The 72,089-nt window shown below is 42.9% G+C and overlaps 1 protein-coding gene across 1 annotated transcript; it reads right to left on the bottom strand.

Annotated features, from left to right (window-relative positions):
* Window positions 1-14,579: 14,579 nt before the first annotated feature.
* On the bottom strand, window positions 14,580-52,836 carry LOC119182143 (uncharacterized). The gene is made up of 9 exons (XM_075878451.1): window positions 52,489-52,836; window positions 51,019-51,205; window positions 50,094-50,423; window positions 49,893-49,970; window positions 48,113-48,327; window positions 47,818-47,994; window positions 46,060-47,723; window positions 34,331-34,419; window positions 14,580-16,927 (listed from the first exon to the last, which is right to left on the bottom strand). Exon 9 carries the CDS (start codon window positions 16,067-16,069, stop codon window positions 14,687-14,689), a length of 1,383 nt encoding a protein of 460 aa, XP_075734566.1. The 5' UTR covers window positions 16,070-16,927; window positions 34,331-34,419; window positions 46,060-47,723; window positions 47,818-47,994; window positions 48,113-48,327; window positions 49,893-49,970; window positions 50,094-50,423; window positions 51,019-51,205; window positions 52,489-52,836; the 3' UTR covers window positions 14,580-14,686.
* Window positions 52,837-72,089: the final 19,253 nt, after the last annotated feature.

Raw genomic sequence — 72,089 nt, 5'->3', positions numbered from 1 at the left:
TTTATCCTCTTCGCGCATAGGAATTTACCAGTATCCGGAACGCAGGTTGAGGCTGGAAAAGTATTTCGCGCCTTGTAGAGAATCAAGGGTGTCGTCAATGCGAGGCATTGGGTACAGATCCTTGCGAGTGATCTTGTTGAGCACCTTGTAATCGATGCAAAAGCGGACAGAGCCATCCTTCTTACGAACCAGAACCACAGGCGACGACCAAGGGCTAGATGAAGGGCGAATTACCTCTCGTTTGAGCATGTCAGCTACATTTTCTTCGATAATTTTTCTCTCAGCAGGAGACACACAAAAGGGCCGGCGGCGTACATCAGATGTTCCGACTGTGTGGATTCGATGCATTGTAGTAGTAGTGCGGCCCAACGTCGAGGAGTAAACATCGAAGGAACTTGCGTGTTTCTTTAACAAAGCAAGTAGCTGTTGCGTTTGTGAAGGTGTCAAGTCCTCGCTAATGACTGCAGTAAAGGCGGAAGAAGAAGCAGGCTCACCCCCAGGGCTGTCGTTGGAGGAGACGGCATAAAGTGGCACAACGCACGTAGGCTCGGAATACGTCACGCAGGCCACCGTTGTGTTCTGAGGAAGCAGAATTTTTTCGGATGATGTATTCACAGCGGTGACAAGTGCGGAACCATTGAGAAACTGAACTACACCGGAAGCGAGAATGATGCCTTTACCAACGCAACTAAATGATGGTGAGACCAAGACGTCGCCATGGTCAATTTCCTTGGAGGTAATAGTTACAATTCGCTCTTGACCTGGTGGTAATTCAGTATCTTCCGCAGCTGTCAAACTAAGTGGCCTCTGGGGGTCGTCGTTCAGCGCGCAGTCTGTGTCGGTGAGGTGGACGACGCGTTGGCCATAGCAAATAGCCGCGGAGGGAGAAGAAAGAAAATCCCACCCTAAAATTAATCGGTGAGAGCAGTCAGTCAGGACGGCGAACTGAATGTGGTGTCGGATACCATCAATAAAAACGCGGGCTGTACAGAAAGCGGAAAATTGATTGATTGGTTGATTTGTGGGGTTTAACGTCCCAAACAGAAAGCGGAAGGGTGAATGGTATACCCCTGGGCAGTAACCAACGTGGGTCCATTGTAAGGGGTCATCACTTTTTCAGACGTTGGCCTAAATCAACATGCATAACAGAAAATGCCGCACCCGTGTCTACCAGAGCATCCACATACACTCCTTCCACTACCACCGAAATCATGCTGCCCGGGCCTGGTGGAGGAATATCAGTCCTAATTCGGAACGCAGTTTTTCCCCCAGAAACTGCATCACTTTGGTTTCCGAATCACTGGCAGTGATAAATGAGGCCGGCCGAAGTGGGGAGGAGGAGCGGCGAAAGGGTGATGGTGAACAGCGTCTGAAGTTCCGGCTGTTTCGAGGTGCACTCGATACGGGCGGAGAGGGAGACCGGCGTGTAGGTGATGAATGGCGTTTACCTTGATTGTAAAAAGTATCTCGTTCACGCATGTCATAACCGCGGCACTCGTCTTGCTGGCGCTTGCGGCAGAAACGAGAAATGTGGCCGCGATACCCACAGTAATAGCAAACTGGGCAAGATGAGCGCCAGGAGGAAGGGTAGAAACCATGCGAAGTACCTGAAGAGAGCGCGGTCAGGTGTGCAGAGGAAGGGTCAGGTGGGATTGAACGAAAGTTGAGGGGAGAAGTGGCAGCGACCGACGCGTACGATGGCAGCAGCAATGTCATGTTTACCTCGCTGGGAGGCATAGCAGCGACCTGTGCATAGGTTCGTGGGCCGAGACGAGGGTGACTGGATGTGAGCCGGTGAGGTCATAAATGTCAGTTCCTCCCTGATAATGCCACGTAATGCCGCTCCAGTAGACTGTGGAGAACACGGTGGAGAAGGCGGGAAACCCATGTTCTGCAACTCTTCACGTATTATGTCTCTTATGAGGTCACGAAGAGGTCTGTAAGATTGTTCGCCTATGTCTGGTTGTAGACGAACCGAGTCCAGAGTATCGAGTCGCTGACATGTCGTGACGACGTCGGCTATGATAGCCGGATTCTGAGCAACCAGGGCATTGAAGGCAACAAGGCCTATACCCTTCAAAATGTGGCGTACTTTGTTGGACTCCGGCACAGATGAATTAGCCCGCCAGCAGAGCGCAAGAACGTCCTCGATGTACGACGTGTACGACTCACCGGAATGTTCTTGGCGAGTGTCGAGGGTTCTATTCGAGACTGCGGATCGAATCGCCGGTGTGCCGAAAACGTGATGAAGCAGCTGCTCGAAGGTCGCCCAGTCGGGTATGTCGATGATGTGGTTAAAGTACCACGTCTTCGCCACACCGGTCAAGTAGGAAGAGAGGTAACGAAACTTGGTGCTATCGTCCCAGCGATTAGCAACACTCACGTGGCTGTACACATTGAGCCAGTCCTCCACGTCTACCCCGCGACGACCGGCAAAGAGAGGGGGATCACGCTGGTGGCTGTGTACGTAAACAGGAGGTGCGGCTGAAGACGGCGGGGGAGACATGGCAGCAGTGATGGCAGCAGTGCCAGCAGGCTTGTTCTGTGACATGTTTCCAGACAGGGGGAGGGCAATCGGCGGCCTGAACGCAGCTCAAGGTAGTCGAGCGAGGTGGGAGAGGATTGAGGACCGAAAATCCACCTCCACCACGTATGACGTCTGGGTTGAGACAGCGTTTATTCACCCAAGGGCTAAGCAGCGAGGGGGCAGTCTGAGACAGAGCGCGCACACACCCGATGATGATTGTGATGACACCCAGTGAAGATGAGGACAGGGACCCAGACGGATGATGATGATTATGATAATGCATATATGAGAAGAAGCGCATAAAAAATGCCCACAATATATATATATATATATATATATATATAAGAGAAAGAAGTATATACCTAAGTGCTCGTTTTTCTGTGTTTTGACACAATATTAACGAGATTTAACAGACTATAATGCCAAGGAATGTATAGGGGAAGTTATAGGAACCAATGTTCCTTCATTTAACCCGGTCCTGTGCTTGCTGCTGCCAATTTATACCCGCAAACTTCTTAATCTCATCTGCCCACCTAACCTTCTGTCTCACCCTAATCCACTTGCCTTCTCTGGGAATCTAGTTAGTTACCCTTAATGACCAGCGGTTATCCTGTCTACGTGCTATATGCCCGGCCCATGTCCATTTCCCCTTCTTGATTTCAACTATGATATCCTTGACCCCGGTTTCTTTCCTAATCCACTATGCTCTCTTCTTGTCTCTTAAGGTTACACCTACCATTTTCCTTTCCATTGCTCACTGCGTCGTCCTCAGTTTAAACTGAACCCTCTTTGTAAGTCTCCACGTTTCTGCTCCATAGCTAAGTACCGGCAAGATACAGCCGTTATATACCTTCCTCTTGAGGGATAGTGGCAATCTACCAGTCATAATTTGAGAGTGCTTGCCAAATGTGCGCCACCCCATTCTTATTCTTCTAGTTACTTCAATCTCGTGGTTCGGCTCTGCGGTTATTACCTGCCCTAAATAGACATAGTCTTTTACAACTTGAAGTGCACCATTACCTATCTCAAAGCGCTGCTCTTTTCCGAGGTTGTTGTACATTACTTTCGTTTTCTGCAGATTAATTTTAAGACCCACCTTTCTGCTCTCCTTGTCTAACTCCATAATCATGAGTTGCAATTCGTCCCCTGAGTTACTCAGCAATGCAATGTCATCGGCGAAGCGCAGGTTACTAAGGTACTCTCCATTAACTCTTATCCCTATGTGTTCCCATTCTAGACTTCTGAAAACCTCCTGTAAGCACGCAGTAAATAACATTGGAGAGATTGTGTCCCCCTGCCTTACACCCTTCTTGATTGGTATTCTGTTGCTTTCTTTTATGAAGCACTATTGTAGCAGTTGATCCCCTGTAGATTTCTTCCAGGATGTTTATACATATTTCATCTACGCCCTGATTCCGCAGTGTCTGCATGACGGCTGATATTTCTGCTGAATCAGACGCCTTCTCGTAATCTACGAAGGCTATGTATAGTGGTTGGTTATATTCTGAGCATTTCTCCATTACCCGATTGATAGTATTAATGTGGTCGATTGTTGAGTAGCCTGTTCAAAATCCTGCTTGTTCCTTTGGTTGATTGAATTCTAATGTTTTCTTTACTCTGTTAGCAATTACCTTTGTAAATAGCTTGTATACTACAGAGAGCAAGTTTATATATATATATATATATATATATATATATATATATATGGCACGTTGCTGTAAATTTGCGTACACAGAGGTGACATGACGCACATTATCAGACACCACCAAGCTCAATCCCACTTTAAGCGGCCAAGGAATGGCGCCCTCCGCCCGATTTACGCGTCCAATATGCAACGCTCATCTTGCTATCATGCCTCTTTCTCTGATTATGCTTTGGCAGTTAACATCTACAGATACCACAATAGTTTGTTTAATAAATTTATTATGGATGTTAGTTGTCGTGATGGAGATGTACCAAGCATCAATGCAGATACATCCACGTTGACGGTGCTACAGCTGCCCAACACCAAAGATACATTCGGCAAACCCTCCATTATCAATCTACAGTAAACATTTATTTACCCTTTAAAGGCGCGCTTTACTTTTGTGTTATATGCTGGTTCCTGTGACAGAGGGATCAGCCATATTTTTCAACAAATGATTCCTGTTATACTTTTTCATAGTAAGTATTACACTTTCTTGCAGATATTCAGGCATGTGTGTATTATAATTTGCCTGATTTGCTAATAGTCTGAACGCTGTTTCTGGAGCATGCAATTATTATAATATTGCTATTGTTATATTACTGTTATTAACCTATTATTAACTTCTCAACCCTTTTCTTTCGATTGTATAATTTATGGTACTAGGGGCGTAGTACATTGTTTACATTCATTGTATTCTCATTAAAATTCGTCAATGGGCCTCCAGGCACCACCATAAGTACGCCATTTTGTTCAAAGAACAAAATGTGGGCGATTATAATGTTTAACTATCTCTCGTTGCTTCTTTTCGAAATGGGCGTTAGCTGTATATGATTCGTGCAAACAGTGTTTGTCATGCCCACAGCACCAGTTTGTCACGTGAGGCAACAAATGATGCGACAGTGATCCATCGTGTAATGACCACTTATTTACTACCACATAAAAAATAAAACAATAAACGATTCTCGACATGGCATATTGTTTGCCAGTGGTTCCTCAGCCTTTATAAATTTTTCTGTGTGCCACAAAATCACCTGCTTGTTACACGACGTTACAAAGCTGTAGAGCATCTCCTTCTAAAAGTAGTTCAAGTAGGCTAGCTGCCGATCACATAAGCAGCGGCTACATATAGCAGCTGGCGAGACGAATTATGAGTTGAACAAAATATTTCCACTTGCAGCATAACAATGTTTAGTAGTTTGTGGGCGTATACATCTCTGTGAGCTCATACTTGCTGAGAAAAAGAGGAATAGAGAGAAATAAGCAGCGCTGCAAGTGTGTACTTCTCTGCTTTCCAAGATGTATTTTGAGCAATAAAGGACATTTCAAGTTGAGTGAAAAGCAACTAGCCCGATTCCTAACTAAACCTCCATAGTGCTAAAAACCACGGTCTTTCACCTTCTCCCTGGTCCAGTGGGTCTAGTTGTGGGGCAAGCTTAAAAGCTGAGCTTCCTACTGAGCTCGAGTCCATAAGCACGTTACCATAAACAAGACTAATCAGGTCTATCAGAGACTAAAGCGGAAACAGTTTTTGGCGTTTCAAAACTTAAACATCAAAAACGATTCTTCACACTTATCGGCTCGCAACAACTTCGACAGAGCAGCGGCGGTGATATATCCTTTTCGAAGAGATTTATTTTCGGAAGCAGCAAATGCTTTGACCAGTTCATAGAAAGTTTGCTCGAACCCATCCCCAACTGCATTCACAAGTCAAAGATAAAAGCATGACCAAGTAATGTAATATTAGAAGGCCTCTGTTCAGCAGTTGCTTACTCTGCAATACTATAGCACAAGACGCATAGCCTCACATAGGCGAACTGCACTGCAAAGAGCCTACAAGGAAAATCAGCACAGTGGAAATGTTGGCGAAATTTCGCTATGTTGTGACACTGCCTCGTAACATTTTCATCGTTCCGTAGGCACATAATTGAGTGATTACTGTTGCGACAGAAAACTTGAAACTTGGCTTTACTTTTCGGTTTCCCCAGCGTGCACCAAAGAGTGACCCCTGTCAAAAGAGGGGGGGGGGGCGCTTTTCTCAGTGAGGGGGGGGGGGGTCGAGCCCTCCTTGCCTCCCCGGCTGATACGCCTATGTGCACGAAACACTTACGGCCGTTCGATCTCCCCCTTCGGAGGATCGGACGGCCGAGAATCAGCCAGCACTCCCGTATCCCCACACTAGAGAACACCTATACCACATTGACCACACATTGACCATACACCACAAAAAACCTACCAGTTTGCTACCATTCGACCCACAGAAGAAGGAAATCATGATTCGACCATAGTTTGAGGATTCGCGCGCTCGCCGTGGCGGAGGGCTGCTGCATGAAGGATTCTTCCATGGGCTGCTGCACCGCGCAGCGCGTAAAGTTATTTCTGTATAGAGTCTGTATATTAACTAATTAACCACGTTATACTAACTCTACGGCGCGGCGTAGGAGACACTGCCAAACATTTCTCCAAATAAACACACTCACACCAGTTGCAACATAAAAAAAACTCTTGCGAATGTTTGTTTATCTGCAATAAATGTTGATTTTAGGTTGTTTTTATGAACTTTGTTACAATTTTAATTTTTGGTCAAATCTGGAAAAAATTTAGCGAGCGTGCGGTATTGTGCCCACTTTACAATCTGGCAACGCTGCCACCCGCGCTGCCGAAATGGTGAAAGGTAGGACGGACCGGACGCTGTGTTCTTACAGTATTTTTACTTACGATAACGGTCAACTGCAGTCTGACCGTTAGGTAATAGTCACTTGCAACCTTGAATGGTTGCAAGTAGCACATAGCTTCAGAAATTTACAACAGGTCCGCTGTAGACGCGCGCTAAAAGGGCAGCGAGTTCGTCGCGCGCCATTTTCGCATTCGTTGCGCGCCCTGTGCGTTGTATCAACCAGGAGGCACTGGTTGTATATATGCGTCTGCGCTCTACAGTTCGCTTGATGCCGGCGCACGCAACGTCCGAATCGATTTGTTGGTGTGCGTGTGCTGCGTTTCTCATTTGTGATCAGCAAGTTACCGGCGCAAAATGGCAACTGCAACTTGGCGACTGCGCGACTGTTGAGAGACGCTAAGTTGACATCTGAATACGCTGCTGCACGTGAACACTTCTCAACCCCCACAATTGCAAAGATGGATGAAAATCGTCCGTCTTCGGAGCAAGAATGCAGCAAGCCTAATGAAGAGTTTCCATTGCCAGTCATCACGAATGTCTTCAGCTTAGCTGTAAACCCTACGAGCCCAAATGGTATCCCTGAAACCACAGCTGACTCAGCTCGGCTGGTTGAGGAAAAAACAAACTCGAACCCTGGTGTGTTGCCTGATGGTGTCTGCGCGCCGCGTGTTCGAAAAAAGACCTTGCCGGATTATGACCGCGTGCCGCGTGTTCGAAAGAAAAGGAGTGACCGTAAGTACGAGAGGAGGCCACGTGTGAACTCCCAGGTAAGCCCTGCAGTAGCTGAAATTCAAATACTGCTGCCAATAACCATTCACCCAGCATCACTGAACCTGATGCCGGCAGGCTTTGACCAACCTCAGACATCTACGGATATGTTGTCGCAAGAGCCCCGCACTTTGGATGCAGCACAACCCACGGGTTATCAAAGCTCTTTTGGTGTGATTCATTCACCGTTAACACAAAGCGCATTGCTGTACGTACAGCAACCAGGCGAGCAGCCAAGCTCTGTGCCTCCTGTTCCTGTAATTGAAACTGCCTGCTCGAGCCAGGTGCCATCGGCAACGATATCGCGGCCGCCACAGCATTCACAGTATTCGACTGAAGTCATAGAAGAAGCTATGGCACTGACCTCGGGTTATTCAGATGTTTTCATGGACCATCCATCGTTGACAGAAAGTGCAACGGCTTTGCAATCAAATACTTCAAGCCAGCAGCAGAATATGTATTCTCCATCACCTCAATTGAATTCTGCTTTCATTCATCCGTGGCCATCATCAAGCCCTGCAGCAAATCAGTTGCTTGAAGATGCAACACCGCCTTCGGGCATTTCTTATGTTCCTTCCTTACCGTCCAAAAGTATACCACCAGGCAAGCAATTATCGCAGACAAACCAGCAGCCTGTTTCAGTTCTTCAAGAGCATGTGAGTAACCTGCCAGGGAGTAATAGCAGTGAAGCGAACATGATCCAAGGTATTGATGTCTGCAAAGTGCGCGCAGTTGAGGCTGATATGCTGATGCAATCGAGTGTTATTCAGCCATCGGTGCACTCAGCTATGGCTGATCAGACTACGAAGCAGGGATCTACAATTCTGCAAGTTAATGGGTTACCACAAGCACATGAAGTCAATTCTCAAGAAAGTGAAAAGAAGTCGCATTTGTTAACAGCAGCTCAAAAAGCAGAAACAAGTGCTGGTCAAACTGCAAAGCGTTTCAAAAACTACCATACACAAGTCTGGATGCGTAATCAATTTGGCACACCATCCTCTCAGGCGAAGCAGCATGGTACAAGTCAACAAACGCAGCCTCAAAAAGCTTCATGTTCTGACAAAGCTATGTACAATGAAAAGCAGAGTCCCACTTGCACACATCTCAGAAACGCGCTGAACAGCTCGTGGGACCGTATTGTAGTGAGCTCTGACGTAGCTTCCAAACTGTCGCTACAAGAGGTCAGACGAGGCATTGAAACATTCCTTGCGAGCAGAGTAAACCAACGGATGGTTTTTAAGGATCGCATAATTCGTCTGCACTGGGATGGGAAGGACCTGGGCACATTTAGGTACAAGGACGCTGTTACTTCCGCTCCTACAATTACTATTGAAGACGCAATCATTATCAGCTCCTCTGATGATGAGGTGACAAAAGTTGACACAGCTTCTTCTGTCACACCTCCGACGGTAGGAACATCAGGTGGTGTCACTCGTGACCCACATGTGACTGCAGATGGTTCCAAAGAGTCAGTAATGAAAGATATCGAAACTCCTACTGAGCCTCGTGTCATTCTGGCTGTATGTTCTACATCAGACAGTGAAGACTGTTCTGACATGGATGACGTGACAGATGGCAGAAAAGCTCCTAAAAGTTCTGATGAAGATCCTACATACAGCCCTGATGAGGAAGAGATTTCATCAGAAGACAAAACCTCTTCAGACAACTCGGACTTCGAGGTGTGTTCAGAGCCGTCTTCGGGGTCATTTGTGAACCCCTCTGCAAACAATGGCTTTGATGCATCTTCAACACAGGACTCGTTGCTAGGGCCTCCAACAGAAAATCAGTACTCCATTAAACCACTGGGAAAGGGCCACAAGAAGAAGCATATTGGTTCCTGTAGGAACTTATCACCCAAAAAAAGACAGCTACGTCATCATTATTTACGCCCAAATGCTCGCAAACGAAAGTATTCAGACGATAGCTTTGATTCCTCTCAATCAGACATTGACATTTCATCTGATAAGAGTTCATCTCCAATTCAGCGTAGAAATGCAAAGAAATCACGGGCAAGACGACCACAAGACTGCACTGCAATAATACCAAAGACATTGTCCCGGCAAACGGCTAAGGTGATACCTGACATTGTGGTGCCAGCAGACATTATTTGTCAACCTTGCAGTGTACAGCTGTTGCGTCTTAAGGATAATTTATTGCATAATGGGAGAGTGAACTTGTCAGTGATAAAAGTTGAAGAGCTTTTTGTCACAGACAACAATGTGACCGCTTCTGATGACACTTGGGCATGTATTGCAAACACATTGTCTCTTGCACATGAACTTGACATCGGCTCTCCATGGTGAGGTGTGCTGAGATGAAAAACTGGTCAAGATATGCGAGTATTTCTGTGATAATGTACTATTCGTGTGCTTAAGTCTGGTTTTCGATGATCCCCACGGTAGTTTGGTGTGTTCGTAATAACACGTGGGGCACTAAACTAAGATTGATCTGCCGCAACCATGATTAGATTTCGCGGCCTTTGCATTCTGTTTTTTCTGTACTGAACTTATTTAAAGGGACCCTGAAACAGTTTTTGGAAGTTTCAAGCTAAAGTATTGTGAAACCATTAGTGGCACAAATTTAGCAGCACACGGTGCACCAAAGCTACTAAAAGAAATTATATCATCCCCTCCTTCTTATCTGAAATCAGTCTGAAAATTACTTTTAGGACTTAGTCTACCGACCCCTTGTATTTCTGCTGAACTTTCAAAACTGTTTCAGTGTCTCTTTAACAACACAGTGAAGTTAAGTGTCTAAAAACATTGATGTTCATCACCAGTGTTTCATTTGCCATAACAGTGTGCACATTTCAGTGGAGATAAATTGTTATAACCTTCCTTTCCGACCTATTGCAGCAGCATTAATTACATTTTCTTTATTTAACATTTCAGTTGAGGTTTAAAGTTCCAGCAAGTTGGGTGTGCAAGCATAGTAGCTTGCGTATTTTTTTTTATAATGGTGCAAGACAACTGCATACTCTTCACTTTCTAATAGGCAATATACTGGGGCTTTAAGAGTTTTTTTTTATTTGTGTAGAATGTGTTAGAAAACATTCATACTGTCAATGCACTTGTTCAAAAGTTTCAGCAAATTGGCTGTGCATTACTTACAATATCTTCATTTAACATTTCAGTTGAGGTTTGAAGTTCCAGCAAGTTGGGTGTGCAAGCATAGTAACCTGCATGTTTTTCTTCCCTTGAACTACAGTATGTGGCATTTAATTTCTTTATTCTTTTTATCCAATGTATCATTCAATGTTTTCAGCCCATGCAATCTCTAGGTTGAAAATCTAGGCATTGAAAATATCTGTTTTATAACGCTGCAACAATGTATTGTCTCTTACTGCTCCAGTATATCGACAATATACTGGGACAGTAAGAGTTACTTTTCTATCTGTTTAAATGTGTAAGCAACCATTCATACTGTCAACACACTTTTCACTAAAAAATTCAAAATTTTTGAAATAGTGTACATTGATTTATAGTAAAAGCAACGTCTTTTAGCATGACACTACTATTTTTAGCTACATTCCAATTTTTTGGAATTTCATTCATTTCTGCTTGAGTTTCCTTTAACCACTGGCATATTTAGCCCCTATGAGTTCATGCTTAAATTGGGACATGAGCCTCATTTGTCGTCTATTGTGCGATTCTTTCTTCCTCCATAACGTTTTGTGTAATATTAACATGCACAAGCCATTAGGACCTCAGCCTTCTATGAGTGTTACTGATTAGAGTATGTTTTGTTTGAATTCACTACCAGTCTCCAACTAGCCATGCTTTTATTAGCACATTGCATTTCTTAAATGTCTGAAAGATTACAAGTTTATTGTAGCATACACAGTCTGATGTTTATGCTTGTGTATGTTTCTTTCGCAGAGCTGAGTCATTCCAAGTGAAACGTCCCGGCCCTAAATTACCAGACGTTCAACTTGGTCATCGACACAGTCGCATGTGCTTTTGACATGTGAAGTGGCAAAGGAGTTATATTTTCCTGTTAGATCTTCCTGTGGTGGAAAATGTTCAAGAAGTTCATTTTACTTTGTGTAGCCATTGAGCAACCTGGCTTATCATCTATCCACTGTTTGACGTCGCGCGGTCATGCAGCACTCATCAGCAACAAGGCTAGCAATACTCAAAACCAATGAAAATAATTTAACAAGGTCTAAAACAGTATAAAGTACAGAAATAACCCTTAATACATTCCAATAACTTTATTGATATCACGGAAAATGCTTTGCTTTGCCAGCGACTACCAACAACTTATTTCCACCCAACTTTTCCTTTTTGCTGCAACATTAAAACGGTGGTCATGGGACCGCACAAGTTTTTTTAAAAGTTAGAATACTTTATATAAAAATCACACAGCGACCTTGCAGATCAACTTTTTTACATAGAATCACAGGTGTTTGAATTATTGGCCGGGACTTTTCGCTTGGAATGACCCAGCTGTGTTAAGATATTATCTCGGCAATGTTTGCACTTTCTTCAGAGCAACCACATGTCCATTATAGTTTCCGTGTTCACTCATGGTGCATTATTGTTTATTAGATTTTGTTTTGCCAAATTTTTTCTCAGCATCATGACATACATGATGAAGCAGGTGAGGCAGGGTTTGTTAGTTATGTGGAGATTTTCTTACAGTGCATCAAATTATATGTTGGGAAAAACCTTGTGCTTTCTTTCCTCATTTAATATATTGGCATAGAATTTCTGGTGAAACCCAGAACATTTAAAATGTGTGCTCATGTGAACAAGAGAGCCTTCTTGTTTATTCTATTCAAACCTTGATCGGTAACAAGTGTGTTGCCAAGCTATGCTTGGTGCCTATATTCATACAAGCCAAGCCTATAGTTTTTATTAATTGCAAAATGCAGTTTTATTGTTCGTATTACTTTTGCAATAAAATTTTACGTACCTCACCCTTCCTGTTGTTTTCGTTATAGTGCATTAATGCAATTATTTCTTCTATTCAGTTGTAATATTTCTTTTACTGCATACATGTCTTACAAATTTTTTTCCGACAATGGTGCCCACTTGTTTCTGCATAGCAATTAGCGATTTCAGGCAATGTCTTGGGCTTTGCAAAAAAGTATGCAAGAAAATTTGGTCCGCATATTTTCGTGAACACTATATGCTAGCATTTTATTGAAAAGAGCAGCTATTCTGAAGCAATGCAAGTGGCAGCAATATATGAACCATTCCGGGGTTCCAAGGAACCATCCAGGAACTAGTTCCTTTGGGAGGAACGAAAGAACGCCACTGTTACATTCAGGATTGGTGGATTTGTAAGAGTAACTCATTGCGTTTATGCATGAATGGCCAAGGGAACTGGGTTATTTTTGTAACGTTTATCAGCATCAAACAGGTGCACGCAGCGGCACATCATGCAGAAGAGGACAGATGGGTGACAACAGCATGAGGCGCCATAAGAAGTGTACTACTCGCCTGTTATGCGACTATGGTACATCCTGGTTTTCACTTAAAAGTACCCACTGAGGGCGCAGAGAGCGCACGACACTGAGATCGCAACCGCATGGGAAATGAACAGCTACTTCTTTTTTTTTCACAACAGAACTGTTAAGCTTGAGGTTTTCCGAGTGCCGTATATATAGAAAGTTAACATGATCAAGAACCGGCACACGATCTATTCATTCTGTTCGTTTTCTTTTGCATCACTCCCACGAGTGTGCCAATTTGTCTGACGGAGAATACAATAACTGATGGGCAATAAAGTTAGAACAGAGAGAGCAGAAAAGAGATAATAAGACAAAGAGTGCAATTCCTGGTGTGAAAAACTTTTTGATTGAAAAATCAAATGTGACGTCAATGTAATGACACGTTCTAGTTTTGAAAATGTAACTCTATAGAGTTCCATTTGCATTAAGGGAACTTGTAACTGGAACTTGTTCTGAAACTGGGTGGGAACAAAGAACGAGCTTTCACTACTGCTTTAGAGGAAATGCTACTTGTGGCTTTTGATTTTTCCTTATAGTAGTTCACTGGCTGCGAGGTAGCCCACTTTGGGTGCTTTTCAAAGGCCCAAATTTGTGCTGCTTGCCAACATGTGTAGCAAAGAGTTAAAATATAGACTATGTATCAGCAGAAAAAGATGAAGTACGGTCACATAGCATAAAATTAAGCCTAGTTCTGGAAGCATCACACTGCAGATTTTGCAGTTCATTTGTTTTATACTTGTAGTGATAGCTTCTATGGAATAACTACTTCATTGATAACTCCTACTAAATAGGCCTGCGGTTACATCATATCATTTATCGTTTGAGCTTTTTTGAAGTTTCAACACGCAACATACTTCATTGGGATTACTACCTCAATTTGTGCACTATGATTGCTGGTCGGAAAAAATGCATCTGCTCGACTGGTCAGCAAGTTCACATGTACGACACCTGCCAATTAGTATATCTTACTTTCTGACAAGAAATATGAAAAATTACATAGAATTACATGCTACTTACCAATCTCTCTCATAGGCTGTGCAGTATGGCCTACTTTCTTTGTATGGCCCCCAGTTTTCTGTTAGGTCATTTATGGAACCCAAGAGGTTTTTTTTATTGCAGTCCAGGTGAAAAGATGGAACGCTTAAAATTATATATTCCTTGCTTATGGGAAAGCCCAAGCACCATACTTATCTCCACTTACATCATGATGCACTCGTCACACACATGCGCTTTAAATCCCTATTTTGCCAAAACAAATCTATTAAAATTACATTCCTTTCACAAAGGATTTCTGATTGGAATGATCCGTCTCCTGACCAACTGTGGTCCTTAGTACAGTCAAGTGCCTCATCCTAGGTTACCTTGTAAACACTTTATTTTTCCAGAGATAAGAATGGGTTCTGTTTCATTTGTTTGATCATTTTTGTGACTGTTACTATATTCGCAGGCATTTATTTGCATCACATTTTCACAACCTGTATTACATTTATTTATTTCAGATTTTGTTAGTATTATTGCTTGTTGGTTGGTTGGTTGGTTGCGAAACTTTATTGAGGTCCTGCAAGGTGCGCGTCAGCGCGCAGCGGGCGACTCCCACGTCGGGACCGTTAGGCCAAGCCTATCGGCCGCTCCGCGGGCCTGCTGGACGGCCCAAAGTTGGTCGGCCAGGAGGGAGCTGCGAAGGGCCGCCTCCCACCTGACCGATGTAGTGTTGGGGTTAGTGTGCATTGCCTTGCACTCCCAGAGCATGTGCGCCAGCGTGGATACATCCCCACATTCGGGGCAAGCGTCATTGGGGAACACGTCAGGATAAATAGCGTGAAGGGATCTCAGGTTAGGGTACGTGTCGGTCTGCAGTAGTCTGAGCGTAAGGGCCTGTGGCCTATTAAGATTTGGATGAGGGAGTGGATATAGTCTCCGCGCGAGGTAAAAATATTTTGTTATTTCGTTGTACGTGACAGGCGCGTCCCTGTTTTCCGCAACCCCGTTGTTCCCCAATCGTTGCCCGGAACCCGCGCGGTCGGTAAGTGCGCGCGCGGCCTCGTGGGCAGACTCGTTGAGATTGGGGAGAGCGCCTTGGACCTGTCCAACATGTGCAGGAAACCAAATCAGTACGTGGTGCTTGATGCCGTCGCGGCCACCACTTTGGAGCACGCGCAGGGCTTTCTTGGAGATTACACCGCGCTCGAAAGTGCGAATAGCTGACCTAGAGTCACTATAGATGACCTCCCTCTCACCTTCCAGGATGGCCAGGGCGATGGCCACTTGCTCGGCAACCGTCGGATCGTCAGTGTGAACCGATGCGCAGTTGGTGATTTGTTGTTTGGAGTCGACGACGACTGCGGAGAAGGCGCGGCTCCCACGGTACGCGGCCGCGTCGACAAAGCTGACGCCGTGCTCCTCACTGTGAATCTGCTTGAGAAGAGTGGCAGCTCTAGCCCGTCGCCTACCACGATTGTGCTCGGGATGGACATTCCTCGGTATCGGTGCCACGGTGATGAGGTCACGAATCTCACGGGGCACCTGTCTCATCTTCTCGTCCACTTCAGCCGGAGAGTGACCGAGCTCTCGGAGTATATGTCTGCCGGTCTGGGAGCTCGAAAGGCGCGCGAGCTGGGCCCGCTCCTGCGCTTCGGCAATCTCCTCCAACGTATTGTGTACTCCGAGCTGGAGCAGGCGCTCGGTGCGCGTCCTGATCGGGATACCGAGGGCCCGCTTGGTAATCTTTCTGAGCAAGACGTTGATCTTGTCACACTCGGCACGCTGCCAATTGTGCATGGCCGCGACATATGAAAAGTGGCAGAGCACAAAGGCATTGACCAAGCGGATTAGGTTGTCTTCCTTGAGGCCTTGGTAGCGGTTGGCCACCCGCCGAACCAGCCGAACCGCGTTATCCGTCTTGGCGGCGAGCTTGAGTATAGTCTTGCCGTTGGAACCATTGGACTCGATGGTCATGCCGAGGACCCGAATGGAGTCAACTCTGGGTATTGCACTGCCATCTCCGGTGTAGAGCTTGATATCACTCTTCGAGATCGGCTGCCAGTTTTTGGGCTTGGGCCCTCGCCTAGTGGGTTGGTAAAGGAGAAGCTCGGACTTGCTTGGGGAACACCTCAGGCCTGTGGGACGGAGGTAATCTTCCGTGTGTCTATGGCCTCCTGCAGGGAGCGCTCGACTTGCTCGTCGCTGCCACCTGTGCACCAAATGGTAATATCGTCTGCGTAAATTGTGTGGTTAATGCCTTCGATACATGAGAGCCTCTTGGACAACCCGACCATGACAAGATCGAACAGGGTGGGCGATATCACTGACCCTTGTGGCGTGCCGCGTGATCCCAGCTCGATCTCCTCGGAGACAAGGTCTCCCACACTGAGGGTGGCTCTCCTACGGGTCAAGAACGATTTGACATATTTGTAGAATCTGACTCCAAGGCCGAGCTCAGCAATCGACCGCAACACGAAAGAGTGAGCAACATTGTCGAAGGCTTTCTCTAAGTCGAGGCCGAGAATGGCCCGCATGTCTCGAGTGTTGCAGTCGATGGCTTGGTGCTTGAGCAGCTTCATAGCGTCTTGCGTCGAAAGCTTGGCCCGAAAACCAATCATGGTGTACGGGTAGAGCCCATTGTCTTCCAGGTACCGAGTCAACCTATTGAGGACCACATGCTCGGCTACCTTTCCCACGCAGGATGTGAGCGAAATGGGGCGCATGTTGTCCAAGTTGGGTGACTTCCCCTATTGCTTGTTATCTTCTTTTTTTTTTCAATGTTTTGATGCTTTTGTATTTCCACTCCTGCATGGGCTGTGGCCTGTGGTATTTCTGTAAATATGTAAATCAAATAAAGTATGTGATGAACCAAGTTTGGACCACAGGTGTGAGCAGCAATAGAAGTTTCACTAGCCTGCGTAGTGTTTCTGCCAAGGCTTAGTGCAAGCTGTACAATTTTATTTCTGCCTGCATCATTAGCCTTTGAAGAATAATAAGTTTGCAACATCTTTCATCAAAAGACATGCTAGCAAGTACATCATCTTGCAGATGATTTCTACTGTGAATGATCTAGTATGTAAAGTTCATTGATAAAACTACAAGCTTCTCGTTTGGGTAGCTGTGCTCATTCAGAGATGCTTCAGAACGATGTCGTTCATAAAGTTTTTAAGCAGTTTATCCTTTGTATACTAGAAATATACTCTATGCGACATCATAAATGCACCATCTTTTGTGCACGCATGGCATACAGCATTTTCAGTGTTTCCCAGCATGTAACGACGAAAGATTCACATGGCACCATACTGCAGTTGTGGACCATACTTAGACGACAACATTATAAGGACGCCCCTTTCTTTATCAGTAAAGCATGTCTTTCTATGCTTATCTCGAAAATCTCAATATTAAAAAAAATACCTACACAGCAGAAGACTCCAGTATGAAACTTTAGCATAGTCCAGTGGACATATAATTTGAACTATTCTTGCCAACATAGGCTGTTTTTTTTTTCCTGCTGGACATCAAACTTTGCCTGGGTTGATTCTGTAAGCACTGCAGACTTACAGGCATCAGAAACAGTGATTGAGGATTGCATTTGGAGGCCACTGCTGTTAACACCAAGATGGTGCTCAATGCAACATTCAGGCTCAATAGATTACCAACATAACAATATGCAATCACTTATTGATTGGTACATTTGCTCTTAGATTTCACTCATAGTACACCTGCGATCTCCAACAAGTTCACACTAATAATGTGGCCAATTTCTCATGCCAGGTTTGTTTTACCGTAACTGGTGTAATTAACCAGTTGGGTGATCAGTGATGTCACCGCCCAAGGAATGTTAAAGGCCACTATAAGTGCAGCAATAAAGTTGATATGTGGGAATCAACTTCCCAAAACCATCATATGATTATGAGAGACGCTGCAGTGGAAGGCGCCGGAAATTTCGACCACCTCAGGTTCTTTAATGTCCACCTAGATCTGAGCACGCGAGCCTACAGCATTCTCACCTAGACACGCAATAAGGTAATTATATTAGGATGTGTATATGCATATTTGCACATACCCTACCAGTGTAAAATTGTGCATAATCATAACCTCCTACAGCCTAATGTCATAGTCTTCATAACCCACAGTGTGCTATATAAATTGATGGTAGTGTTAGCTAAGAACTAGGACAAAAAAAGACGCATTCCACACGACACAGCGTTAACTTTCCACAACAGTTTTATTGCTGTCGTTGCAACCAAGCGCTGCATTCTGTGGAATGTGTTATTTTGTTCTTTTCTTTAATCTATCCTAGCACCAATCTTTGTGCTATACTAACTAGCTCAAATCGCCACCCTCATAAACTGCAGTGTACACCTTGCTTCAAGAAATTCCCATAGTTTCTGGGTGCTCTTCTACAGCCAAATAACTCTTTACAATTTATAACGCTTGACAGGGTTGTGGATATTGTGGCTCCCAAATTTTATCAAACCCGTTTAAGCGCAGATGCTATTTGAAAAAAAAAAAAAAAAAGCTTATCGATCTCTAACCAAGGGCGATGAAATTTTTGCTGTTTATATGGGTTTTAACATTGATTTCACATATTTACTCAGTTTTAGAGCAGTCGCATTGTTTTTTGTTTTGCAGCATGAGAATGGGTAAAACAGATGTTTTCAGATGCACTTTTTCTGCCACTAAACTTGTATGGTTATTAACCATTAATGGCTCATATCGCTCCACATTAAATGAAGAATATTAATAAGTAATAATAAAGGGTCTCTAAGACATTTCAAATAACAAAAACTGTAATGTGAAAATACCTAGAATGCTCAGCCCAAACTAATTGCTTACTTTAAGTTCATAATGATTGCATAAGCAATATCAGGTTTTAAAAAATTTATTGCACTCTTCACAAGTTGAGAAATATGTGGGCACAACCTCATGTTGATATGGCCATCAAAAATGCCAAAAACATGATTTACAAACTTGATACGTTGCCCAAAATTGCATCTTGAGAAAAATACACTTTAGACATAGAAATGAAAGCTCATTTATGTGCAAAAACATCCTTTTTTAAAATAATTGCTTCCATTACAAGAGCTTTAGAATCATAGTTATTTTGAGCATGTGGCTTTGGTGAACTCCTCATGCGAAATTCAATGGCAAGAAGCCAGGTGCCAATTTCTAAGGGACTCTAGACAATAAGCTCGTTTTGGTTTTTAATAGCCACCTTGTGCATTTTAAAAGCAATTTTAACCTGCTTCATGTTTAATTACAATATTGAATTTTTTGTCTTGAAAGTAGGCAAACTAATCTTGTGAAAACAAGTAAAAACAAAAAATATGCATTTTTGGAAAAGGCATTTTTTGAGTAGCATCTTCCCTCAGGTTTCTTACCCTGCAATGCTCTGCACATCCCAAAGTCTCAATCTTTGGGGTACATTCCAGTTCAAAATGCTAAGATCATGCTGCTGGTCATCAGATTTCCTTTTTTTTGCATTCTGTCTAAACAAATTTTATGCTGCCACAATTTTGTAAATAACTTCTATGGGCATGATGTGTAGTACTTTTGAATACACCATATTGCCACCTGGTGACAAGCGATTAACTCAGATGGATAGTTCGAAAGCACACTTCTCCACATTGAGTCGAGTTGCAGCTGGTCTGTTGCTAGCTGTGTGCTGATGCTTTATTCTTTTTTACAGCAAAAGCCATTATGAGATGGCTTTCGCTATGAGATGATTACATCGTACAAACTTAGAAAATAAAAACCTAGCACCAAAGATAAGGTGGGGCTCGAACCTGGGTCCAGTGGGTGTCAACCCACTATTCTACCACTGAGCTACGCTGGTGCTTGTGACATGTTGGCAAACTTTCCCTAGGGAGGCTTGATGTCGGGAAAGCAATCGCGTTAATATGATTTATAAAGTATTTTAAAACGGCAAAAGAACAACCTGTCATAGCACAATGCGAATAGCGTAACGAGTGGGCCGACCAATGCTCCAACCCATTACGAAAGCTTGTTCTTGTTCCTCTATTAACTGTGACGCATACCCACTTCAGCCACAATTCCTCATCGTCGTCAGGCACTGCATGAACAATTGTGACAAAATTTTTTGCAAGCGTTTAGCAGATACCACACTTCTCAGAAGAATGAGGAAAAATAGCATAGCGAATGCCGGCCTACTACCCAAAAGTTAATTATTAATGCCCTAGTGGGTATCAAGCAAGTGCACTTGCAGTAGTTAACCACTGAGTGCTTTGAAAAGGCTCTGAAAGGCCGCTCTTCTAGCTTTCGCTGCGACTGTGCTGCGCCTTCCCCGCAGGTCTTGCGTTTTATAATGTTCAGCTGCCCAGAAATGCACTCAACTTTGTCGAGAATAGCCATTGTCTTATGTCTTCGAGAATGCATCTTGTTCAAGGCTTAACCATGTACAAGGCTGTTGTAAAAATAGTATTGCAATACCATAATTGTTCATGGTTTTTTTCCATTTAATTAGTATCCAAATCACCTGTAAGAATGCTGCACGTGACAGAAATGTGCTGTATTTACTAGAATGTACTATGATGTAGCAGCACAGGCAGTTAAGCAAAAGCCAATTAAGTCACCAAAACAGCAGCCACATGCAGATGCGAAAGGATAAGTAGAGCAAAATCAACTGTGGTTCAAATATCTAGTTGCAGCATGAGTTTAGGAGAATATCGATAAACATTGGTGTTTACATGTCTATTTAAACTATGTTCTGCTAAAAAAAGAATAATGAAAACTCCAGAAATGTAGTTACATGGTTCTCCACAAGTAGAATATTATGTGGGATTGTGATTACTAGGAACATTCAACTGCATGAATTGCCAACACTCACCGTGAAGAGCCGAACATTTACAGTGATAGCGTCTGTGGCCAGCAATCTAATGGCAACTAATGTCACATGCTAGAGCCAGATGGATTCAACCATGCTGCTAATAATCACAGCGTATTTATGTTCGTTTGATAAGTTGATTACTTTGCTATTCAGAAGCCATGAAACAATGTTGGTGGGCATTAAGTGAATACAAACAAATAAAATAATTTTTCAATACCAAAAACTAGCAAACAGGGCACCGAGAATAATGCTAACCGACGTTTCAATGATGCACCCTGAACCAACGATACTAGATCCTAAAGTTGGCCTAAATAACATATCATGCCTGTACAGTGAGGACACAAGTGCATCCTCTTGAGGTGCCACCACCCTCTGTAGTCTTAGTAAAAAAAAAAAAAAAAACCCGCCACGGTGGTCTAGTGGCTAAGGTACTCGGCGGCTGACCCGCAGGTCGCGGGATCAAATCCCGGCTGTGGCGGCTGCATTTCCGATGGAGGCGGAAATGTTGTAGGCTCGTGTACTCAAATTTGGGTGCACGTTAAAGAACCCCAGGAGGTCAAAATTTCCGGAGCCCTCTACTACGGCGTCTCTCGTAATCATATGGTGGTTTTGGGACGTTAAACCCCAACAATCAATCAATCAAATCAATCAGTCTTAGTACAAACGCCTAGAATTTTTTTAGCTGAAAAAATGGGTGGCTACACTTTTGACTAGAAGCAATACAATACACTACCAAGAAATGTGTACAGAGAATATATGTCATTTTGCACCAAACTTAGCCAGATGGAAGTACATGCTTCTAATACAAATATTGCACAGTGCATGTTCGTTCCTGAATGAGAATGAATTTCTCAATAAATATTGGCTCCCTTCTGCAGTTTGCTCAAATGAGGCTCAATCATGATCCAAAATTCAACCATATAAACATTAGTGCACTAGTTCCAAGGGTGCTTGGCAATGCTGTTCATATTCTTAAAATAATAGATGTTCACTTTAAACATTAAGTCTTGAACGATTAGGAAAAGTGTGCATTATTTTTTCTGATGACCTCCTAGTGGTCAACACTAAAATGCACAAAGATTTGACCAGGATGGGCATATCAGAAGCATCAAAGTCTTTATGCTTCAGGTAATGAATATTTTAGAAATGTAATAGGGCTCAGGATGTCAGAAGCCACAGGTGATGTCAAAATGTGAATCCACCACCTTGTATCTGGCTGCAGAGCTTTTGAGGATTAGAATGGTTACATCTGGGCTAGTTGTTGATCTTGCATGTTGAGTGGTTGTAGCGAAAATTGGATGCACAGATGTAAGAAACACGAAGACGGTGCTGCTGAGGATTGTATTATAGGATGGCACAGCTCAGTTCAATATATTGTCTTCAAACAGATAGTACATGATTCTGCAATAACAAATAGCTCCTAACAATTTGTATACTTAGCATGAAAATAAAAAATTTTACAGAAACTTTATAAGTGGGCAAGAGTCTTTTAAACGAGCATTGCCCTCATTCATGGAAGCCACAGGCCCTGGCTGTTTGCCGTGCCCTGTCCACTAGCCTGGGCTGGTGCTCAAGGTGAGAGCCGGTCAGAGCTGGCCAGCCAACAAACTAGCCCAGGTATTGGTGTTACTTCTTGTAGTTCTTGGAAATCTAGGCCTTGGCTGATGGCACAGACACACCCGCTGTCAGTTGGTCAAAACCTTGCCTCATTCACAATTTCACTTGTAAATAAGCATTACACAAGAAATATTTAATCTGAAACATTGCCTTTTTTTTTAATACCACACAAAACAAAGTACCATCCTATGTGTTTGCTTAGCTTGCTTCTGGACAGAAGCAAACAGTATACACAAAAAAATCTAAACAAATGCGTATATGTACAGTAACCTTTCGCCAAGTATGTGAACCTCAGCACCATAAGTACACATCCTCATTGACCGTGTGCATTGAGTAGCAGGACTAGATGGCAAAAAAAAAGTGTTTCAGAGGTACTTTTTTCCACAAAAATGATTGCTGGAGAGCCAGGAACTGCTCATTATTAAGCGAATGCCCAACCACATCTTTCACTATTAACTCCAACTTGCAGCATCTGACCATACACCTTGTATAAAGAAGAGCGAATAGATACCATACCAATAAGCATATTTGTTCACTTATAAACACCTACACACACACACACACACACCGAGGATAATCAATATGTTGCAATATCATATTCAACTTTTCTTCACCTGGCATAGCTTTCATACAGACCTCTCACTTTTGTAAATCTCAGTTATACAACCACAGTTATAAAATGAAATCTGTGGAGCATTCTAGAGAAAGAATTTTGAAAACACGCTAAGTACTAGGACAGAACCAGAAAATCTTGTGTGGCTATAGCGCAAGGCAATCTACCTCCCACAGCACAGGATCTGTTACTGTTTCATTTGTCGGTACCTGGAAATGACAATCCTCTATTAGTTTTTTCTATGTTGAAGCCAATGACCTACACAACATTTATACCAAGGCTTTGATCTATGGCACACTCCAAAATGTGATTTTGCACAATCTGCATTTTTTGAGAATCCCTGTAAACACTGTACTCAGAAACTGAGAAAAAAAAAAACAAAAGGATGAAAAGTCACTTGTGCGGTGGCCATTGACCCAACACTTTGCCATGGAGCATAATTCATGTGCATAAACGAAAGGAGGGGAGGGCAGTTCTGAAGGAACAGTTGAGGTTTTGTGTTGTTCCCCAAACACTAATGTGAATATTCATTGAGAAGAAACTGTACTAAACCTCACTCATAACCTCGGAACACTTTCCCCTGTGTATGTGTGCGAATTATGCTCTGCGACAAAGCATTGGGTCAATGACTGGCGCGCAAGTGACAAGACACCGCTGCAACATTGCCACAGTCCCCATAGAGGAGGGAACAGATGGATTGGTTCTAAAAAATCAGGCTTATACGTTTAGGTTACCCAGATAGTTTAAAGTTTTTTTCTCAGTTTACTTCCCGGTACCTTCATGTACACTGCAAATATCACAGAAGTGACAAGGAAGTGCCAAGTGTGCACTGTCCTAGTGTCTGCTTTGCTAGCTGGCATAGAGGCTTGACCTTTCAGGAAAACAAAGCGTACATAGTATTTCAACCAATATTTCTTTTTTGGTTTTTCGCAGTGCCCATTGACAAATTACTTTAGTACAGTAAAAAGCAAAGCATCATGTAGCTGTTGTGAGCCAATTTGTTTGCTATAATTATATCTGGTCAAAGCTCTATTAAAGATAGGCAGTAATAATGTGAGTGATGATCTCAAGCCTCTCAATAACGCATACCAAAAGTGAATTGTTGCCAAAAATATCTAAAGGTCATAAAGTATGCCCCATTATTGGTGTACCAACAGAAGCAAGATAATCAAAAGAGTCACAGGTAGCAGCAAACTACATTTTACAAGTTCCAAGAGGATATCTACAGCTCTCAAGTACTGTCTAAATACATAACACATAATTCCATGCAAGGGCCATATAGAATTCATAACAGTTTCTTTCATTATCCATTGTTTTCATTCTCATACCAACAGGTGACAAATCCAGCAATGACAGCAATATGGCAATTTTCAAGAGAGAACTGTAAGTTATCAAATGAAAAAAAAAATTATTCTTACAAAATAAGGTCTCATTATGTCTCCCTGAAAGCCCCATTATAAATGTCGACAGTTTCAGCACTTAGCATTTCGAATCTACCAGTCTCACAAAAAGCAATATTCCTGAATGCCAGCCTACACAGAGACCAGTATGAGCCGCTATAAAGGTGCAGCTGCTTCATGTATAATGGGGCATTGGCATCTTGTATAATATGTACATACGGTGCCCACACAGGTGGTTCTGTATTGCTTATTCTTCCTGCCCTTTTATCTTTCATGCCCATTTCTGCCTTTCTCAGTGCAGTGCATGTATAAGTCAGTTTTTTTTTTTTTTTTTTTTTTTGTAAACTCACTTTTTTCTTTTGCATTTATTCCTATGAACAGAGTTTCAGCAAGCAAGACAAATCTAATGAAATTTATACTAAAGACAACTGATACTAAAGTAATAATGTCAACTGGAGTATTCAAAATTTTTTTAAACATACTATCTAGAAAGTTAAACACAAGGTTGCCACAACACAAATGAGACTTTTGCTGATTCTTGTGCTTGCAAAATGCAACTTACTAGGCAAGAACTGGATAGGAGAAAATTTTTCCTTTCCTTTGTATTCTTAGCCTGCAATCTTTATATACAATCATTGCATAAAGCAACATACACACTGAGACTAATTTATTCTTGCCTACATGCACGGCCATTTTCATTAATAAATGATTGTGAGGATTGGCAGATACCAATCAATCTAAACGCTAATTTAGAAATTCCATGTTTTCTAACTGTTCGCAAGAATGCACTTCAAAAAAGTTTGAGGAATGGTGCTACCCATGCACTGAAAAAACTGCAGTTAACTGTGCAATATGGCACAGATTAGCACACTGCAAACAAGACTACTTATCCTTGGTTCGCACACAAAAATACACCACTGCTTTCGAGAAACAAAGCACAGACACAAGGCACAGATCTCTAAATAACTTTCAAAGATTTGACAATGTTCAAAAATATGTAAAAGTTAGACACAAACTACAATAAGCATGACTATTTTTCAAAATATATCTAGCTTCGATCACAGCTTACGTACAGTGTGACCCACTTAACTGCCTGTTGGTACACAACAGTGCACTAGTAGCCCGGCAGGGGTCCTGTCAACGCAGTACTATAGTTAAAGCAAGAGGGTCCGTCAGCATAGTGCAATCGTGATTACGGTGATGGGGCCCATTAGTGTAGTGAAATCGTGACAGTGACGGGGCTGTCATAATAGCGATGCAACTATAGTGATGGGCTCCGTCGTCGTAAAGCAATGACTACAGTGAGGGGGCCCGTCACCGTAGTGCAGTGGTAAAAATGAGGGGGCCCATTGCTGTGAATTTGTAGTAATTTTAGACACCATTGTTTAGCTGTTCGGGTGGCATGGTGGGTTGACGCGCTGTTTAGGAAGCGGTAGTGCCGCAGGTCGTTGGTTAGAATTTCCATTTTGTAATTTTTACTTTTTTCTTTTCTTTCAAGCAAAATTGATACTTGAGAGCAGTAACACCAATCTTGATGCATTATCTAAAAAAAAAGAAAGTATAAATAACAAAACCGCCATTTGATCTGTTTACCTGCAGCACACCCGATTCCCCAACTGCGCATCAACCCATATACGCGATCCGAACAGTGTGACGGTGGCATCTAAAATGACTACATATTTACGGCAACAGGCCCCCTCATTCTTACCATTACACTATGATGATGAGCCACCTCACCGTAGTCATTGATTTACGGTGACGGGGCCTGTCGCTATAGCTGAATCGCTATTATGATGGCCCCCTCACTGTCACAATTTCACTACGCTAATGGGCCGCATCACCTTAATCACAATTGCACTATGTTGACAAACCCCCTCGCTTTAACAATAGTACGATGAGCCCCATCACTGCAATCATGATTACACTACGCTGACAGGCCCCCTCGCTCCAACAATAGTACTGCATTGACGGGTCCCTTCACCACAGTCACTGCCTAGCAACCCCAAGGGGTCATATGCAATTTAAAGCTACAAAACAAACATGAAGCCAAGTTCATTACTCTGCAGTATAGTAGCTACTGTATTCAACAAAAGGGACTTACATTCATGGCATGTGGCTCTTCAATATTTTGTACACTAATGTAGTCTATCTTTATGGTAAGTTGGGTTCCTCCATCATACAAACAGCATTTTATGCTTCATAAGGACGTCAACCTGTACCTTAATGGAACCTTCATATGGACAGCAACCTGTACAAATGTGCCTTAGTGTATCTCAGCCCCAAACTCTCGGATCACCTAGCTGTGCTGAAATCAACTACAAGCTTACAGCATTCCTTTATCTAGAAACAATGAACTTTTTACAGAGCAGGCATTGAAGTTGCGAGGTATTATTGGCGCCTGATGATATATGGTGTTTTTTGGCGCAAGGGCCATTTGATGGCCAAAGAGCGCCAGTTCATGGGACAAGGAATGTGGACGATGATTGTGATTAGCGGCTGTATAAGGGCCATAAAATTCCTCGCGGTAAGGCGGGTAAAAACATACAAGTAATAAAATCATGACCATGCCGTGAAAGGTGTGTGTGGTGCAAATAGATGAACAAAGTTGGTGATAATAAAAGACGATGGTGGATATGTATGGCATAAGCACAAGTGCCTCACTCGTTCATACTGTTGCGTACAAGGGCCGTGAGGCAGGTGCTTTCTTGTGTAGCCACCGCAGCGAAAACCTCTCAGGAGAGGTCGTGCTACGGAATGCCCGGGTATATGACATGAAAACTATGAATTTCTTTTAAAAACGCAAGCAATGATTTATAACTAAAAAGCGGTTCCCTACCGACGAACATTGCAGGGTGTAAAGGTATATGTTGTCGGTAGGGTAATGGAAAGTGTTGTTTTCTTATAGTGTCCAATTGTTTGCACTGAATTAAAATGTGAAGAACTGTTAGTGCTTCACCACATCTGTCACACAATGGTGGGTCGCCACCGGACAAAAGATATGAGTGTGTCGTGTATGTGTGTCCTATAGTGAGTCTCGTTAGTATTACCTCTGTATGACGCGATTTTGATACTGGAAGCCAATGACCAAGGTGTGGCTTAATAATGTGTAGTTTGTTTTGTGTGTGTGTATCCCACTTGCTCTGCCAGTAGTCCCTAAGGTTTCGTTTGAGAGACGGCTTAAGATCAAGGGCCGGGATTAATATGGGTGTAGGGGCAGTGCTTTTGGGGACGGATGCAGCGAGCTGATCCGCCCTCGCGTTGCCTTCGATCTCACAGTGCCCTGGCACCCAGCACACTACAACATGTTGTTTGAGTGTGTAGAGTGTGCACAAAATGGAGTAAAGTGAGACAAGGACCGGGTTTTTTTGTTTTTTAAGACTGTGCAGAGCCGTTACCACACTGAGGGAGTCTGTATAAATTACTGCTTTTTGTATTTGTAATTGTTTGATGTGTTTATCTGCCACAAGTATCGCGTAAGCTTCTGCTGTGAAGATACTTGTGCCTGGATGTAGAGGGCCAGCATCCGAAAAGGATGGGCCGACAGCAGCGTAGGACACAGAGGAGTTGGACTTGGAGGCATCTGTAAAGAACTCAGGACGTGTGTATTTGTGTTGAAGTTCCAGGAAGTATGTTCGGATATGGGCAATAGGCGCATGTTTTGTAACTTCTAGAAAGGACACATCGCAGTCTATAGTCTGCCATTGCCACGGCGGCAGATAGGCTACAGGAGCCATTACACTGTGTTCAAGTGAGACTCCAGTTTCCTCAGCTAGACTTTTCAGGCGAACTGAGAAGGGCTGCCTCATCGAAGGCCTGTTTTGAAACAGAATTGAGCTCAACAAATCATTAAGAGTAGAGTATGAGGGGTGCTTCTTATCCGCTTTCACCTTAAGGAAATAAACAAAGGACATGTAAGTTCTCTGCAGGTGAAGCGACCACTCATTTGACTCAACATAAAGGCTTTCTATGGGGCTGGTGCGAAAAGCACCCGTAGAAAGGCAGATGCCCAAATGGTGCACGGGGTCCAGCATCTTCAAAGCACTTTGAGTTGCAGACTGATAAACAACGGCCCCATAATCTAAGCGGGTGCGAACGAGGCTTCGATACAGATTCATGAGGCATTGCCTGTCACTACCCCAAGTAGTACGTGACAACACTTTTATAACATTCATGGCTTTTAAACATTTTGTTTTTAAATACTTTATGTGTGGTACAAAGGTCAACTTGTTGTCCAAGATTAAGCCTAGGAATTTATGCTCGGCATTGACGGACAGACGTTGCCCGTTCAGTCGAATGTCAGGTTCCGAGTGCATGCCTCTCTTTCGAGAGAACAAGACACACGTGCTTTTTTGTGAGTTAAGTCGAAATCCGTTTTCATCTGCCCATTTGGAGACCTTGTTTAAACACAGCTGAACCTGCCGCTCACACATTGCCAAGTTGCATGACTTGAAGCCAAGCTGAACGTCGTCGACATATGTACAATAGAACATATTGTGGGGGATGGACAAGTGCAAGGAATTCATTTTGATAATAAAAAGTGTGCAACTAAGCACACCACCTTGTGGCACGCCTGTTTCCTGGACAAATGTCTGTGAGAGAACACTGCCCACACGGACACGGAATGTTCGATTGGACAAGTAACTCTCAATTATGGAAAGCATTCTACCGCGCACACCCAGGTGAGACAAGTCTCTTAATATGCCAAAACGCCATGTTGTGTCGTAAGCCTTTTCGATATCGAGAAACACAGAAAGTATTGTTTGTGGACGAAAGCGTCTCGGATCTGTGCCTCGATATGCACCAGATGGTCGGTGGTAGATCTACCCTCTCGAAACCCACATTGGTATTGGTCAAGCAGATTGTGTGTTTCAATGAAATATAAAAGTCGGCGGTTTATCATTTTTTCAACAAGTTTACAAAGGCAGCTGGTTAGTGCAATTTGCCTATAACTTGAAACAGAGGAAGGGTCCTTGCCCTGTTTCAAAATAGGGATAACAATGGCTTCTTTCCAGGAAGTAGGTATGGTGCCAGAAAGCCAGACAGCATTGTATAGGGAGAGTAAAGTTTTTCGCGTTTCAAGCGGCAGGTTTTTCAACATTTCATACATGACATGGTCGTGGCCTGGGGCAGAATTACTGCAGGAATTTAGTGATGTTTGTAGCTCAGCTAAGTTGAAAGGTTGGTTGTATGCCTCATATTTCGTACACTTGTATTCCAGTTTCTGCTTTTCGATTTTTGCTTTATATCTTAGAAAAGCTTCAGTATAGTGTGACGAGCTAGAGACCTGCTCGAAGTGTGCACCGAGGAAGTTGGCCTGATCTTGCAGGCTGTCACCCTGTGTGTTTACGAGTGGGAGTGAATGCACTTGTCTTCATGCTACTCTACCAACCATGTTCCAGACTTTAGCCTCTTGGGTATAAGAATTAATCCCCGATAAAAACTTGTGCCAGCTTTCTCTTCTGGCCTGCCGACGCGTTCTCCTGGCCTGAGACTTCATTTTCTTAAAAGTGACAAGATTTTCGGCTGTCGGTGAGTTCCGAAGCACCCTCCATGCTTTGTTTTGCTGCCTGCGTGCATTTTGGCACCATGGGACGTGTCGCTTGCCGGGCTGTCCAGATGTTTGTGGGATGCATTTGGCTGCTGCGTTAATAAGGAGAGCTGTGAAGTACTGCACAGCTTCATCAATGCTTAGCGTACATATGTCAGTCCAAGATAAGTGAGCTTTGTTATGAAACTGTTCCCAGTCGGCTTTGTGTATAAGCCATTTGGGAACTCGTGGAGGACATTCGTATGATGTTTGTGTACTCAAAACAACAAGAAAATGGTCACTTCCGTAGGGATTATTTAGAACTTTCCATTGGAGTAATGGTACAAGTGAAGGAGATGCGATGCTGAGATCTATGGAAGAGTAGGTTTTGTTGGCAAGGTTATAATATGTTGCCTCTTTCCTATTCAACAGGCAGGCACCGGAGGAAAAAAGGAACTGTTCAATGAGACGACCTCAGCATCGCAGCGAGAATCACCCCATAGACTGCTATGAGCATTCAGATCACCAAGGACCAAATAAGGTTCGGGTAGTTGATCTATTAAGGACTCAAATTCTAGTTTTCCAAGACGGTGGTGTGGGGGTATGTACAGAGAGCAGATGGTGACGAGCTTGTTGAAAAGAACTGCTCGAACAGCCACTGCCTCTAGTGTTGTTTGCAGTGGTAAATGTGTGCATGCTACTTTTTGATTAACAATAATTGCTACACCGCCGGATGATGCCGCAGCATCATCTCTGTCCTTTCGGAAGAGAACATACCGACGCGAAAAATTCGTGTTTTTAGATTTTAAATGAGTTTCCTATACACACAGCACTTTCGGCGAATATTTGCAAAAGAGCTTTTGAACATCATCGATGTTTCTAAGGAGTCCTCTGACGTTCCAATGTATTATTTGTGTTGCCATATTGGAGGTAACGTAGTGCTGTGTGTAAGGAAAAATGGGTGTGTCTGTTTCTTAAGCTAAGCGTTAAGACTCAAAGAACAGGGCCGTCGCCAGGCCCCGTTATTGGCTTTTTATTTCTTTTGGCGCGCTCCAGGGAGCTACGCGGATCTTTCGGCACCAGGGGTACCGTGGTGTCCATTGCCTCCTCAGAGGCACTGCGTGCCCGCATTTGCGAGCTGATGTTTTGGGCTTGGAACCTCACCTGATGAGACGAGGCCTTCATATAGGCCGACCCTGGGGTCTCCTTCACCTCGGGGGGGCGAAACCTTCGGTCCTCTTGGGCTAGAGGTCGAAGGAACCTCCTTTAATGCTGGGATACCCTGGCCGCTGCAAGAGCTTGCAGCGGCCGTGGTTGTCGCCGTGGGGACGAGTGGCAGGGCAGCCTTGGCTGTTCCCGCCGTGGGTGGGGGCATTGGCGACCGCCTCGGCACACTGTGCCTGGCATGGGCAGTTGCCGCAGGCCGTTGTAGTGCTGCCCCCTGTTGCACTACATTGGCGAACGATAGTTTGTTTGTGAAAAGACCAGATACTTGTTGACGGGCTTCTCGGAAAGTAATGTTTTGTGTGATTTTGATTGTAACAATTTCTTTTTCCTTTTTCCATGTTGGACAGGTTCGGGAGTATGCAGGATGGGCACCATCGCAGTTTGCGCAGTGGGCCCCATCCTCCACCTTACACTCGTCCATAGCGTGTCCCGTGGTGGCACACTTTCCGCAGGTGAGTTGGCCGCGGCAACTCTGAGAGCCGTGACCAAAACGCTGGCATTTGAAGCAACGTCATGGGTTGGGAATGTAGGGTCTCACATTCAACTTCAAGTATCCTGTTTCGAGATGTTCAGGCAGGGTACTGGTGCAAAATGTCACAATTATGTGTTTTGTTGGGATTTCCTTCTTATCTCGCCTAATTTTGATTCTTTGTACTTGTGTCACCTGCTGGTCCTTCCAGCCCTCGAGGAGCTCATCTTCAGTCAGGTCAAGCAAGTCTTGATCAGATACAACGCCTCGGGAAAGGTTGAGTGAGCGGTGTGGTGTAATTGAGATAGGTATGTTTCCAAACGATTCTAGTTTTGAGAGGTTTTCATACTGGCTCTGACTTTTTACCTCGAGGAGGTCATCCCCACTGGCCATTCTTGTAGCCTGGTAACCTGGTCCAAGTGTAATGGTGAGGCATTTGGAAACAACGAAAGGCGAAATAGTTCTGGCGTTCTTTTCAGCGGTTTCACAATGGATTACATGGTAGCGGGGAAAGGTTTCTTTCGGTTTGCTGAAATAATTGCAAAAGTCTTCGGTGCGCCCTCTCTTCGAGAGAGGACGATCGTGCAATGAAAGGAGAGAAGAAAAAGCCATAAACTAAATATGAGTTCGGCAGCCATGCCAGCCACCCACCATGGAGCCCAACACGGGGACGTGACAAGTCCTAAATTTATATGAGGCATGTCAACGTCAGCTGTACACGGCCGCTATAACCAAATATATTGTGCCCAAGGCAGAGCACATACACAAGGTTAACCCTTGCCGCCAGGAAAAATCAGAAGTAAATGGAAGAGAAAAGAAGACAGGAAAGATTTAAAGACGAGAAAAGACTAAAATGTAAAGAGAGAGAGAAATAGGAAAAGGCGACTACCGATTTCCCCTGGGTGGGTCAGCCCAGGGGTGCCGTCTACGTGAAGCCGGGGCCAAAGGGGTACATTGCCTCTGCCGGGGGGCCTTAAAGGTCCAATCACCCAGCATTGGCTCAACCCCCAGGATCCCCTTTTCCCCGGACACGGCAAAGCTACGCACGGCTAGGCGTGGGAGGGAGCCGAAACTCCCCCGTTAGCTCGGGTCCGTGGTCGCTACACACTAAGCGCCTACTTGCGCAGGCGCCCCTGCGGGGTATTATTGGCTCCTACAAATATACGTTCATAAATAAACAAATGAACAATATCTACATGCTTTCTATTTTTGAAATATCAGAGCCTGAGCTGTTAAGTTGACTTTGCACGTTTTTAAATATTTTCAAATGAAATATAGCTAGTGGTTATATAATATTACAGAGAGAATAGAAAGACAGTATAAAAAACTATGAAGTGAATAAGTCTGTAAATAAAAATTATTGCAATGAATCGGCAACACCTGCCTTTGGTAGGGGCCATAAAGTAAGAAAAAAGATGGCAATTATTGTACATGCTGAAAAGTTGCATACAACTGTTAGACCTTAGTATTCAGACGTGAAATTTAATTTACTAGCAAAACTAACAAAGAAAAGACAATTGGTTCGAACACAATTTTATGAGACGATTCAGCATAACTTGAAGCCACTATACAGAGTAAAAAGCAGTCTCCCAGTTGAATGCTGCATGCCGTACAAGGCACACTCGCAATAGATCAATGTATTGCCTTGAAGGCGAATAAGAAAGCACCAAAAGTGTTCTACTATATACTACAAAAAAAGTCACTTCACTGAAGTCATTGGATTTCATAACTACAGAGGAGAAAATTTCCCTTGCAAAGCTTTATGTGCAGTTAATATGTACAAACAAGTTGCTACTCTGTGCAACTTGCTTGTTGTGTATATCAGAAAATTGGCATAGTATACATGAAATATCATTACTGACAGCAAGACTAAGTAAGGAACAGAATAGGTAACAGACCTGACAAGAGGCACATCCCCATGCCTAGAAGGCTTCCTTAGCTTAAATAAAACTTTAAAACCGAATTCAGATTTGTTGTTCTTCAACTAGAGTATGTGGACTTTTTTTTTCAGTTTAGTTAAACTGAAAAATAGGTACATAATTGATCTAAGAAGTTTGACTGATTTAAATACAAAACAGTAATTATAAAACTTCTATAAAATTCCATGCATATTTCATATAAAGTTAGCAAAGAGCTACTTTCACAAACAAAACAATAGTATCAGAGCTACAATGCACATTCCGTATTCTGCTTGAGAAGTATACTTATCACGTGTTTCCCATGAAGAGAGTAAAAAAAAAATCACACTATGTTTCCAGCAAAGCAATCACTGATATATCTTTAGCATATGATGCACACATCTATATACAAGTGGATCACAAATGCATGTGTAGTCTGTAAAAATGTTCCACATAAAGTTGTAGTGTACACCACTCTGACTTTCCTCATGACAAACTTCCACAGCTGGCTCAACTGCTAATCTTCATAACTGCAGCTGTCTAGGCTTGCAGAAAATGTGATCACAATGTTCGCGATGTCCCATAGTTGATTATGTAATAGTCGTGATAGTACATCAATATCGCCAAAGGTTACCCTATTATGAGTGAAATCCAGACAGCCATGTTGCCCAAGTTGTTGTATCAGTTGCAGAAGATGTTGTCAATGACAATGGCAAATGGCACCTGAACGAGAACAAGTGCACAAGATATTAGACAGTCAGTGCATTTATCTTTTACCAAAACAGATCGAAATAGAAAGCTTTGTATCCTTATGTAAATAACTGCCACTTTGCACTATCTTCAAGAATAAACATGACCGCAAATTCTTTGAGCCAGTCTCAACATGATCATTTATCAAATTCATGCAGTTACCTTCACATATAACTACAAAGTTGACTGGTGCCAAAGAGGTCTTGAGCTCGAGGTGTAAAAAGAGCCCTATTGGGATGCAAATTATACACCTTTCTATACATTACTTACACTGCACGAGTTCTCATGGTGTTGTAACGTTAACATCAAAGTAGATATTTTAATCACCTTCAGAAATTGGCACTCTACATTGACAGCAGTAGCGAAACTTTTTGCAGAAGTGCAGTGCTATCCACTGTGATTAGCCCCATGCATGTTGTAGGTTTTTCATTTCTCTTGCATGAAGAAATACAAACATGTACATATGCAAACAACCATGCTATATATTCACATTTAAAAACTAGAAAATAAGCTAAAAAATAAATATATCTTGAGAATTTGCATGTATGCTTAAATAGCGATTTTTTTTATACATTAGAACAGTTCCCTAAAAATGAACTTTGAACATTCAGTATTATGCCAAAATGTTCTCTCACTTTTAAATAGAGGTAAATGTAAATATTGTAGAGTTTGGTAAGCAAAACAAAAAACAAAAGGCTTATTTACTCTACGCATGTAGCACCATTTATAACTGGATGTGTGATCACTTTCAGCGGTTCAAAATCAGAAATGCATTCAGCCACACACTGACGGCAACAATGAGGCACATCATAAGAGGCAATAAAGACTGCACAGGTGTTAATGGAGAGAAAACATGGCCTTACACTAGGCACCACACATGTGACCAGAAAGAAACTCATTCTCATGGTTTATTTTTGCTTGCATGAAGTGCAATTTTGGAGTTTGGTGGTGTGAATGATTCTTCTACATTGAAATCTCATTGATACAATTCTGCATAATATAATTTTTGACCAAATACATTTACCTTTCTATTCCTGGCAAACGTACCTCAGAAATAATAAACTCTCAGAAACAATAAACTGGTCATGGGTTTAATAAGATCACATTTTTGCTCAGAATATGACCATAAAAGTGAATCTTGATCGATATATCTAGAAATCCAACATTTATTCTTCCATATATTAGCTCGAACAGCGTTCAAACAAGCTTCAACTTGCGTGTTGCACAGCTGATGACACATAAAAGCCAGACAGAGCCATGGCAATGAGTTCTAAATAGCAAGTGATGCACTCGAACATTTAGATGCACTTCATTGCTTCATTGCGAATGCAGAGCTCAGTGAGCGAACTGCAATTCCTTTTTCTAGCATTGCAAAAGAATTTACTCCTGGACCTTGAAATTAAAAAAGTAGTGCAGCACAATTTGACCAGCTACTTCGATGTTGCTAATTAAAAGTGAGTTGATGATGAAGTATGAATACATTTTTGTCCTTTTTTAATCTCTTTGGTTAATATAACTTTTGCATAATAAATTATTTTCTCGTTGCACTGAAAAGTGTATCAATGAGATTCCACTGTATTTAGAGCTTTCGGAACAGCAGTTTAATCATTTATACTTGTCTGCATACACATGAAACAATTGTGTGAAATCCATTGCGATAAAACTCCTATGTGAGAGCCAGAACACCAGTTTCTCTTTTTTTCGATGCTGTATGGTCTTGCGTAGTCGGTACACACGATTTTACAGAACTGCACACCACTATGATTGCCCCTGAAGAAGCCTTTGCAAGTTTTGTCAAAACCTAGCACCTTCTTTCTCTCATGCATGTAACAGGTGCACACACAAACCCACCCATTTCTGTTCACACTTACATGCAAGCATGCACATAATACACAAATGCACAGGTATGGATTACCTATTTAGGTGATCTTTTATGAGATATCAGAGATTTAATGCATTTTTAAACTGGAAGTATGATAATGAGGACACAAGGCGAAGTATAATGCACCACACAGCGCCTCGTGTCCTCTGTTTCATGTTGCCCCATTAAAAAAATGCATAACAAATTCCCACTTGCCCAAATGTGAATTAGTCTACCAAAGACGTAAGCAATTCAGCTTGAAAAAAATGCAATAATTTACCTGTGCAAGCATCCCAAGAAACGCCCACACCCTGAACATTTTCAGGGGAACACTGACAAGGTACTGAAGTAGAAAGTGTTCATAGAAATACTATATTTTCTCACAGAGCATGGTGACAGCATTGGTAAATCAGTATTCTGTACATTAATTACTATTTTTGGAATGTACATGCTTAACTTAAATGCAAGAGTCAACTAGTAAAGGTAAGATTACACAATGTATATTTAAAAACATTTTCACACATTGTGCAAACCTGTTTTTGCTCCAGAAAAATGAGGCCGAAATGGCCTTAGAGCTTTCAGGCTTTTAGATATACACCTGCCCAAGTAACCACGGATATATGCCGGCTGTCTATTCTGAATATAAATGCCTGCCCATATAGATATTCAACACAGGTAGCCAATGAAAATACTGTGAAAATGCATTTCCCGTGTGGCTGTTCTCTGGACGTTCGAGCTGGATATCAAACCGGACATTAAGTTTTGAACGTTGACTGGCTGTCAATATAAGGACATGCCAAGGGTTTGTGCATTTGCTCATCAATTATTGTATAACTAGAATGTAGGAAAAACATATTGAGATCTGCAGAATCTCGGCGGCCAATTTTGTAAAATTTCATTAAAAAGGCTACTATAAAATTCATTTATATTTCAGCACACACATTTGATCCCAGGGTGCCAAATAATTTTGCTTCCTGAGGTATAACAATCTGGTTTATACAATATATGTATCGTATGTAATAAAAAGAATGTATTTAGTGTTATTATTATCGCATGTGAACTAACAAAAATGCAGATCGAGCACATCATAGCAGTCATCATGTAGCCAAATTTCCACGCGCCAGCCTCGACACATCTCAACAAGCAGTGCACCGCAGTTGCTCAGATTCCTCGAACCTACACGTCATGCTAACCGTACCCCTCTGGATGTGTTAAGAGTAAATGCGTGCCATTGTGCCTATTGTTCCAAAACCTGTTTGACCAGTGGCACGCACTGAGGGAAGGAGCACGGGAAAGGAGAGTGTTCTTGTTGCGCCGTACGTTTGTACACTGAACCCGTCTCCGAGCAGCAGAAGGCAGATTCTTTTTTTTTCAAGTGCACCCATGTGGACAATGTGCGCCCGAGTGGACATCAACAGCAACACGTGAAGTTACAAAAGATGACTTTTTTGCAAGAAACACCGAAATGCAGCACAAGCCCACCACTGTTTTCGGCAGAAATTACCACGGCAAGCAGCAGCAACCCCGTTCACGCGCACGGCACAGATAAGGCCACGTGTTACATGCCTGTTATTTACGTCTCATATCGGACATTTATCTGTTCTTAGCATACCTTAACTATTGCACACCATTTGTATAAACCCTGCTAATACGTGGCATGTTTCCAGCTCTTTATTTGCTTGCATATACCTTGATATTAATCTATTTAAGATGAGCACGTGGTCAGCACCTGAACACCTTCTTTAGAAGCATGTGCTTCACCCATTAGTTTTTTTCCTATGCTTGTCTGTATGCACGTATTACAATTGATAGAATAACATTGCTATAAACACGCGCGAGTTACGTTTGTTGCTAATAATTTATTAAACCCGTAAAGAAGCAATTGCTGCCGCCTATAAGAAGTCATCGCACTTGAAGAAGGATGGGCATTGAACACTGAAATATTATGAGACTACGTACACACTTTCACAGTCGCGGCTATGGACTGTGAGTTATGTGCTTCTTAGCCTTGATATATGTTGACAATAAAGGTTCAAGTGTTCTTGAAAGCCCGCTTGGACTCCATTTTTTTTTTAGAATTCATTTGCAGCAGAAAAGCTCCCGCAGAAAAAAGACGGGCCTCCGAGTAGGCTGTGTGGGTACATTGATCACATGAAAAGTTTTTCTCGAATATGCACTAGCTATAGACACACAAACATTGGAAAGATATATATATATATATATATATACACACACACACACACACACACACCCATATCAAGGAAAGAAGTGTATACTTGAGGGCTTGTTTTTCCGTGTTTCACACATTCACACACAATAATGCCAAGAAAAGTAGAGGAGAAGTTATTAGACCTAAATGTAATATAAATGTGAAGAAAGAAAAGTGGGTGAAAACATAACTTGCCATTGGCAGGAACTGAACCTGCAATCTTCGAATAACGCGTTCGATGCTCTACCAACTGAGCTACCATGACGCTATCCCCCCCGCCACTTTATAGTGTTTATATATGAATTAAACATGGGAGTGTCAGTCAGCGCCACATGTAGCCATGGCGGCAAGTGTGGCACACTCCTTATGAGCCTGTTTTTTGGCGTCACATAGCACTCGAACTTATATATCCTATGAAGAGCCTGTCAATGTCCATGTTGGCTGTCCTGAAGGGATGTTGAGCGAACGTACAAATTTATTACCTTTGTACATGTGATGTGGACATACATCACATGTACAAAGGTAACAAATGTACGAACTAATGAATGTACACTGTACGTCCATCGGATCTACAGTGTACAAAATTGATAAAGCTTTCTGTGGTCAAAGTGTCCCGAAACAACCTCCATGCCTTGTTGTGCTTCCTGCATGCATTTCAGCACTCATTGTTTCACCACAAGATATGTCGTTTGATGGACAGTCCACCTGTTTGGGGGATACACTTGACTACAGCGTCAATCGTAAGTGCTCTAAAATAGTCTACAGGTTCATCTATGTTAAGGGGGTGGACTGGTATTTGGGACCAAAAAGTGACAAAAATATCCCTTCTTTAAAATTTACATATTTTGTTTAACAAGTATTTTTCTATCTCTTTGTAAAATTCACACACCAAGAAGTGGTAATTTTTTGTAATGTCATTCTGACTGTCCAGATTCTTGGTCCTACCAAAAAGCAGAACCTACAAAAAAAGGGGGAGCCTTCTTCAAGGCTTTTTCATAATTTGCCAGCACCTGTAATCGGAGCTCTGCTACCAATTTATGAACACTTATATGAGCATGACAAAACATGCACACTGTGATTGTTGTTTATTGAAGAAACTGTGTTATCAGTTTTTCCATTTTTCTAAAAAAAAGTAAATTTATGACTTCTTAATTTTGAGGCCTCAATATCTCTGCAGCTAGGGCAGGTATAACAATAACAACTTTTCTTCCACTGGAAACCTATACATTTACAGAATGCAAGAATGGGAGCAGAATTTAGAGCACAAGCATTTTTAATAATTTACTCATCAAAATTGACACACAATACCAAATTCTTTTGAATATTGAAAGCTCATTTTGCTGTAAAATAACCAAGAAAGGTAAAAAAAAAGCTTGCGTGCTTTCAATCTCTCATCGTTAGTCTATGTTGCCGTACCTTAAATATCACTTTTAATTAAAGGGGCTCTGAAACACTTTTTCAAGTAACCACGGAATGAATTCACTGGAAAAGCTTATTGCCTCACAAATTCAACGCCGTAAAAATTTTAAGAATCCGTTCAGTGCGAGTGGCATTACAAAGGTTTGTCGCATGCTGCAACTGCATTCTCTCTTCTCTCGTTCTGACGAAAGCGGTGGAAGCTAAGCAGGGAGGCATGGCAGGGCCACAGAAAAACATCACATGCGTTTCGTGGCCTTGAGCACATTTTTTTTTCTTCGAATGCGCCACTTGTTCGGTGTGATCGCGCGCGCACGCGTGGACAAGTCGCAGCCTGCCGCGGCGATCTCTGTAACGAGCGAGCGTGCCATGTTTAAATCAGCCAATAGCTGATAGATAGGTAATACACGTGTGATTTTTGGGCGTATTCCGCCATTTGTCGAGAGAAGAGAAAGCAATTTTTAGCAGACTTTGTTCATGTATTGTTAATTCCAGGCCGCATGTTGTGCTATATTATTTGGCTCGCGTGTTGTCGGGAGCCTCTACTACCGATTGGCAGCGTTTTCTGACCATGCTCAAAAAGTGTTGCAGGGCCCCTTTTAGCACTTTTTTTTTCTATGGTCGCCTTAAGCAATATGGGGTGAGCTTAAGTTATCTCAGGAACAAGATGAGAACAAAAAATGTCGAAGATGAGTCTACCCCCCTGCTTAGGGTGCACATGTTGGTATAACTTGGAAGCATAAATTTCTGAAGTGTAAATTTCTGAAGCTGTTTCCAACCAGCTCTCTCAGTCTGCCACTTCGGCACGTGAGAAGGACATTCTATTGTTATTGTTGTTGGTGGGCTCAGAAGAACAGGGAAGTGGTCACTTCCATCAGAATTATAAATGACTTCCCATTTAGGTAGAGGCAAGAGTGATGGAGATTTTATGCTGAGGTCTGCTGACAGAGTAGTATTCTTAGCAATGCTATAATAGGTTGGCTCTTTTCTATTCAGGAGGCACGCGCCAAAAGAACAGAGGAACTGTTCAGTCACGCAACCTTTCACATCGTAATGAGAGCCACCCCACAGGCTAATATGTACATTAAAGTCCCCTAGGACAAAATAGGGGTCTGAAAGTTCATCTATTAAGGACTGGAATTCCATGTTTTCCAAGACAGTGAGGTCGAAGTATATGTACAGAGAGATGATGGTGACAAGTTCACTAAAAAAACTGCATAAACAGCCTCTGCCTCAAGGGTTTTTTGTAGTGGTAGATGCATACATGTAATGCCTTGATTAACTATAACACATTACTATCAGATGATGCTGTCGCATCATCTCAATCTTTTTCAAAAATTACATAACGACCTAGAAAATTAGTGTTATTGGTTTCTAAGTGGATTTCTTGCACACAGACAGCCCTTTTGGTGAATGTTTATGTATAAGTTCCTGTACATCGTCAATGTTTTTCAGGAGTCGTCTGATGTTCCACTGTAGAATTTTTGTCTCCATTTTAATTTAGTTTGGTGCTATGTGTACAAAAGTGTTGCCTTTGGTTACAGGGTCTTCTGGGGGCTTTGTAATGCGTGGCCTCGCAGGCGCAGGAGAAGTGCTACTTGTATCAATCACTTCTTCTAAGGTGGCACATGGTGTCTGCTCGGCAGGCACTTTCACAGTTGTTTCAGACCTAATTGTGCTAGCAGCGGCCCGGAGTTGAACACACTTGAAAGTCTGCTGGCCCTATTTGGCAGAGAGCGAAGCAGCAGAAATAGCTCCACCAGCCAGGGCAACTGTTGGCGTGCCCACAATCACACTTGATGTGACATTTGTGGATGCAAATAGACGTGGCTTGGCGCCCCAGCACATTACATCACCAAAGCAAGAAGAGGTCTGGTTATGCAGAGCAAAACACTTGTGTGCCTCTTGAAAGGACGAGTTGGATTCACCTTCAGTTCTAATATTTCTTTCTCTTTCCTCCACAAGGGGCATGTTTGTGAATAGGCTAGGTGGTCATTAGAATTGGTCGGTTGATTCAATTCCATTTGGAACTAGTCGAAATAAACTAGAAAGGACATATATTTGCATTTCCTGGGCCACCTATCTCTGTGGCACTATACAGGGTGTGTCCAAAGGTCTTGAAAAATGAGAAAAATGCAGTAGTAGCATTTGCTTACCGCCTTCATGACTGCTTTTTCTATAGCTGAGATCCTAAGATTACTAGATGCATCAATCAAAGCAGTAAAAAAATCAATTAAACTAAATAACTTAATAACTGATGGAGCCAGGCAGGCTAGCATAATGAGAGAATGGCAGTGCTTCCTGCAAAAAGCTAACTAGAGACATGCCTTTCAAAACAAACTTTCTTGTTTCTGGTTGGATATTGAAGAAATTTAGCACTGACACTAAAAATGGCCCCACAGTGCTTCCATAAAAATTTTGAGGAGATACCCCAAAACCTAGGATACAAATTATTTCTTCATTAAACTTCGTGGAGGGGCTGGAGGATTTATAAAACGAGAAAAAAGTAGTTGGTGATTACTGTACGTACAGCCAAATCTATGCTGAAGGGGTGTGCATTTTCAAAAAAATTTTTTACAACACTAAAACCTGTAAACGTTCTCTCCAGTGACACTGCAATGAGCAAATTTGCACTACAAACAGGAAACCCTACAAAAAATTCTTCAGGGAGTAAAATAAAAAAACTAAGATTGCAGCCCCCTGAAGCTGAGTTCAAGGAGCATAACAGAACAAACGAAATCAAAATCTGTGCAGTGGTTGCCAAGATATCTGCTCCACGAGCTGAGCATAATACAAAAAAAACAGCATTGAAAAAAACAGTGTTTCAAGTTTCACCTTCTTTTTAAGTCTCTAAAATACCTAAAAATTGTGCTTAGGCTTGACTTGTGATATTTGGCTTCTCAGGCAAGTGACCTGTATCTGCCAGTGTGCCATTGTTGCCTATATTTTTTTTTCATAACCTCTCTTTTTTTTAACTACAGAGAACAAGTATGAATTTCTAACCAAGTTCTCTGTATGAAGGAGTGGTGTGATAGGCATGACAAAATAGACTGTAGTTGAACAAGGTCATATAGTGAAATGATTATAAATCTTTCTTGTGTTCAAGCTGTTATTAGCTTAATGAAGTATTTTTTGATTACAAATAATCACTGAACATGTTTTTATATAGAGAGAGGTTTCTTGCATCAGAATAATGGCTCACACCATAAGAGCCTATGCTTTCTTTTTAAATAACGAACAGTTATGGGCAGGAAACTGGTGGCACGGGAACCTTTTAGTAGTATATTCAACGACGCGAGTCGGCCATATAAAAATTCGTGCGCCTGCTTCATACACGCTCTTTTGCCAGTCTGGCCATGCAATGCATTATCATACATACGGCCGGTCGTGAAAACGCTAATCTACGAGGCTTTCAATGTCTCAAAACATTTATAGATGCCTGCGGCGATACCAAGCACAGCTCCAAGCCCGTCTAAATCACATCACAAAAGCTTATTGACAGCACCCCATATGACCGTGAAGTAAGCGGTCGCCTGGACAGTGCAGCCGGTGTGTAATGCACTTGGCGGCGGCGTTCAGTGACATTGCGCGAAGTGTGTAGCTATGATGATGAAAACCAGTGCGCACTGTGCTTGGTGTATCGCATTTCGGAGTGCCGACACTTGAAACTACTAGCCGCTATTCCAAGCAATCCTTAGCAGTGGAGGGGTGTTGATGAGCTTGACTGTGGGGTCCACTGCCCATGCATAAAATGCCCGTCCGCGGTTCCGAGGAGCTAGCGAGTGATGTGCTTTATTGCTTGCAAAGAAGCACATTGGTACGAGTGCGCTAGCGTGTCGTTCTTTCCAGCAAATTTCGTCTCTCCATCAGCGGAGTTAGACCTAAAGACGACTTTGATGATGCGCCACGCTCGTAGACCACGCGCCCGCTCGTAGTAATCTAATCTAGCATCTTCTTACAGCTCCTAATTAAAGTGTAATTATATCCTAAGTGATCGTCGAGCCGTGATCACATCATGAAGTAGCAGACGACGATCTCCCGGAGCTAGCATCGGTCTAATGGCGAAACAAGCTGGGGCAACGCCTCCTCTAAACAATGCCTGGGGAATGGCTCGCGCTCCCAGCGGAGTTGGCCTGCCTTCCGTTTTGAGCAAGCGCCGCGCGGAGGCGCTCGCGACCGAGGCTATTATTCTGGTTATTATTATATTTAAACTCCAGATCGACTGCGCAGATAAGTGCGGTGGATGGACGTGTTTTATGAGCGCTCCGGATCGGCTGCGCAGATAAGTGGGGTTCGGTTCAGGCTGTCACTGTGGATGGACGTGTTTTTTGAGCGCTCCGGATCGACTGCGCAGATAAGTGTTTTTGCAAGTTTTGAGCTTGTCTTTATAATTATCAGGCAGTGGTTGAAATCTTCGTAGCACTTATTTTATTGTTCGGCTTTTTCGGGGGCCAGTCACCAGGTATTTATTAGTTAGTGCGAATGTGTGTGTTTGAATTTTTTGTTTTTTTTTTATCTTTTCTGCTGAGCTTTCTTTCTGCTGAGCTCGGACACTACGTCCGAGCTCAGCATCGTAGCTTTAGTGGGCCATGTGCCCTTGTCATTTCTCGTGGATACTGGTGCCTCAGTCTCTTTAATCAGTGCCGCTGACTTTCATAGTCATTTTTCCAACATTCGGCTTTTGCCTTCACACGTCGTTCTGCAAACATATTCCAAGAAAACGATAATTTAGGTAACTTTACAGCTCAGGTCTCCTATCGCAGTCGCACTGCTTCCATTACTTTTTATGTAACTGCCAATGGGAGCTCGCTTTTGGGACGTGATGCCATCAGGGCTTTGTTCATCAACATCGTCGGTGCGTCTATGACGTGTGCTCGAGTAGACGTCCAAGATGATCTTCCGGCCAACGCGCCTTCTGAATTCCACCACCTGTTCACCCGTAAACTGGGTTGTGTGCGCGGTTTTGTGCATAAAGTGATGCGTCGACCAGGTGTGTGCCCTGTGCGTGCCAAGCTGCGCCGCATTTTTCTTCTTCTCCGTGAGCAAGTCTCTGCGGAACTGCCGCGACTTCAAGCCAGAGGAATCATCGAGCCTGTCTCTGCTTCCGACTGGGTTTCTCCACTGGTCGTCGTCAAGAAAAAAGATGGATCCCTTCGACTATGCGTCGACTTACGAGAACCGATAAAGGCGATCGTCATAGACGGGTTTCCACTTCCTCACATTGAAGAACTGCTTCATCAGCTCTCCGGAGCGGTATGTTTCTCCAAGCTGGACCTCGCGTCCGCTTATCACCAAGTTGAACTTTCTGAGTGCAGTAGAGACTTAACCACATTTGTATCACACGAAGGCTTATTTCGGTTTCGCCGCGTGTGTTTCGGGCTTGCATCTGCCCCTGAAGTGTTTCAGAAAATGATGTCAATTATTCTTAAGGGTTGTATTGGCGCCCTTAGTTACTTGGATGACATTTTGGTGTGGGGACGTACTCGCGAAGAGCACGATGCTAACTTGCATACTGTTCTCAACCGCATCAGTGAAAGTGGTATGAAACTTAATAACAAGCCCAAGTAGCACAAATACGTTACAATAATGTTACTTTTACGTTCAATTTCAATGTTGAAACAATATTGTTAATGTCATCGAAACTAAATGTTCTGCTAACGTTCTGAATAAACGTAAAAATAAAGTTATCTTAAACATAATGTAAACATTAATAAAACGTTATGATAATGTTTGCATAACGTTAAGCAAAACGTAAGAGTGACGTTACAAGTTACACTCTCTTAACATTTAAAAAACATTAAGAATTATTGTAAATTATGCTCATGCAATGCTGAAAACAGGCCCAATGTCAGAACTCTTTTCAACTGAAAAGACAAACTTGCGAATCATAGCTGAAGCACATGTTCAACATGCAGTAGGGTGTTCTAAAGTACATTAAATTATTGATGGAACGCATGTGTGTTAGCGGCTAGTATATATATGCATGGACCGAACCAGACTTATTTGAAGCACTCTAATCAGCAGTTTCAACGACTTTCTACATTTTGCAGCTGTTTGGCAGCCTTAACTCATCTCCACTGCATGTCTTGATTGCAAATATACTTTATTGCATAATGCCCTTATATACCTTATTCCTCATCCGCGGCTTGGCTGTCAACAATAAGCAGGCCGCGGCACTTTGTTCTGCAAAACCAAGGAATATTCAGGAATTACTGCAGATAATAAACAAACAAAATAGCTTTAGTAGCAGCATAAACATTACAGATGCTTCTTATAAGACAATGAAAACCATTCACCCCCACTGCACAATTAATGCACGTAGATAGATATGTAGGGCTTGACGTCCCAAAACCACCATATGATTATGAGAGACGCCGTAGTGGAGGGCTCCGGAAATTTCGAGAACCTGGGGTTCTTCAACGTGCACCCAAATCTGAGCACACGGGCCTACAACATTCCCGCCTCCATCGAAAATGCAGCCACCGCAGCCGGGATGTAAACCCGCGACCTGCGGGTCAGCAGCCGAGTACCTTAGTCACTTGACCACCGCGGCGGGGCAAAATTAACGCACGCAGCCTTGTAAGTGCTCTGTAAAGTACTTGTTCGCAGCAGCTGTTTAAAAACTCCAATTTTGTCCAACCACCAATAATGTTCACTGTCAGCACTGCCTTGATAATGCTACCTTCCTGGACAACATCACACATCACATTTGATAGAGCAATGGTGGTCCCTCGATGGTATATACTGTCACTTGCTGCCTGCTTGCACTTGACCGCACTTCAAGATTGAAAGCTATTGACTCCTATATCACTGAATAGAAGCAGATACCTTGCAGCGCTGCCGGAGCTATGCGGAGTACACTGGCAGTAGACTTGTGCAGTATATACAATATAGTTCTGGGCAAAGCTGTTTCATTAGGCATATACAAGGGTTTTAGCTGTGCTTCTTTCATGAGATGCTACAGCTATAAGAAGTACGTTTGACATGTACTTGGCAAACTCTGAATTACTGTAGCCATTACCAGCTGGTAATCTCAATAGCTTCCCTAACCAAGATGACCAACAGCAGCATGGCAGCCCCCATAAAACCCAGACCATCTGCTTTCATCCAAAATTGTGCTTTATACTGGCGCTCTACCCAGACAGAAAAAAATAAGCGGTATAACCTGTCATCACTTAGTCTCATCTAAACCTGAAGACAAGGCATCAGGTATCTTTGGCGTGGGAAAAATACTGTCATCTAACAACCCAGAGATCCAACTGTACGCAATAAATAAAGCTGGTGTAGCCAACGTGCTTAGTAAGAACCCTATGTGCACATAACTACTGTACTGACCAAAACACATCTACCAACCTTGTACGTTTAACTTAAAGCAAAAAATTCCAGCCCAACCACTCGTAGACTGCTTCCCATAAAACTGATTACCACAAGCTGTTGTTATGTGCTGCATTTTTTCTTCTTTTGATTCAAAAATAGAACATAACTGAGCTCGTAATATATATATATATAACATTCTAAGTAAGATTACACTATAAAAAAAGCTTAAGTATAAACATTACCACTTTCTCTTTTTTTACAAAAGAACAAAGGAAGGCTTGAAAAAAATTTATGCCATAAACCTAAAGGTGGCAAGGACAAAAAGAGTGATAGCTCGGCTGAATGATAAAATAATAAACGTTAAGTTTTTGCTTGCCTTGGACACAGTGAGCCTTGCATTGGCAAAGCGTAACCAATCGCCAATCACGTGGCTGATCTCAGCATCTGTTGCCTTGCATGTTGTACGTACAGCAGCTGGAAATAATATGCACAGCAACCAGGACCATTATTTTTTTTTTCACGAACAGTAATGAGTACACCAGAACATAAAAAGTTTGCGTCCCCTTACCAAATACAAGACGAACAATGTTGAGCTCCGCTGCCTGTCGTTTGCCTTTTCTTCCAGTATAGCTGTACAGTACCGCTACACTGTCATGAAGAAGCCTCTTCATTACTTTTTTTTATGGTCGTGCTTATGTCACAACCTCCAATTTGGCCTAGTTCTTTCACCTTGAATGAAAACGTGCTGAAAGAGATTCACACAATACTCTTGTAGTCCTGGAGAAATGTCAGTAATTTTGAAGCAATACATTATGTTATTGTTGAACCAGCTTGCAGCACCTGCAATGAACAGCAACACTTACCAGTGCAGCAAAAATGACGCGGTTTTCGAGACTAGCTTCAAGGGTCCTCAATTCTTCCTCAGTTGTAGCAGGGTAGAGGGGCATTTCATTTAAATCCATGGCATTTTCAACTGTGGTGTCTTGATTTAGGCGATGCTCAATTCTTGTCAGAACTGCACTTTATGCAGCTAGCTGCATTTTTAAATGCTCAACCTGTGTGAGCACTTTTGCAAGAACTGATGGAAAGAAAAAAATTTACCATATGATTGCACCGTAATGTCGATTTTTGAACAAAAGAAAGGCACATCATATTACGACAGAAAAAGAAAGAAAATAAAGCTTGACAGATCGGCTGCTGATGCTTGCACTTGAATAAACAGCGAATGATACAATTGGCTCTTGATTAGACTAGATTAATGTAAACTATTACACAAAAGAAAAGAATGAGTGAAATAACTGCTATACTAAGCAACAACTTTTCTTGGCACTGCACGGAAAGCTATGGAGGTGGAGTTTCTGCACATGTAGCACTACGCGAAGTAGTCCGTTTTGGCGTGCGTCTCTTAACGCTATAGAGAGTGGCGGGGGCGCACCATCAGTGGTTCATGTATAGATGCAGACGTCGCTTAGCGTTTGAGGTGCACGTAAAAAGGTGGGATTTCTTTGCACCCTCAGAAATGCGAAGTCACAACGAATAAATTAAATACAACGATCCTAATGATAGGAAATACGACCTGTCTCAAATTGCTCCTCGTAGAAAATAAAGGGGGAACTTCTATCTATATTTCATGGTGAAAATACGGGCACTATTGTGGAACCACATTCACTGGCGGTAGGATGCCCGTAATTTTGGCTCTGGAGCTTTCGCTGCAATGCCAAGACAAGTTGTCACTGAGTATAGCACAACATCTATAATTTTTTTAACCTCAGTATTTTTAAAAAGACCGAGTATGATAGAAATAAGCTTATGCATGTGGCAGACAGCAGATGTGAAAATTGCAGAAACACCAGCTATGAAAATGGTTCTAACAAGGGCTATTGCGTTTGGTTGTGTAGTTATTCCTTTGTGACCCGCACTATGATAGGCTGTCTACAATTGCCAGAAAATTATATAATTTGATGCCAATGTTCTGGACCCAAATATAAGTAAGCAGAAGTGTTAGAATAAACTGACATATTTCACAAAAACTCCTTATAACTATAACTAATCATGTAATTATAGTGAAGTCAGTTATTCTATGTTTTTTCATAAACCTTATCGAACGACCCACTCAAATCACATGCAATGGTCATCTGGTGAGAGTGACCAGCCTAAACATGTAAAATTATTTTGAACTCCTACTGGGACACACCCTGCCTGTCCCAAACACAGTACTGCTGTCACAAACCAATCGTGTGCAGCAAAATATTTCAACAAGAGGCGGTATAAATAAACTTTAAACAACAAGAATGCTTAATTTACCATCATTTCAGTGTTTGAGGTCTGTTTTTTCTAACAGTGCACAGAAATGGCACAAGAAAGTCACGTGTCTAAAGAGGGCACTGTGTTACAAAGGGTTACACATGGAGGCATGACAAAAAGAGAAGAGAAAATCAACAACACAAATGTCAAATGGGAGCTACCAACTAGCTGGCTTTTGTGTCGTTTTTTTTACTTCTTTATTCAATCGAGTAGATGCCTAACTCCTATGAAGAACCCATACAAACCAGCTCAACTTGCAGCTATTCTAACAATATGTCCCTGCCGTTTATAATCAATAGATTACATTTCACTCATTTGTTTATGTCAAACTTTACTTGCCATTTCCGCAGTGATGGCACTGAGGAGCTCCTGTGTTTGCCTTCTTTTCCAAATTCTTCAATGATGGGAGGTCACGACCTGGAAGATAGGATTTTAAAAATCCATTAGTTCAGTTTTAAAACTTTAAATCAGTCGAGCTTATTCTAGAAACAGCGCGCAGAAGAAGCCCTTGCCCTTCCAGAGTATTTATCTTAGACTTACTTCCAGCCTGAGAGCAGGGTGCCGGAGCTGGGTCTTCGTAACTTGGAGCTGGTGAGACTTCGACCGCACAACTCTGTTGATTTGACATGAAAGAGTCTACTCTTCGTCCTGAAGTTGTAGATCTTGGTATGCCACTAATGAACTTATTTATGGCACTGTCTTGCAAAGCATCCGGCTCTCTTTCTTCGGAACTGACACTAGACGAATATTCATGCATGAGCCTTGGAGGACGTCGAATTCGCTTCTTAGGCCGCCCCTCATCTTCCGTTGTTAGTCCGTATAGCTGGTCCTCAGCCTTGGCTTCCCGCCTCCTCGCAGCCTCGTAACTGTCTGAGGAAGGATATGAACTATGTGCAGTTACTCTACATACAATCTTTCCTTCATAACTCATGCACAAAACACAGAAAAAGGCAAAAGATTAAGAATACGGAGAAGAATATATTCACATTATGTTGGCACACAGCAGAAGGGAGCAGCTTATGTTAAATGAAGAGGAACTTTAACATGCAAGAGAATGACAAAAACATGAATGGCGATAATAAATGGTTGCGCAGGCTAAAGACATGGACAAAAGAAGGCCCATTCAAGACACCACAGCGCTTATAGCACTGTGGTGTCTTGAATGTACCTTCTTTTGTCCATGTCTTTGGCCTGCACTCAATCATCATGCTACGATACCAACAAGCCCAAATCGCCACCCCCGTGAAGGGGGATAGTGAAGGCAATAAATTTGTGACGCTGGTAACCTAATAGCAGCTATTTCCAAGAATGGCTCATAGAGGCAACCATTCATATGGTCAATGAAAAATTTCAACTGGCATTGCTATCTAAATTTATTGTGCAAAGCTCATGCTTTCTCAGCTATAGCACTGACCACCTCCCAACAGTGCCAATATACCAGCCAGTATAGCTGAACAAAATTTACCTGTTGTTGACAAAATAGCACCGGAATACTGCGTTCAGTAGGCTTCCGGTTCAACTTTGTTTTTGATAGCCGACGTCACTTTTGTTGCATTTCTGTATGGAGGCCAAAATACCTTGTTGCCCTGAACCCAACATGATGGCACTGCAGCAACGTCTCCACTTTCTTTGAAGTGAATGACTGAATACATCTGGAAACATTAGGTAACATTATAAGGTCAGTAAGCCCACATGAACTTGCCCTAAAATAACAATAACTCAAGAAGCATAATGAGATTAGGTTCCAGTCTTATAAGTAGCACCAAGCCCTGTGTAAACACTGCAAAAAAAAAAAAAAAGAATTGGCCCCGAATCTTCATGTTATACCCGTGCCGCACGGGCAGAAAAAATGGCATTTACCCACGAATGCCTTCAGATTTATTGCCATTCGCGCGGTGCCACACGGGCGAACAAAATGGCATTCATCCAAATGCCATTCGCCACCAACTGCCTTCGCCAGAACTCAGTTGCCTGAGAAATGCCTACTCTCGACGACACAGCTCGCGAAGTGTGATGTACCTGAAAGTATATAAAACAAATCGTATTGAGCTAAAATTGAAATTTCCCGTCTTTTATTTGCTCTAAAGTCTTAAAAAGATGCTTTTAACGTTATACGAAGAAAATAAAGTATTGATAATGAAACGCTTGTCAATTTTAGTGTATATTTACGCTGTGGATCTGACTAGTGTTGGCTTAGGTTGCTACGGTCGGCTGCAACGTTGTAAAACAAAGCAAGAAACTAAAACGTAGGACAGCGTAATACGCTTATTTCTACATTTGATGATTATCTGATGTGTATGAAGCTTGTAAATGCTCCTTAAATTTTTTTATTGCTATTCACTCAATGCTCACTTGGAAGGTGCTGTGATCGACATCATCAAGTCAAATGTCATTCGCTTTGGACGTGTAGCAGCGCCGGCGAAACGAATGTCATTCGGGAACTGAAGGCCTTCGCCTCCAAATGTCATTTTCTATGCCCGTGTGGCACGGGTAATACACTGCAAATGTCGTCGAAAGACTATAGTCTTGCGTCTGAAGAGAGTGAACAAAATGTTTATTTGATGTTCTGCGCAAGAAAATCGGTGAACGGTAGTCTGGAGGCACTGTGTTAGAGTGCCTCGAGCGTGAAGCAGAGGTGAACGAGGGCATAAAGTCACGTCACACGTGAGACATGAGCGCTATCTAGCAGTTATCTCGGAAAACGAAGAATTGGTTTTTATATCATTGTGGTTTCGACGTACAGGGTTGGTCAAAAGTTCTTAGGCCACTATCCTATGTATTTCTATGGCAGCGTGGCCTGCGAACTGTTGACCCCTCCTGTACTTTTGCGTCAGCCACGGCGCGGTTCCGCGTGACATTGGTATTACATGCATGCAGTAGTTTCACTTCATCGAGAGTAGCAGCTTTAAAGTGCAATGAACTCATTTATGCTTACCTTCATATACTATCTTCACAAGCGTGAACGAAAAGCGCGCCGGTCTCGTCGTCACAATTGTCTACGCTCGGCAAGAAAACAGAGACGCTTTCATGGTTGCCAACTCGAGCCAGAACATAGAAAAATTAAGCGCTGCATCTGAATAAAACTGCTGGTGCTGCAACAAAAAACAAATTTGCAAAACAAAACAAATTGTGAATAATTATAGAAAGTTTTTGTCAACTAAATAAAATACGTTTTTTTAAACATCAGTAAATTTTCACAAGCGCTACCTTCTTAGTTGAGCAAAGACAGAAGTAAAAACGGTGCTGCACCCGTGAAGTGGCTTAAGTTTTAAAAAAATTGATATGGAGCATCGTCTCAAAACGTATGGAGTGTGTGTGCATCATCTGCAAAACTGTAGGGTTTCTTCGTGATTTGTTCGTGTTGCGACATGTGTATACACCGGACGCTGACATTCGGCGCACAGTTTGGCCTTCACAGATCTTGAGACTCTCAGCGCTCGCCTACTGTGCTTTTGATTTGATCGTGGAAGGTGGTTGGTGCGTTGTTACCAATTAGGTTCAGTTCGTGGTGCGGCCCAGCAAGGGTAGCTAGCCCAGCTGCACACTGCCTTTGCGCGCTGTCTTCACGCCTTGCATTCATGATTCACCGAGGCGGCGAAGACGAGAATGTGCCCGTTGACCATATTTTGTTGGTTGCGATGTCATGTCTATGCACGGATTGACTTTCGGCAGGACATTTCCTGACTAGTATTCAGCTATTTTGACCGAGTGGCCGACTGCATGCAGTTGTACAGCCTACGAGGTGTGTTACTGGCACACTTGCGTTACGTCTCATATATGTAGCTTCCCTGTTGCTGTTCTGGCTAAGGAGTTACGTTAGCGTAGTGCTTTTCATGGGACGTCTCATTTTCGGCCAATTTCATTCGGGCTGTGCTCCAGATGAAATGTAGAAACTAACCTCATCCTATTAACGCAGTGCCTACAATCCTGACCGATTTGCTATATCTCCATTAATTTAACACAATATCAAGGTGCACATGACAGAAACGGTGTGAAATCTAGTATTGGCTCTTGTTGAATTATTGTTGCACAAGAGCAGACTGCACACAGAGAATGTACAACATGACTGCTCATGTTAAATGTTCCTACTGCTCTGTTTTCTTTTATGCACTGGAATTTAAACAGCCAGACTACTTTCACTGTCATGTCCTTATGTCTGGCTTTGTGTAGTTTTAATAGTAATATCATCGGGGCATTTACATGCCAAAACCACAATATGAATATGAGTGCACTGTAACAGAGAGCTTTAGGAATTTCAACTATCTGGTGTTCTTAAACGACATTGCACCGCACAATTGTCGGAAAGCTTAACTCGAACGCTCCACAGCGTGTCTTGGACTGGCTTGACTGAGGCGAGCCGCGAAACACTGGGCACTGTTGCCGAGATAATAGGTCGGTAAGCTTGGATTGTATGTGTGCATGCATGCGTAACACCTCGACAACAAAACTCAAAGCTGCGTGGCACTGGTATCAACCAAACTGCTTCAGGACATGTTGTGGAGCATTCAAGCTAAGCTTACTGACGACTGTACATAGGCCTCTGTCATTTTGCTGTAGCTTTGGCTGCTGATGTTGAGACGGTGAATGAAAACAAGCCAGAATGAGGAGCATTATTTACATGCTCACGCTACCATACTTGTTAGGAACAGTAATTCTTATTGAGATGTGAAATGTTTTGTCATGTTATTTATAAAAGTCCCTTAAATTATCTCAGATTCTGGTGGATGCAGAAACTATACACAATATTTATATTGCTTCTAATGCAGTGACGTACAAGAATTGGCAAAACTTGTACTAGGTCGCTCAAGGCTTGAAACAGCAAAACTGGACGATTGTGAAGACTTATATGGTTGCTTCTAGGCTTTAGCTAGGTGATGCTAGGTTGTTTTTACGTTGATTGTTAGATCAAAGAAGCCCATAGACAGTCACAGGCACGACACGGTTATTCAAATTCCAGAGACAAAAGCTGTCCCTGAAACTGAGCGTCCACACCTCTTATAAATCGATAGGCACGTCTTTAGCACAGGCCTTCCATTGCTTCGGGGTCTTCTCGCCGCTGCTGTTGCCTTTCTCATTTCCTAGTATTTTCTCATAGGGGCTCAGGGGTCTTCGGTTCGCTGTTGCTTTGAAGCGATTTGTTGGGCTAACTGTTGCCTTCATCATTATTAGTGGACCAGAGGCGAGTAGTAAAATTTTCTCAATTTCTGTCACACATACCCATTTATGATGATGATAGTTTTCTGGTAGGCTGCATAGAGTCACATACCTGTTACAATGATAGTTTTTTGCCACCTACTCGCGATTTCCTAAACAGCTTCACTGATAGAAGTCTAAAGGATCGCAAAAGCCTGGTGAAGTCACACTACAATGTAGTCTCTCAATTATGTTAAGTCTCTTGTCTTTTAAGAATTACCAGAATCTAAACGTCTTCTGAACTAAGATAGTTAACAATACTTACAAAGCTTCTGGCTATTTTCATTATAACTTGCATTTTGCCCCTCTATGAGTCAAATTTTTGAGCTTACAAAACATGAATTGGCCCAAAATTGATCATCTGCAATTTGAACGCAGCCCAAATGAAGTCTGTGGAGCTTGACCTAAACCGTGTAGTTATATTAATCTGTTCCAATTACCTTACTGTTACTCGTACTGTACCAGCTAGTGTTGCTTAGATAAGGACAAACCCAGGCGTACATAATGTATACCTGCAATGCACAATCACTAAAATGTACTTGTAGTACTGAATGCATACATTTGAATATAACTTTCAAACTGCTCATCATACTTCACCCCACACACATTACCACAAGGCTGTCGACCTACCTCTTGTTTGCACTGTGACCCTCTGTCGTTCCTTTGCTAGACCACCCAGGACTGGAACGGTCTTTCCAAGAGCATCACCATCATTCAAACTTGGATAGCTTTAGCGAAGCCTTAGAATCTTTGTTTTATTTACAATAATTGTTTGGCTCACTCCCACATGTAAAGCATTGGGACCTCAATAAAGAAATAGGGTTACTGTTTTTCCAACCTTTTGTGAGTCACCAGTGTTCTTGGGAATCAGCAGGGGCATGCACATTTAAAGCATCATTTGCCCAAGCCACACCAGCACCCCCCACTGCAATGCACCCCCCCCCCCCCTCCTTCGCCAAGACTTAACTCATTCATGCCGACGTCCATGGTACTTTGGCTATTAAAGTACAAATGTACTTTAAAGTACATATGTGCATATGTTTCTCACACATCACTGTAATATATACCACAGTGATTTGTGAGAAACTTGAAAGCTACTACAAATACATAACCAAATGATAGCTGCGCATGACATTTCAAGCAGTAAAACCAGTTCATAAGCATGCATAGAATAGTTGCAACATCAATTGAAGAATAGCCACAGTTTGACTGCACTATATGTTATTGTAACTATCATTATCAATTGTCACTTAGCAAAAACCAATTTCATTTTTTAAATGAAATTTAATGTTTTCTCTGTACATCATGAAGTATTTCTCTGCAGTTATAATTTATTAAATTTCTTGGTTAATGGGCATTTTCGCAAATAATGATGATAAAATACTACATGAACATTACTGGAATGTTTACCTGTTATGTTAATTCTTTATGCAATTTTAACATTTTTTTAATGTTTGAAATATAACATTCAGTGTTTTGTTTGCATGTTGCACTAATGTTCCACATTCAACGTTACTTTAACAGTGTATTTCTAATATATATATAACGTTTTACATTCAACAAAGACTGTTATGTTTCATGTAAAACGTTTAGACAACGTTGTTGGAAAACATAAAACGTTTCTTCAACATTCGCAACAAAAATACAACGTTACTTTAATGTTTTGTGCTACCTGGGAGTGCATTTTTTCTGTAAATTAGTTACAATTTCTAGGACATAATGTCAGTTCGCGCGGCTTGACCGCTGTTGAATCTAAAGTTCAGGCCATTGTCAATGCCCCAAGGCCGTGTTCTTCTTCTGCTTCGTCGGGACCAGCCAGCCCCCAACACAGCAATGGCGACGAGGATGGGATGTTGTTGAACCACTGCGTACTTTACTTCGTCAAGCACAGCCTTTTAACTGGTCAGCTGAAGCAGAGCTTCATTCGACTTAAGTCAATACTGGCCTCAAAGCTAGCTGTTAGTATTTTCAATGAGAAGCTTCCCATCGTCATCACGACGGATGCGTCTGATGTTGGACTGGGAGCATTGTTTCAACAACTCAGAGGTGATCAGCTGATCACTATCGCTTTTGCATCTCGTACATTGACCCCTGCTGAACGCAAATATTCATTAGGAGAGCGTGAAGCTCTGGCGTGTCTTTTTGCCTGTGAGAAATGGCATGTTTACTTGTGGGGCCGGCACTTCACATTATGTACAGATCACTAAGCACTAGTTGCTCTTCTTTCTGCAGGATCCTGAAGGCCGCCGCCCCATTCGCATTTCCCGTTGGTGTGCCAAACTCGTGTATTATTATTTCAGTGTTCAATATTGTAAAGGTTCTAATAACGTGGTTGCTGATGCACTGTCGCGCCTTCCTCTTCAGATACCGGTTACTGAAGAGCGGGATGAGGAAGTTGTTTCATTAGTTACTTCCTGCATTACTAAAGCCGAGTTTCAGGCAGCTACAGCTGCAGATTCCACTTTGTCTCAAGTTCTCAAATATTTACGTGAAGGATGGCCTTCCAAATGTGCTCTTGTTTCTGAATTCTTGCCTTACTTCGCAGTCCGACAGGAACTGTCTTGTGTCGAGGACTTGTTTTTCCGCGATGAACGCGTGATTCCCCCTGCTTCTTTCCGTAACAAGCTAATACAGCTTGCCCATGAGGCCCATCCAGGCATTGTCCACACCAAACAGAATCTCCGAGACAGGTACTGGTGGCCAGCCTTAAACAAGCAGGTCGAGCGCAGTTTGCAACTGCCATATATGTCAGGCAGCTGACAAGTCTTCCAAACCTGCCTTTTCTCCGTTGCAGCCAGTCCAGTGGCCTGATCGGCCTTGGCCGAAACTCGGCATGGACATCATCGGTCCTTTGCATAATGTTCCGCAAAATGCCCGGTTCATTGTTTCTCTCATTGACTACCATTCCAAATGGCCAGAGCTTTGTTTCACACATGCGGTTACTTCTGAGGTCGTCATTGAGTTTCTGTCTTCAATCTGCAGCCGGGAAGGTTTTCCTGATGCCATAGCTACGGACAATGGTCCACAGTTTCAGTCCCAACATTTCGAGGCTTTTCTTTCACAACGAAGAATTCAGCACTTGAGGTCATCAGTTTCCTATCCCCAATCAAATGGGCAAATCGAGCGCTTTAATCGCGTTCTCAAGGAACATATCCAGATGGGCCAATTAGAGCACCGTCCCCTCAGGCAAGTCTTGACTGAATGTTTAGCTTCGTACAGGTTCACACCACAAGGCACCACTGGAGTGTCTCCTGCTCAACTTCTTCACGGTAGGCAACCGCGAGTTGCTCTCGACATAGTCTCTTTGCCTCGTAACATAGCAGTGTCTTCTCGTGATCAAATCCGTACCAGGGTTTTTTCTCATCAACAAGCAATGAAAAAGTATGTCGACACCCGTCGAGGTGCAAAGCAGTCCAAAGTTCGCACTGGCGATCTAGTCAAGGTTCGTGTGCCAGGCAAGCGCACCAAGTATCGTGGTCCTTACAAAGTCTTGGGCCAGGTTAGCCCCTCTTCTTTTCACTTAAGTGATGATAACATCTGGAATGCTTCGCGTCTTGTTATTTTTCATACGGATTCACCTTCAACACCTAAAAGTCTTCCTCATCACGTTCCGTCTACACCTTTCAACTATGCATCAGACTGTTACATGTGGCCTCCATGTACAGGCATTTCTTCTTCAAGGGGGGAGGAGTTCCCAGTCAGTGTCGCTGGTTCAAGTACACCAAGTCTTACGGTTTACTTTGAACCTTCAAATACGGCTGAGACCGTTGAACCGGACTTCGGTCCGCAAAATTCTTCCGAAGCTCATGCTGCGTGCTCTGATGAGACCGCGAATTTTAACGCTCGTTCAGAGCCTTCACAATCTTCTACTGCTCTTGATGTGTCACATCAGAGCACAAGTGACCAAGGTGCAGAGACACCTGATTCTACACCCAGAAGGGCCTGCCCTAAGCGGAAGCGGCAGAAGCCGCGTCGGTTCGAAGACTACGTGACGTAGAACTCTTGTTCATTACTGTTCGTAAACATTATTGTTCTGTGCAAAGGTCCAATGCATCCAAATCTATATTGTACTGAGTTGTATATAATTTTTAGTGCATTTTCAGGACTTCCAATGTACATTTTTTCAGTGCATTTTCAGGACTCGTAGTGTGTGAGTTCGGTGTGCCGTGCTCTTAATTTTCATGTGTTCTAATGTACATACCTTGTAAAAGATGTTGGTATCGATCATGTATAAATATAAACAGTGTATAGGTGAACTTTTTTCAAGGAGGGGATGATTGTTGTGTTCTGGGTTTTCGGTTTCGGTTTCGAAATGAGATGTGAGGATGCCAGGGGGCGCCGCTCTGGCATCTAGGATAAGGTCCCTAGATGAAACAAGTTTCCAAGGTAGCGACACCCTCCCTTTTCCTCCTCACTTATTTGCCTGAAGCGCTCCCTAGAAGGTTTAAAACTTTCATCCAAAAGCGAATGTTTGGATTCTGTTGCTACGGTGAATAGATGTAAATGAAACAAAATGAAACGAAGTAAGACGTAGAATAAACAGTTACCTTTATGAACATAAACGGCACAACACAAGAGCAAGCGGAATGTGCGTTACTCAACCGGCAACGTTGGGCAGTTCTATACTTAACACCACTAGCCATGGCGTCTCGCGTAGTACAGTTTAGTTCCACGGCCGTGGTATTTCGTCCAGTTCTAACTAGCCCACTTCTCCGATTGTGTTTTGTTCGTGCTGTGACACAGTGAACGTGCTTCTTGCTGGATCCTGTAAGTGGCCACAGGGCGTCATGTTGTGACGATTGATTACAACCGGCTTGTGCACACGCAAGAAAAAAAACTACGACCAGACTCTTACGAACACTCGTCCAGCAGCACTGCGATGACGTTTTTTTTTTTTTTTTAATGTGCTCATTTGGACAATCGTGATGCCAAGTGATTCTGATGCGGTGCTGGGAACTTCCTGAAAAGTGAGAGTTCTACTTGTGAGGTGTCTCGAAGCAGCGCGTTTCGGCTCAAGCGGGAACTGGTCAAGAGTGAAATGTTTCTGAAGGTGCGTTGATTACAACCTACAGCTGTTCTGTATACGTGCATACCCACATGTATTTGTACCAACTGGCATGCACTAGACACGCATTAGACGCGCGCCTGGCGTTTCAATGAAAACCGACAAGTGAACTAACTCGCTTCGCAGATCCGCGTCGACATACGTTGACGGAGTTGCACGAAAGCATTCGCGTGAAATGGTTCATAGTTGCACTTCATGGTGCGCTTCATCTCGGAAAGCACGAGGTAAGTTGAAGAGAGCGAAACCATTTTCTGTTGTTTACGGCAACGCAGCATTGCTGAAAAACGCAGGTGTTGCATTGAACGAGCATGGCGAAACAAACTTGGTCGACTTAGCGCACACCGAAACGCTCCTCCTCTTCAGTTTAAGTTCTGGCTACAATTTTGTATTTGGTCACGGCGAGAATCCGGCTGGAGCCATATGCGCATGCGTACTCGTTTTGAACCTTTTGCATAATAATAAATAACACCACCAGCCATTTGCAAGATCACGTGCAAGTAATGCACCAATTACAGACGCGGATGACAGAGAAAAAAGAGGAGTAATTGAGAGAGTGAGGAGGACGGCTCGAGAACAATGAGTGACGCTACCTTGTTTCATCTAGGGACCTTAATCTAGAAATTCAAGGCGACTGTAAAATAAAAGCAGTGTGTGTTGGGTAACCATGGAGTGCACTTGTTGTTCTTTTCTTCGGCGCTTCGCGCCAACCCGCGTGTTCGGGCTGGTCGGCGTCCCTGCCGGTCGCGTACGTCTCCGTCGGCCGTCTTCTTCTGCTTCGTCGGGACCAGCCAGCCCCAACACAGCACCTAGACTTCCTTTTTTTCGTAGTGCAGGGCTTGAGTTTAGTAATTATCAAGTATAGGGACAGTTGGTGTCAGAAAGACATGGTTAAAAAGACTGTAAAGTTTTCAGGATGTGGAGTGGGTTTGAAAGTGGACCCAAGCGTAGAAGCGGATGGAGAAGAGGCTGACGTGAAAGGTAAGCAATGTGAGGTCGAGGAAAAACTGGAGAAAATGATGGTTGCTCAGGGTGAGCTGCTGATGAGAATCGCCGAGCTCGAGACTGCGTTGGCGACAGAGCAAGAGAAAACGAGGGCAATGGGAGAAAGACAAAAATCCGCCTAGGCAGCACTAGCGAAGCTGAACAAAGAAGCGGCCTACGGAAAGAACAGTAGGGAACCAGAACGGTGGAGAAGGAAGAGCAAACAAGTTTGGAAAAAACAGGTTCAGCCGGTTCAATAGTCGCAAGGCCCTGCTTTAGCGAGGTAGTGGTGGGGCTGGGAGGAGACAAAGCAGCCGGCGTCACAGGTGCAAGTAGCCCCCAGGTGCAGGACGCTCCAGCTGAAAAGTCACAGCATGTGATAATCGCCGGGGACTCGAATTTAAATCGATGCACAGAAGCCATCAAAGAGAGGGTAAAAGGTGACAAAAGGGTTGCAGTAGGGGCGTTCCCACGACGCAAGCTTGAAGCAGTCATGAGGCAAGCGAGCGCAAAACTCAAAACTACAGCTGATAGACGAAACCTCGTGATAATTTCAGGTGTTTTAAACGATGTCTTAAATGAAGGTACATCAGGACTAGCAACCACACTGGCGAAAGGCGTCGATGACATGCGCGCCACTTTTCCTAAGGTACAGGTAGTGATATGCACGATACCGGAGGTACAGGTGCGTGATAGCAACCTGCAAAGAGCGGTTGTCAACGCAAACCAAGAGATATGGCGGATGAGTCGAGAGAAAGGCTTTGAGGTGGTGGAAAAAAACAGAGAGGTGCATAGGTGGGGTGGTTTTCAACGAAACAGAATTCACTTCGATGGGCGGCTAGGTCATGAGGTGGGTTGGCGACTTGCAGGACGCGCAGTAGCTTTTTTGGGGGGCAAGCGAGCCCTTCGGTGTGCAGGATAGCTAGTAACGAAGAAAACAACCAAGGAGACTCTTCGACAGGTGGTATGGACAGATACGATTCCAAAGTGGCACCAATATCTAAGATAGGTAGAGTCCAGGGGATAAATAGACGTAGCCACGAGCGCCGAGCCAATTCAGACATAGGGTATAATAACATGCAGGGTGGTAGGAACAGGCTGAAGTGGGAAGAGATAAAAGAACAGCTAAGGGAAGAGAGGCTGATGGTATACGGTTTTGTAGAAACACATCTCAGGGACATGGAACAACCTCCGAACAATCCGGACTACACGTGGGAATATTGTAATAGAACAGAAGGCAGCAGAAAGGGTGGTGGTATTGAGGCATTCATTCATAAAAGTACAGACTGGCAAAGGGTCAAGCAGGAGTGCAAGGAACATTTATGGCTAAAAGGGAAAGTGGCAGGTTAAATGACACTTCTTGGTTTCGTGTACTTGTGGACGGGAGCAAAGGCCAGAGAGAAAAACCAGGCAATGGTAGAGTGTATATCAAAGGACATTCAGGAGTTAGGAAGAGAGTGCGAGATAATTATACTAGGAGACATGAATGCGCACATAGAAGATACAGATGGGTATACCGACCCGACAGGCAAAATGATCATGGATATGTGTGAAAGGCTTGATTTGATCATTTCCAACATTACCGAGAAGTGTGAAGGGCAAATAACATGGGAGGTAGGAAGGCTGCAGTCGACGATAGATTATGCGCTGATGTCACATAGAATGTATGATAAGCTCAGGGGAATGCACATAGATGAAGGTGGCTCCAAAAGTCTGGGTAGTGATCACAAACGTATCAAGCTAAGTTTTGGAAGAGCAGTGAAAGTGGCAAGGAGGCAAGATAAGCAACTACAGAAAAATTTTTATCCAAAAAGGCAAATTGAAATAGCCACTAAACAAATTGAGAAAGTAATCACGGAGGATAAGAAGACAGCGTGGACATACACGAATCTAATTAGACTATTTGAGCTAGAGCTTGCCAAGACGCGTGACAAGTCACCCCGGAAAAGAAGACACAAACCCAAAAGTTGGCGAGATGAGGAAGTTAAGAGAGCCATAGCAAAACGTCAGGAAGCCTCTAGGGAACACGGACATGCTAAGTAGCGGGGTGAACCGACAGATGATGTTGAAAGAAAATGGGAAACCTTTCTAAGCTGTAGAAGGGATGCATCCCTTCTGATCAATGAAAATATTAGAAGAAAGGGAGCTCAGTGGCTGGCAAATGTACATAAAAAAGATGGAAAGGCAGCTGCGAAATTTTGGAACCATCTAAACTACCTAAGAAATGAGACGAGCCTAGAGCAGAGTTTTATAACTACAGCCCAAGGTGCTAGGCTAGAAGGGGACGAAGCTATTAAATATATAAGAACAAGCGTGACACAAAATTTTCAACAAAGAAGTACTTTATGCACCACAAAAGACAAGGACGAATCAAGTGGTGCAATGGCTCCATTTTCACAACGAGAGTGGGAAAGGGCTGAGAAAAGGGTTCCTAGTAGTACATCAACAGGCCCAGATGGCATTCCAATTATGCTGATAAAGACATTAGGTCCAAAGTCTAAGCAGGCTTTGAGAGAGGCAGTGAGCAAAATAATAATCGATGGTGAAGTTCCCGATGGATGGAAACTTAGCAGGATGAGCATGATCTATAAAGGAAAGGGGGACAAAGCTGACATAAACAACTACCGTCCTATAACAATGACATCAGTGGTCTACAGGCTGGCGATGCAGATTATAAAGGAAAGACTGCAGGCATAGATAGAGGATGAGGGGGTGCTGGGGGAACTGCAGAATGGGTTTCGGAAACAAAGACGGTTGGAAGACAATCTGTTCTCACTGACGCAGTGGATAGAAATAGCTGAAAAGGAACTCAGGCCCCTGTGGCTAGCATTTTTGGATATCAAGGGAGCGTATGATAGCGTGGTTCAAGAAGAGTTGTGGGGAACACTAGACACAGTGGGTGTGGAAGATGGAGTTACTAATCTTTTAAAGGAAATCTATAAAAGTAACAAGGTAGTTATAAAGTGGGAAAAACAAGTATCCAAGCCCACAGAGGTGAAACGGGGACTTAGGCAGGGGTGTCCACTGTCACCCTTGTTATTCATGATGTACCTACAAGGATTAGAGGCCAAATTAGAGGGAAGTGGACTTGGCTTCAACGTGTCTTTACTCAAACAAGGAAAACTCATTGCGCAGACACTACCAGCATTAATGTACGCAGATGATATAGTGCTAATGGCCGACAACAAGGAAAATTCGCAGAGATTGATGGACATCTGCGGTAATGAGGGAGATAGGTTAGATTTTAGATTCAGTAATGAAAAATCAGCAGTCATGATTTTTAATGATAACGAAGGTAGTGAGCTTAGAATACAGGAGGTCACGCTATAGATAACAGATAAATACAAATATTTGGGCGTATGGACAAGAAATGGGACCGAGTACCTAAGGGAACACGAAATATACGTGACGACTATACGTAACAGGAATGCAGCAGTGATGAAAAATAGGGCACTGTGGAATTACAATAGGTATGATGTTGTGAGGGGATTATGGAAAGGGGTCATGGTTCCTGGGCTGACGTTTGGCAATGCGGTCTTGTGCATGAGATCAGAAGTTCAAGCAAGATTGGAAATTAAGCATCGTGGAATAGGTAGGCTTGCTTTAGGAGCTCACGGGAATACACCAAATCAAGGAGTACAAGGTGATATGGGATGGACATCATTTGAGGGCAGAGAAGCTAGCAGCAAGATAAAATTTGAGAAGCGATTGAGAAAAATGGGGGAGGAGCGTTGGGCTAGGAAGGTTTTCAGCTACTTGTACATGAAGAATGTCGATACAAAATGGAGGAAGCGAACCAGGAAATTGGCTGGTAAATACTTGAAAAACGGCAGGTGGCCAAACCAAAAAGAACTATCGGTTCAGAAGAAAGTGAAGGAAACGGAGACTGACATGTGGAGAATGGGCATGATTAATAAGTCCGCACTAGAGATCTATCGAACTTTTAAGCAGGAAATTGCCAAGGAAAGGATCTATGATAATACTCGGGGAAGTTCTCTACTGTTTGAGGCCAGGACGAGAGTACTGCGAACCAAGACATATCGGGCCAAATACGAAGGGGTAGACACAGTATGCAGTGTGTGTGGAGAGGAAGAAGAAACTGCCGAACACTTGATTATGTTCTGTAAAGGGCTTCACCCTATAGTTCAGGATGATGGCGCAGAGTTTTTCAAAGCACTGGGGTTTAGGGACCGGGAGGGCAAAATAGATTTTAAGCGGGTAGACTTATTAGACGGAGGCTATCTGATTGGTGGCTAAAGTCAAGGCATGAGTGAAAATTAAACCCTTAACTGCAAATTACAAATCCTCAAACTCACTGTTTAAAGAAAAAAAATTAATCTAGTTTTTGGTTCATTAAGTAATAAGGCTTGGGGACGCTAGCCACCGCCCAATCTAAAGGGTACAGCCATACTTATCCATCCATTATCACGGCAGCGGGCGGTACCAGGCTACCAGCCACGGAGGAAGGACTCCGTGCTACCAGCTAAGCGTTTTTTATCTGCGTCCCATAAAGGCACGTCCGTCGAGAGTTGATCGAGACCTGCAACTGTGTATCACTGTTTTGGAGGCTATGCAAAGTGTTGCGTTGATGCACCGTCCGCCACAGTTGACGCTAGCGATCGAAAACATTTTCAAAATGATGGAGGAAAAGAGTGTGGCAGTTTTTTTTTTTTTTTTTGTGTCATGCGGCAGGCATCTTCTTAGAGAAGGCGTTGGCTGGGGCGACATCATTAAGTATTACTGCTTGATGGCGCTAGCCACCGCCCGATCTAAAGGGTACAGCCATATCCAACCATTCATCTACAGCGGACACAGCCAATCAGGGGCCTCGAAAAGAGCTTCTAACATTTGCTTTTTGTGTGCTTGTTTTAAAAGAAAGGAGGCAGCTGTGGCTGGAAGTTTGAACACGGAGAAATTCGCTTTCCCATGAGCCGGCGCACACAACGTCCGAATCGATTTGTTGGTTTGCGTGTGCTGCGTTTCTCATTTGTGATCAGCAAGTTACCGGTGCAAAACAGCAACTGCAACTGGGCGACTGCGCGAGTGTTGAGAGACGCTAAGTTGACATCTGAATACTCTGCTGCACGTGAACACTTCTACACCCCCACAACTACAAAGATGGATGAAGATGGTCCGTCTTCGGAGCAAGAATGCAGCGAGCCTAATGAAGAGTTTTCATTGCCAGTCATCACGAATGTCTTCAGCTTAGCTGTAAACCCTACGAGCCCAAATGGTATCCCTGAAACCACAGCTGACTCAGCTTGGATGGTTGAGAAAGAAACAAACACGAACCCTGGTATGTTGCCTGATGGTGTCTGCGCGCCGCGTGTTCAAAAGAAGGCGACCTTGCCTGATTATGACCGCGTGCCGCGTGTTCGTAAGAAAATGAGTTACCGTAAGTACGAGAGCAGGCCACGTGTGAACTTCTAGGTGAGCCCTGCAGTAGCTGAAATTCAAATACTGCTGCCAATGACCATTGACCCAGCATCACTGAACCTGATGCCGGCAGGCTTTGACCAACCTCAGACATCTACAGATTTGTTGTCGCAAGAGCCCCGCACTTTGGATGCAGCACAACCCTCGGGTTATCAAAGCTCTTTTGGTGTGATTCATTCACCGTCAACAAAAAGCGCATTGCTGTACATACAGGCAGCCCAACCAGGCGAACAGCCAAGCTCTGTGCCTCCTGTTCCTGTAATTGAAACTGCCTGCTCGAGCCAGGTGCCATCGGCAACGATATCGCGGCCGCCACAGCATTCACAGTATTCGATTGAAGTCATAAAAGAGGGTATGACACTGACCTCGGGTTATTCAAATGTTCTCATGGACCATCCATCGTTGACAGAAAGTGCAACGGATTTGCACTCAAATACTTCAAGCCAGCAGCAGAATATATTCTCCATCACCTCAATTGAATTCTGCTTTCATTCATCCGTGGCCATCATCAAGCCCTGCAGCAAATCAGTTGCTTGAAGATGCAACACCGCCTTCGGGCATTTCTTATGTTCCTTCCTTACCGTCCAAAAGTATACCACCAGGCAAGCAATTATTGCAGACAAACCAGCAGCCTGTTTCAGTTCTTCAAGAGCATGTGAGTGACCTGCCAGGGAGTAATAGCAGTGAAGCGAACATGATGCAAGGTATTGATGTCTGCAAAGAGCGCGCAGTTGAGGCTGATATGCTGATGCAATCGAGTGTTATTCAGCCATCAATGCACTCAGCTATGGCTGATCAGACTACGAAGCAGGGATCTACAATTCTGCAAGTTAATGGGTTACCACAAGCACATGAAGTCAATTCTCAAGAAAGTGAAAAGAAGTCGCATTTCTTAACAGCAGCTCAAAAAGCAGAAACAAGTGCTGGTCAAACTGCAAAGCATTTCAAAAAGTACCATACACAAGTCTAGATGCGTAATCAATTTGGCACAGCATCCTCTCAGGCGAAGCAGCATGGTACAAGTCAACAAACGCAGCCTCAAAAAGCGTCATGTTTTGACAAAGCTATGCACAATGAAAAGCAGAGTCCCACTTGCACACATCTCAGAAACGCGCTGAACAGCTCGTGCGACCGTATTGTAGTGAGCTCTGAGGTAGCTTCCAAACTGTCGCTACAAGAGGTCAGACGAGGCACTGAAACATGCCTTGCGAGCAGAGTAAACCAACGAATGGTTTTTAAGGATCGCATGATTCGTCTGCACTGGGATGGGAAGGACCGGGACACATTTAGGTACAAGGATGCTGTTACTTCCGCTCCTACAATTACTACTGAAGACATTATCAGCTCCTCTGATGATGAGGTGACAAAAGTTGACACAGCTTCTTCTGTCACACCTCCGACGGTAGGAACATCAGGTGGTGTCACTCGTGACCCACATGTGACTGCAGATGGTTCCAAAGAGTCAGTATTGCAAGATATCAAAACTCCTATTGAGTATCGTGTCATTCTGGCTGTATGTTCTTCATCAGACAGTGAAGACTGTTCTGACATAGATGACGTGACAGATGGCAGAGAAGCGCATAAAAGCACTGATGAAGATCCTACATACAGCCCTGATGAGGAAGAGATTTCATCAGAAGACAAGACGTCTTCAGACAACTCGGACTCGTAGGTGGGTTCAGAGCCATCTTTGGGGTTATTTGTGAACCCCTCTGCATACTGCTTTGATGCATCTTCAACACAGGACTCGTTGCTAGGGCCTCCAAAAGAAAATCAGTACTCCATTAAACCACTGGGAAGGGGCCACAAGAATAAGCACATTGGTTCCTGTGGAAATTCATCACCCAAAAAAAGACAGCTACGCCATCATTATTTACGCCCAAATGCTCGCAAACGAAAGTATTCAGACGATAGCTTTGATTCCTCTCAATCAGACATTGAAGTTTCATCTGATGAGAATTCATCTTCAATGCAACGTAGAAATGCAAAGAAATAACGGGCAAGACGACCACAAGACTGCACTGCAATAATACCAAAGACATTGTCCCGGCAAACGGCTAAGGTGATACCTGACAATGTGGTGCCATCAGACATTATTTGTCAACCTTGCAGTGTACAGCTGTTGCGTCTTAAGGATAATTTATTGCATAATGGAAGAAATAACTTGTCAGTGATAAAAGTTGAAGAACTTTTTGTCACAGACAAAAATGTGACCACTTCTGATGACACTTGGGCATGTATTGCAAACACATTGTCTCTTGCACATGAACTTGACATCGGCTCTCCATGGTGAGGTGTGCTGAGATGAAGAACTGGTCAAGATATGCGAGTATTACTGTGATAATGTACTATTGGTGTACTTAAGTCTGGTTCTCGATGATCCTCACGGTCGTTGGTCTGTTCGTAATAACACGTGGGGCTCTAAACTAAGGTTGATCTGCGGCAACCATGATTAGATTTCGCGACCTTTGCAGTCTGTTTTTGCTGTACTGAACTTATTTAAAGGGACCCTGAAACAGTTTTTGGAAATTTCAAGCTGATAGTGGCACAAATTTAGCAGCACACGGTGCACCAAAGCTGCTAAAAGAAATTATATCATCCCCTCCTTCTTATCTGAAATCAGTCTGAAAATTACTTTTAGGAGTTGGTCTATCGACCCCTTGTGTTTCTACTAAAATTTCAAAACTGTTTCAGTGTCTCTTTAACAACACAGTGAAGTTAAGTGTCTAAAAACATTGATGTTCATCACCAGTGTTTCATTTGCCATAACAGTGTGCACATTTCAGTGGAGATAAATTGTTATAACCTTCTTTTTTGACGTATTACAGCAGCATTAATTACATTTTCCTTATTTAACATTTCAGTTGAGGTTTAAAGTTCCAGCAAGTTGGGTGTGCAAGCATAGTAGCTTGCATATTTTTTTTTTTATAATGCTGCAAGAAAACTGCATACTCTTCACTTTCTAATAGGCAATATACTGGGGCTTTAAGAGTTCTTTTTTTTATTTGTGTAGAATGTATTAGAAACCATTCATACTGTCAACACACTTGTTCAAGGGTTTCAGCAAGTTGGCTGTGCATTAAATACAATATCTTCATTTAACATTTCAGTTGAGCTTTAAAGTTCCAGCAAGCTGGGTGTGCAAGCATAGTAGCTCGCATATTTTTTTTATATATAATGCTGCAAGACAACTGCATACTCTTCACTTTCTAATAGGCAATATACTGGGGCTCTAAGAGTTCTTTTTTTATTTGTGTAGAATGTGTTAGAAACCATTCATACTGTCAATGCACTTGTTCAATAGTTTCAGCAAGTTGGCTGTGCAAGCATAGTAACCTGCATGTTTTTCTTCCCTTGAACTACAGTATGTGGCATTTATTTTCTTTATTCTTTTTATCCAATGTACCATTCAAAGTTTTCAGCCCATGCTCTCTCTAGGTTGAAAATCTAGGCATTGAAAATATCTCAGTTTTATAATGCTGCAACAATGTATTGGCCCTTACAGCCCCAGTATATCGACAATATACTGGGACAGTAAGAGTTACTTTTCTATCTGTTTAAATGTGTAAGGAACCATTCATACTGTCAACACACTTTTCACTAAAAAATTCAAAATTTTTGAAATAGTGTACATTGATTTATAGTAAAAGCAACGTCTTTTAGCATGACACTACTATTTTTAGCTACATTCCAATTTTTTGGAATTGCATTCACCTCTGCTTGAGTTTCCTTTAACCACTGGCATATTTAGCCCCTATGAGTTCATGCTTAAATTGGGAGATGAGCCTCATTTGTCGTCTATTGTGCAATTCTTTCTTCCTCCATAACGTTTTGTGTAATATTAACATGCACAAGCCATTAGGACCTCAGCCTTCTATGAGTGTTACTGATTAGAGTATGTTTTGTTTGAATTCACTACCAGTCTCCAACTAGCCATGCTTTTATTAGCACATTGCATTTCTTAAATGTCTGAAAGATTACAAGTTTATTGTAGCATACACAGTCTGATGTTTATGCTTGTGTATGTTTCTTTCGCAGAGCTGAGTCATTCCAAGTGAAACGTCCCGGCCCTAAATTACCAGACGTTCAACTTGGTCATCGACACAGTCGCATGTGCTTTTGACATGTGAAGTGGCAAAGGAGTTATATTTTCCTGTTAGATCTTCCTGTGGTGGAAAATGTTCAAGAAGTTCATTTTACTTTGTGTAGCCATTGAGCAATCTGGCTTATCATCTATCCACTGTTTCACGTCGCGCGGTAATGCAGCACTCATCAGCAATAAGGCTAGCAATACTCAAAACCAATGAAAATAATTTAACAAGGTCTAAAACAGTATAAAGTACAGAAATAACCCTTAATACATTCCAATAACTTTATTGATATCACGGAAAATGCTTTGCTTTGCCAGCGACTACCAACAACTTATTTCCACCCAACTTTTCCTTTTTGCCGCAACATTAAAACGATGGTCATGTGACCACACAAGTTTTTTTAAAAGTTAGAATACCTTATATAAAAATCACACAGCGACCTTGCAGCTCAACCTTTTTACATGGAATGACAGGTGTTTGAATTATTGGCCGGGACTTTTCACTTGGAATGACCCAGCTGTGTTAAGATATTATCTCAGCAATTGCACTTTCTTCAGAGCAACCACATGTTCATTATAGTTTTCGTGTTCACTCATGGTGCATTATTGTTTATTAGATTTTGTTTTGCAAAATTTTTTCTCAGCATCATGACATACATGATGAAGCAGGTGAAGGCAGGGTTTGTTAGTTATGTGGAGATTTTCTTACAGTGCATCAAATTGCATATTGGGAAAAACCTTGTGCTTTCTTTCCTCATTTAATATATTGGCATGGAATTTCTGGTGAAACCCAGAACATATAAATTGTGTGCCGATGTGAACAGGAGAGGCTTCTTGTTTATTCTTTTCAAACCTTGAGCGGTAACAAGTGTGTTGCCACTTGGTGCTATATTCATACAAGCCAAGCCTATAGTTTTTATTAATTGCAAAATGCAGTTTTATTGTTTGTATTACTTTTGCAATAAAATTTTACGTACCTTACCCTTCCTGTTGTTTTCGTTATAGTGCATTAATGCAATTATTTTTTCTATTCAGCTGTAATATTTGTTTTACTGCATACATGTCTTACAAATTTTTTTCCGACAATAGTGCCCACCTGTTTATGCATAGCAATTAGCGATTTCAGGAAATGTCTTGGGCTTTGCAAAAAAGTATGCAAGAAAATTTGGTTCGAATATTTTCGTGAACACCATATGCTAGCATTTTATTTAGAAGAGCAGCGATTCTGAAGCAATGCAAGTGGCAGCAATATATGAAACATTCCGAGGTTCCAAGGAATCATTCAGGAACTAGTTCCTTTGGAAGGAACGAAAGAATGCCACCGTTACATTCAGGATTGGTGGAACTGTAAGGGTAACTCATTGCGTTTATGCAAGAATGGCCAAGGGAACGGGGTTATTTCTGTTACGTTTATCAGCATCAAACAGGTGCACGCAAGCGGCACATCATGCAGAAGAGGACAGATGGGTGACAACAGCATGAGGCGCCATAAGAAGTGTACTACTCGCCTGTTATGTGACTATGGTACATCCTGGTTTTCACTTAAAAGTGCCCGCTGAGGCCGCAGGGTGCGCACGACACTGAGATCGCAACCACATGCGACACGAACAGCTACTTTTTTTTTTTTTCACAACAGAACTGTTAAGCTTGAGGTTTTCCGAGTGCCGTATATATAGAAAGTAGACATGATCATGAACCGGCACGCGGTCTATTCATTATGTTCGTTTTCTTTTGCATCGCTCCCACAACGAGTGCGCCAATTTGTCTGACG

The sequence above is a fragment of the Rhipicephalus microplus genome, chromosome X (genome assembly GCF_043290135.1).
Source record: "Rhipicephalus microplus isolate Deutch F79 chromosome X, USDA_Rmic, whole genome shotgun sequence".
NCBI classification, from domain to species: Eukaryota; Metazoa; Arthropoda; class Arachnida; order Ixodida; family Ixodidae; genus Rhipicephalus; species Rhipicephalus microplus.
This window is presented reverse-complemented; position numbering and strand designations above follow the sequence as displayed.

Coding starts and splice junctions, on each gene's coding strand:
- LOC119182143 (XM_075878451.1), bottom strand. CDS start 16,069: ATGACCATCGAGTCCAATGGTTCCAACGGCAAGACTATACTCAAGCTC.